A 72,089-nucleotide genomic window follows, 5' to 3' on the forward strand; every position below is an offset into this window, starting at 1 on the left:
TGCACGTACATAAGAGATCGAACTTAACAAATACATCAAAACTACAATTGTTAGAACGAAACTCATGATTAATTATGAAAACAAGAAGAATTTTTTTTTTTCGAAATTATAATAAATTAATAATTAATATTTGAAATAAAAAAATAACTTTTAGAAAAGAAAAATCATCTTTAATAAGTTTGACCAACAAAAATAAATAAATATAAAATAAATCTTTGTATGGATGATTATCATAGAATTTTCAATAATAATGCGGACATAAAAAAACTTAAAATTTTTTTCCGCTATAAACTTCCAAATCTTAGTTTGTATTAGTACTTCGTAATATAAATAAGGTCGATGGGAGACCTTAGTTCAATAGTGAATCACTCCCAGTTAAGAAAAAAATGTTAATCATTCGATTCATCCGTGGATGATGGATGGGGATGAATTTGGGTGGAGACTAGTCGGGTGATGGATAGGTTGGATATCCACCTCCGATCCGAATCTTCGATCCATTACTATCTCATTATTAAAAATACATTATTAAATTGATAGGCACGTGTATGTGATAAATATGCTAAGCTTTCACCTAAGTCTAAGTCAATTATTATTCTAATTGAATACGTAATTTATGGATCGGAGTAATTAGCCATCATCAATATAATGCAACTTGGTAAATTTTTGTAAATAAAATTATGGAAAACATTAGAATATACTTCCTCTATTTTTGCACCATAAAAAAGTACTTCCTATTATAGGGGTGATAGTGGACTAACCGACTAAGATCTATTTGGTTCATCTGATTTTTCTAAAATTATTATGTTTATTTGAATTTATTAATTTTATACAAACGTATATTATTTTACTTTGAATAAACTTATTTTATTTGAATTTTCTAAAACAAATTTTTTAGGCTTATTTTATTTCATTTAAAGTTAGTTTAATTTATTTTATCAAAACTTATTTTTTCTGAAATTATTAATTCTAAACTTTTTTTTTTTTAATCAAAACGTATTTTTCAGACATATAATAGTTAAAGATGAAATAATATGAAACAAACAATCCATAAATAAACTGGATTGGATCGTGTTGCTTATGTTTGAACTGAAGTCGTGTCACGGATTTCGTTTACTAAAATTTTCTAGTTCAACTAACCATTAAACTCAAGTTGATTTTGATTATATTAAATCCTCTATATTATAACTATGACATGCTAATGTATATATGTGAGCATGTTTCACCACTGGTTTGGCTAATGTTAATTTCAAGCCGAGCTTGAATAGTAGTTCACAAATTACCTAGGCTCATTAACACCTCACACTATTTTTTACAATTTTAATGCAAAACATTTTTTTTCTATTCACAAATTTATTTTGATTGTGTGTTTTTACCAATATATATCCTTATCAACATATATATATGTACTTATGCAAGATGTTGTTGAACTCTTCTGAATCCTTTTTTATTATTTTTTTTTTTGAATTTTACATTTATATACTTACAAGTTACAGTGTAGTCAAGTTTTACGGTTTTCACTAATATATAACTAAGCTAAAGACATCATTTGAGATCAATAATGTGGTTTGACAAATGTGTCAATCAAATTGTAACACCCTAAGCAGTTAGGATTTGTATCGACTAGCTTATGAAGGGTTGGCTATGAATTGGAATCACATGAAGAGCTTATTGAGCTTGAATTAATTGTCAAAAAACAATCCGGAACAATCCAGCATGAAACCGTTCTGAATTTGAACCTAAATATGAGTCAATTTGATGCATTATTACAACATGACTTGATCTAAAATGACCCCATTGCATCTGAGGTGTTTTTCTCCTTCCAAATTCTAAAATATAATTGTTTCACTTGCTCATTTGTTTCCATGTTAAGATTGTACGTTATTATCATATTTCTTGATATAAATGAGTCCATTTTCTTAATTGTAGCTGAATGTCATTTACTTTTTCTCTTTGTGTATATTGATCAAGCATTAGTTTGGTTGAATTATTAAATGGTACTCGTATATATCAAGATTTGGGAGCTTATACTAACTAGATTTAACATTTATTTTTCTTTGTGCACGATAGATTATAAAAATAAATCTTGCGATCCAAAATATAAAAACTTTTGGTTGATTAGTCATCGATCTGATATGATATGAGTCAACTTGAAAAGAAAGTCATCGGTACAAGGTTCAAATCTTAGTTATCCACCTTTCTTTTCAACTAGAATTATTAGTGTTATGGATGGACAGTCCTATGTTAGGTTTTCTAATTTAACCCGACTATTGACAATGAGGAAAAATTTAGGTACAGATGCAGTATAAAACTATATAACAATACAACAATCTTTTATTATGTAGAAAAAGACGTTAGGTTAAACAAAAAAAAAATAGTATCATGAGAAACATAGCATGATATCTTTCAAAAAAAAAAAAAAAAAAAAAAAAAAACATAGCATGATAAATCTTAAGATTGATCACCTAAACGATAACATTACTAGCAAGCGATTTAGCTGATAAATCTTTTTGAGCTCCGACCACTGGCCACTGCACCCTACCTTGCCTCGGCACTGGCCAAGGTTCATCCGGTTCATTGCATTGGCTATAGGTCGCAATCATGCCAATACCAGGGACCAGTACAACACAAATAATAACCATAAATAGAAATGGGCCATAATCTTCCGATACAATCTAAACCTTCGCAACAATCATGCTCACCATAGCATTGATTACCTTTCGCGGTGCATGTCTGCCCTAACACCATATCTGCAAAATCACAACACCAATCAATTAACAATAATCCTATCATTATATGTAACTAATATTTGTGACAATTCCTAATTTAAAAACTTTGTATTATTGTTGCAATATTTAAAATTTTAAAGGAGGAAGTATTAAACACAAACTTGCTAATTGAAATAACCTGATGTAATTAGGATTAACATCAATCCTATGATAATTGGCTTTAGATGTTTGAGAGACATCATATTCACTAGTTTAATTTGTGGCTTGGATGGAAAACATATTCACATCTTCTCTATTTAATGCCTTAGCTTTTCATGTTAAAGTCAACCTAATTTTGCTTGATAATTAGATTATGTAGTTTACTTTAGTTTGTAAGACATGTGCTAATCCTCGTTCAAAGATGCTTTGACATTGATGATACATCTTGCTAAAGATTATAATACAGTTCCATGGTATGATAACTTAACTAAAGAGAAACCATTAGTATATTAGGAGTTGAAGTTTGTATTGATATTTTTATTTAGATCTATACGAAGTATTATATTAGAGTACATTATTGTTATTATGTGTCAAGTTGCATGACTTATCAGGTTGGTGGAAAGACTAACGGTGTGTTTGGATAAAGACATGGGAAAGAAAAGAAGGGGAGGGAGGTGAAGGGGAGATGAGTTTTCCTTCCAAATATCTCCATTGTTTAGAGAGATCAAATTCTTACGATTACCTCCTTCAACTCCATTCCTTCCTCATTTATCATCCAAATTAAAGATAATCTATCTCTAAATATCTCTTTCCTTCCTTTCACTCTATTTCCATTTATCCAAACAAAGTGTAACAGATAATGTGAATGAAAAGTAAGACCTGGTTTAGAAAAGTAAAACCTTGTTTGAAAGTGCGTATTTCGAAAATAGTCAACATTTACGTTGGACTTAAGTTACACTATCCTCGTTTCTAAATGATCTTAACACTTTCCTTGGCCTATTTCGAAAAAGTCATCCACATCTTCACTTGTTTTCTTTCTTTTTTTTTATTTTTTTTATTTTCTTTGGCAAACCCTTACACTGTCACCACATTATCCCTTTTATCTCATATAAGAAATAAAAAAAAAGGGTCATTTTTAAGGTAATATAAGAGGTCAACGTCGGAAAAAAAGTCAATTATTGCCGGATTCCGACCTCAAGGTCCCCCAAACAACAAAATCAACTTATAAGGTGCTTTTAAATCACTTTAAACATATAAGGCCCTTCCAGACAAAATAGTAAGCTTATATGTCCCTTCTAGACAAATTTTCCTTTTAAAATTGTCATAAATATGTTAATCTTCATTATCTAAGTCTAAGTCCATTACGGAGTATTATTCTAATTATATACATAAACTGCGGATCGGAGTAATTAATCATCTTCAATACAACTTATGCAAGTTGATTATTTGTTTAAATAAATAAATTAGTATGGATTACATTAATCATCTTCAATACACTTCCTCTATTATTAAATAAAAGTTAATCATTCCCTCAAAAAAAAAAAAAAAATAAAATAAAAGTTAATCATCATCAATTCACTTCTTCTATTTTAGGGGTGACAGTGGCTTAAGATTTATTTGGTTATTTTTTTATTTATTTTTTTCCCCTAATTTAGTGAATAACTACCTTATAGGCTTATGGAAACTACCTTTTGACAATAGATGTTGTAAGAAACTACCTTATAAAATCATTTATGTTGTAAAAAGCTACCTCTTGTCAAATTATTACATTAAATAAGAGACGTTTAATGGCCCATTTTAAAACATTTTTTTTCTCAAATTCCACCCAATTTCTCCATAGCCCCCTTATAACCCTAATTCCCTTCTCTTTCACTGTTAAATTAAGCACATGATAGCAATTAACAACATTTAGTTTTTAAAAGGTAGTTTTTTCCCACAATTTTTTTATAAGATTGTTTTTCACAAAATTTGATGTATATAAGGTAGTTTTTTCACAAAAAGTCATTTATTATATTATTTATTTTATCTAACCTTGTTTCATTTTATTTTGCTTGAACTTATTTTATTTGTGTCTAAACTTCTTTTTATTTAACTAATCCTATTTTATTTCATTTGAACTTAGCAAGATTAGCCCTGTCTGATCTTAAGATTTTAATTAATTTCCACATCAGATTTTATATTAAATTTAATTATTTTTTTTAATTTTAATTATGTTAAGATTCCTTAAGACTGATCAATCAGATTTATCTCTTCAATCCTAAGACTAATTTTAGATTTATTTAAAACATTTATTAATTTTTTTTGTCTGTTAGCATATGTATTTCAATATATTTTTTTTTGAAATAATCATCTTTAATCGTCCAGGGAGTCAATTTTCTTTTTCGGCCTTGAGTAGTCGTAGGAGGAGTTTGTACCTCAATATGTTCCAACCTTTGTTGGCTAGAAAATTCAGGGAGTTGGGAATTTTGCATTGATTGTGAGGGTAAATGTTGATTTTTATTGCTTTGAATCAAGTTCATAAAAGATTGCAAATCAAAATTTTGAATGGGATCCATATTCAGAGAAAGCTATAATATTATACGTTCTTTATATTTTTGGTAGGCTTTTAAAGAAGACAAATAAATGATAATAAAATCAATAGGATATTTAGCTTTTATAATACATATATAGAGTAGTTTAATTATGACTAGGTACATACATGATAAATATTTAAAACCAACCAACAATAACAAAAAAATAGGATAATTTAAATTGATAAACGTTGAATATGTTTTTGATTGATAATTGTCATCAAACGTTGTTTTTTTTTTTTGAAAGAAATCAAACGTTGTTAAATCATGATTGGTATGTATGAATATTTTTTTTGCAACAAGATAAGTACATAATTAAGATAACATAAAACCAGCAACATGATTTTTGTATACAAAAAATTAAAAACAACGTTCATATATATTAAAAAAAAAAATAAAATAAAATTGGAACAACGTACCTACATTTTTTTTGTAAAACAACATACATAGATTTTTTGTTTTTTTTTTTATTTTTAAGAAATGTACATAAATTATAATGTATTTAAAGAACTAAAAAAAAATTATTATTAAACCACCGTGTTTTGATGTATATATAGGGAAAATACTGTGTATAGTGTATAGAGTTGAGTTTTAAGTTGAGTCTTGAGTTTTCAAGACTCCACTTCAGATTTTGTTAAAAAAACAAAGTCTTGTCTTAAGATCACAAAATCAAAAAATGATGATGTCATTCTGAGTCTTAAGGGCTAATCTTGCTCAAATTTTATATGAAATTCATTTTTTTGAAATTTTTTTAAGCAAATACAATTTTTATGAAGTTGAGTGTGTTTTATGGCAGGCTAAAAGACTATCATAAAAGTGTTGATTTAGGGATAGGAAATCCTCGGCTCACTATTAATGTTTAATGGTCCGTCATAAAAGAATTAGATTTTTGTAAATTATACTACGTATGAAATACTTCATAAAGTATAATATATATCATTTTTATCAAATCACTTGTATTCTTTTGTGAGTTGTTGAGACGTGCTAATAACCTTATAAAAATCAAGGTCAATTATGACTGACTGACAGTAGCTAGGTACGAATCGCAAATGTTTAAACAAATTATTCTGTTTTAATGAAGTCTTCTACTTGAATAATAAATAAGACAATAAGTCTATTTAAAGAAGTCTTTTTCAATTTAAATTATACAAAATAAAAAATATAAGGCTATCATCATATCCCTAAACAGTACTCATTAATTAAAAAAAAAACTTTAAATAAATAAATAAAACAGTACTCATCAATGGAACACTTAATCAGGTTTTTTTTTTTTTTTTTTTTTTTTTTTTGAAGAAGATAAATAGATTTAGTTTATTTACTAATTTAATACAAAAAAAAAGTAAATTTTAATATAACAAAATATTATTATCAACATTTTCCATGGCACGGGCACACAATAATACTTGCATATATATTGTACTCAGTTTAGCAGTTAGTAGACTTAGGGCCTGTTCACATTTACTTAATTTCAGTTCAGTTCAGTTCAGTTCAGCTCCAATCAGTTCAGTTTAGTTCAGTTCAGCTCCAATCAGTTCAGTTCAGTTCAATTCAGTTCAGCTCTTAATTTCCCTCTCACATAAAATATTCATTTCAGCTTAATTCAGTTCAGTTCAGTTCAGTTCAGTTCAGCTCCAATCAGTTCAGTTCAGTTCAGTTCAGCTTAGTTCAGTAAATATGAACATGCCCTTATTTTCTCCAATATATTAGCTAAATTTGTTTTCTTCAATTGGCTAGTTTATTTCATGGATAGTCTCTATTTCTTGCATTTTCATGACATCGTATACACTTAGAATGCACCACAAAGGCATAACAATTTATAAAGAGATTGTGACGGATTTGAACAACAGAACCAGTGACTTTATTATCATGCACAAACACTCAACCTTTCCCATTAACTAGGCACTACGTCAAGACCTTATTAGCTTGGTATCTCTATAAGGGATCAGAGTTCATTTACTTCAAAAAAATGTTTCGTCACGACGTGACCACATTAGATTGCTCTCTTGTTACAGGCACCAAAGTATGGTTTGAAAAAAAAAAAAAAAAAAAAAAAAGAGCTAAATTATCCTTTAGTGCCTTAGTTAAACCTTGTTTAAATGAATAGATCACACAAATTATTATTTTTGCACGGAAGAAATGTATTAAAATCAAATTTTTTTTAAAAAAAAAAATTGATGAATATCTTATTTTCTTTATTTTAAAATTTTATAATAAAATAAATTAGTATGCATCGTTAACTATTGAGTTAGAATATAATTGGCTTAGACTTTGAGGAGGATTAGCAAATTTTTTAATTTCAATACGTAGTAGTGTAGTACAATCATTTGCATGGACTGCACCATCTTACTCAGCTATCACGTTCCCTCCATTAGTCCATTTATTGCATTGTTCTTCTAATTAAGTAATTTTTTCTGTACATCTAAAAAAAATAGACAACAAATTAATCTCAAGAATACTCCAATCCTTTTCTTCCCATAATTATTAGCGAGTATAATTTAAAATTATAACGGCCGGTTGCTAAAAACAATAATAAGTTGACTTTCTTTATCATAGAAATACACTATAAATAGTGACAATGTAAATTCAAATTCCAACAAATTGAAGCAATTTGATATATATTTGCTAAATAAATTATACTCAAAAGAGGTGCAAATAGAAGTAATTTGCTAGAAAGCAGTTGATTATCAAGAAAATGGCGTCTCACTCGATCAAATATACAAAACCAATTTTGGTAGGATTATTGCTAATAATCCTTATGACATCAGGTTAAATATTAAAGTTTTTCATTTTTCTATGTATAAATACATGTATAACTTATGAATAATTAAGAAAATAATATAAATTTACGATTGTTGTAATTTTGCAGATATGGCTTCAGTACACGGGTGTAAGGTGCAAGGTGATTATTGCAGTGAAAATTTCGAATGTTGCGAAGGACTAACATGTTCGTTTGAGATCACTTCAATAACAGGCGTCATCAACGGTCCACTTCGTTGTTGTTCTACTTATGTGTTGGGTTTATGGCACGAATGCTACCCCTAGGCCTTGTAATTGATATTGATCCAGCACGGGGGTGTCCGACACCCTGGCCTGGCTCGAGAACGAACTCGAAAGATCGAGGTGGCCAGGGATGTTTGATTAGTATGATGATCTTGCCAGTGTGTGTGTCTCCGTTTATAATAATAGTGTGCATTTTTAAATATTATGTTTCATGTATTAGTTAAGTAAATCTATGTTGTGCCTTCAAGAGCGATTATTGTTGTCATTATCGGTTGATACTACTGTGTTTCACTGTGTATTATTTTCTGAATAATTGTTGCTGAGAAATGAAAATAATGGAGATGATTTATAATGTTTGTAGCTTTTTTTTTTTTTTTTTTTATGACATAATTAATTATCATTAGAATGTAGTGAAGTGACTAATCAAAATACATATCCCAATCGATTGAAAAACGGAATTAGATATTGTAGGACTTTTAGAATTTATTGAATTGGGATGCATGTATTATATTATTTGTGAATTTTATTTCAAAAGTATATATTGAACTTTATTAGTGGATGTAGATCTTATTATCTAATGAACTTTATGCCATAATAAAATAAAAATCTGATGTGAACAAGCACATATAGCTAACATATAAAATCAAAGAAATTTGCACCTAAAGAGGATGAACTTTTTTTTTTTTTGACAGAATCTTTCATCAAGCAAGATGGAAATATCAAAGGCTATTATTATTAATTTATTATTATTTTAACATTAAAAAGAAGACACCAAGTTATTAGACTTACCAATTTAATAATCTAAGCATTATATTCCGTCAAATAAAATGATCTAAGCATTATATAACAGAATTAAACACAAATATCAAGGTAAAAAAAAAAAAAAAAAAAAAAAACCATAAAAAATCAAGGAAAATGCTATTAAAATACTCTAGAAAATTGTTTAAATTTCGAAAATCATGACCAATACACACTTATTACACTAAATTGCGCGTGTTTTTGTCATAAATTCCTTATTTTATACAATTTTCAAAGGTTTACTTAATGCTTATATGTAGCCCTAAGGGCTATGTATAGCATTACTTTACGTTGGAACTTTCTTTATTATCTAATCAGTACCTCTTTATCCAATAAATAAGGAAATACTTTGAATATTAATTAAAACTGCTGTAAATAAAAAATTTTCATACTTTAACCCATTAAATTCAATAGCCGTCACCGCTTCAATAATCTTGTTATGCAAGAATACATCACCGATATCATCCCCTATAAATATAAACCTATTGAAAGGAATTTATTCAAATTTTCTTATTACCTTCATCAAAACGCTACAAAAATATACTCTTACCCTTCAAATTACCAAAAAATTTTAATGGAGAACAAAAACTACCAACCTTCAATAATGAAGAAGTCATCCAACAATGACTTAAAAGCTTGCTCCGTGACTATTAACCCCATCAAACGAGGAGCTTCATCGAAAACCGATACTCATGAGATTCGTGTCTCTCTTCTCTTTCGCCATTGGCGTGAGGTTTGCCTAGGTAATCCAGAGTGCCTTACCCAAGAAGACCGCTACATCTTGTGGAAGGAGCCATTTAGCAACAAAATTTTCGAGGTGGCTTTTGTCATTAAACCCGAAAATTGTGATATGGTTGAAGGTTACATTACTAATGCCCTAAGAACTTATAAGAAGAATTTGCCTGCTTACGGCGTGAGTCCTGGTGTTTTAAGGTTCGTTATTGCTAAGGTGTCGCGGTGCCTCCGAGAGAATGTCATCTTTGATAAAGATCTTCAAGGGTTCCGGTTCGAGTTGGCGGCTGTTGTTGATGTATCGACCGTAGTTGATGTTGGTCGTGACATATATGACGAGGGAATGGTGAATATGATAGCTGTCTAGGTCTTTAGGGGTTTAGTTAAAAGTCAAGAAATAATGTTAGAGATCTAAAATTAAGGTGTACGAGTAGTACAAGTTGTTGCAAATGTTTAAGATGATTTCATTTTTATCTCTTTGATTTTTTTTTTTTTTTTTAAATTATATCAATGATCATATATAATGCATTTTTGTATCATTAATAATTGATTATTAAGTTTTGTAACTTGACATACATGGGATTTAGTTACTCATTAATTACTTTCATTATTGTCTTCATCCTTTTGTAACTTTGCACATTGACATTCTTATTTTTTACTCCCTCCGTCCCAAAAAGAACGACCCATTTGGGTTGATTCACGAGTATTAAAGAAGTTAAGTAAAAAGAAGTAAAAGTATATTGGAAAGATAAATTTACATGGAGTTTGTAAAACAATAGAGAGAGAGAGTAATAAAATAACATGGAAAATCAAATTTTTATATGGGGAAGCTAATTTTGCACAAATATTGTAGCAAATTGGTGGGTGTTTTAATGCAAATAATGGATCATTCTTTTTGGAACAAAGTTTTGGTCAGATGGGTCGTTCTTTTTGGGACGGAGGGAGTAGTATTATATCTTTGATTTAAGTGAATATTTATTATCATATCATATACCTACATCAAAATAGAGTGATATCATTTCTATATCTTTAAACAATGTACGAGAGAACTCTTATGAATATTGCATTTAATTTCCATAATTTAATTTTCTTCAAAAAAAACAAAATTCCTCAATTTAAGTTTTAAGTATTCTAGATACATCAAATATTTTCATTATTTCCGATCCCCTAATATATACGGAGTAGTTAGGTATTGTTCACGATGAATACTTATGAGGAGTAGTCAAGATCTATCCGCAACAATCTAGCTTCATTCCAAGATATATTTTAATTAACAATACAAGTACTCCGTAGTATGTATAGTAAAACAATACAACAATCTTTATGCGAATATACAAGAAAAAAAAAAAACAACTTTGTGATACATCATACATAAGAAACATAACATGGTCTCTAAAAAAATAAAAATAAACAAAAGAAAGAAAAAAAACATTTTTTTTTTATGTCTAGAGAGCCACAAGGGTGGGTAATGAGAATTAATCCCAATATCTCTTAGAACCGGGAGGGGAGCTCTAACCACTTGAGTTATCCCTCTCAAAAAAAAAAAAAAAAAAAAAAGACATAACTTGGTAAAACTTAAGAATCACGTAACATTATATTGCCTTATGGGCAATTGGGCAGGCAAGATCACTTATCGCCTATTCAAACAACTCAATTTGACCTTGTAGCGCCTTGCCTTGCCTTGCCTCGCCTCGCCTCAGCGCTGGCTGAGGCTTATCAAGTTCATTGGCTACGGGTCGCAATAATACCACAACCAGGAACTAGTACAACACTGAGAGACACCAAAGATAGAAGTTGTAACACATTCTAATCCTTCGCAACAATCATTATTTTCACTGTTGCATTGATTACCTTTAGTGATGCATGTCTGCCCTAACACCATATCTGCAAAATCACCAATCAATTAATACTAATATTAGTAATATTTGAGTAAGGAACTTAAGAAATGTTGGTAAGAGTATAATGTGTGAAAAGAAATGTTGAATTTTTTTAAAAGAGAAAACACGTAATATTTGTAAAATTTCCTAAAAAGATAGATAAGTGTTGCAATAGAAATAATTAAATATAAACTTGTTAATTACTCCGTAAAATGACCTGATGTTATGAGAATTATCATCAATCCTATGATAATTGGCTTTAGATATTTTATAGACACCATATTCACTAGCAAATGCTTTCTAAATATTTTGGTTGTTTGGAAGGATACTTTTGCTAGTTTAATTTGTGGCTTAATTGGTAGGAAAACGCTTTCACTCTTCTCTATTTAATGCCTTAGCTTTTCATAAAGTCAACTCAATTTTGTTATCATAATTAGATGGCGTAGTTTACTTTAATTATATAATTATGTTTGTACTACATGTGCTAATTAATCGCCGTCCAAAGATGCTTTGACATTGATGCAACTTGCTGAAGATTAATAGATTCTAATACATACATTTCCGTTGTATGATAACTGTAACGTACTTAATTAAAGAGAAACCATTAGTACTCTAGAAGTAGAAATTTGTATTGATAGCAATAATCTATTTATAATATTATTAAAACTCAAAGAAACAACATGTAACCGTCACGTGTCACAGTTCTTTTCATATGACTTAGCTTGACACCACATGAGCCTGTGTCATCATTCATTACCCTAAACTCTTCATATGTGTAACCTTTTTTTTGAAATATAATGTAACTCTAAAATAATTTAGGGCCTGTTAACATTTATTGAACTGAACTGATTGGAGCTGAACTGAACTGAACTAAACTAAACTGAATTGATTGGAGCTGAACTGAACTGAATATTTTATAAGAGAGGAAGATTAGGAGCTGAACCTAACTGAACTGATTGGAGCTGAACTGAACTAAACTGAACTGAACTGATTGGAGCTAAACTGATTGGAGCTGAACTGAACTGAAATTAAGTAAATGTGAACAGGCCCTAATCACACACTAATAATGGTTGTTGATTTCATAGATGCTAATTTTCTAGATTTAATAATAGTCAAGCAATAATACAATGTACTTTGTGATATTTACATAAGTAATTATTATTTTATTTACAAATATATATTATTAAATTATGTAAATTAAAATAAAAAAAAACCACTGTAGCACCATTAATTATTAATAGAAAATTTGTCTAAGACAACCTTTCAAAATACATTTTTTGTCTAGGACAACCTTTTAAAATTCTCTTGAAAAAGTCCGACCTTATTATAATTTTTTTTGTTAACGACGACCAACCCCTACTTTCAGGCGTTAACCTACTAGAATCCGGCATTGACACCCCTTCACCACCAGTATGCTGTCGTACTCCACTCGAACCACCACCCCCACTAGGCCACCACCAGCACCACAACTAAACCCACCAGCCACCACCACCTAATACCCACCATCAACGAAATTCAAAACCCCACCACCACCTAAAACCCACCACCAGGGAAATCCGAAACTCCACTACTAGCGAAATCCGAAACCCCACCACCACCAAAACCCCACCAGCAGCAAAATCTGATACCCCACCCTACAATCACGCCCTGCTCGCAGCAAATCGAAAGCCACCCCACCCTACAATCACTCACCCTCCCCGCAGACCACAACAAATCGAAATCTACCACAAAAATACCAACCCTAGCTTTAGATCTAATCGATTTCCATCGTTTTTCTAAGATTGCACACCCATTTCTCTCTCTTTCGTGTCGATATGAGATCCTTATTTGAGACAAAGAAGAATGTGGCTGGTGTGGTGGTGGTGGTGGCGGTGGTAAAGAAGATGAAGAAGATTGGTGGTTGTAATGGTCCGATGTCGAAGCTGTTTTTGGTGGCCTTGGTGTTGGTGGTCTGGTGTCGAATGTGTTCATGGTGTTGGTGGTTCTTATTGTGGTCGATGATGATGGTGGTGGTAAATGATGACGGTGGTATGATGGTATAGTGTGCAATTAAGAGAAATAGGGGTCACGCGCAAGTCAAGTGAGGGTCAACGCCAGATTTCAGTGGGTCAACGCTTGAAAATGGGGGTTGGTTGTCATTAACAAAAAATCAATTATAATAGGGTCTGACTTTGCCAAGAAAATTTTAAAAGGTTGTCCAATAGAAAAAAACTGTATTTTAAAAGGTCTTCCTTGACAAATTTTCCATCATTAATTTTTTATTTTTTAATTTTTTTTTTTTTTTGGTGCACGAGAGGGGTCAGACCCCAAAACAAAGCCATTTTCCATCATTAACTAACTATTACTTCTTCCGTTTCTTTTTAGTTGACACGTTTCGTTAGTCACGTTTGCCAATGCACTTATTCAATCACTAATATCTTTAATTATCGATAAGCGAAAATTATGAAAAGTTGATATTTTGAAAGTACATAACATGACGAATCTAACAAGATCCCACATGACTATATTTTTCATTACGTATAGAGCACAAAATACGGTCAAAGGGAGGTGGATGAATAGTGCTAAAGTCAAAACGTGTCAACTAAAAAGAAACAAAGGTAGTATATTTTTATACACTATAAATATTGTTGAACACTAACTTTTTAAATTTAGTTTTATCAAACTTACAAATTGTCAAAAAACAGAAATCAAAGAACACAAAGTTTTTCTTGGCTTCACTGCTCTATCTGTAGATTCCGAGCTCTTGCCTTAAACTAGAACTAAAGTTTATTGAATGAAGAGAATAACTCCATTATTACAGTAGAGAGAAAGCTCTCATTACAGAAGAGAGAGAAAGTTTGATATGAATTGAATGCAGAAAATAAAGGCAAACTACCTATTTATACTAAAATAAGCTGAAAATATTAAAGCCAAAACAAATGGCGACAATGCAAAGTTTGTTACTGATGAGTCATCCTTTTATTGTGGGCATCAGACTTGTATTTTGGGCTGCTTGGACTTGGGCTAATCCAGTAGTCTCAACACAAAGATTTTCTTGGCTTCACTGCTCTATCCGTAGATTCCGAGCTCTTGCCTTAAACTAGAACTAAATTTTATAGAATGATGAGAAGAACTCCATTATTACAATAGAGAGAAGGCTCTCATTAAAGGAGAGAGAGAAAGTTTGATATGAATAGAATGCATAAAATAAAGGCAAACTACCTATTTTGGCTATTTATACTAACATAAGCTGAAAATATTAAAGCCAAAATAAAATGCTGACAATGCAAAGTTTGTTATAACAAACTTTGTTGAGTCATCCTTCTATTGTGGGCATCAGACTTGTATTTTGGACTGCTTGGACTTGGGCTGATCCAGTAGTCTCAACACAAATTATAGTGATCTGGAGCATCGCCCAAGTCAATGACTAGTTGTAATTAAAATCTTAATTATATATTAAAGTAAATTATTGTTTTTACATGTGAAGTTGCATGATTTGTTAAATTGGTGCAGATATAGCCCCATAAAGACAAATGATGTGGATGAAATAAATTAATTAAAGAGAAACCATTAGTATAATGTTATTTTAATTTAGATCTAACTTATATTAGGGGTACAGTATTGTTATTATGTTGTTTATGTGTAGATCGAGTTATTGATATTTTAATTGGTCTAGAGAGAGCCATAAAATTTAGGGTCAAATATTGTGGACGAAATTTAAAACTAACTTTTGGAAGTGGGTATTATATCCTAAATTTTTTACTAGTTAAAATAGTTAGCATTCACATTGAAAAGTAGCTCTAACGATAATAAACCAAGTTATTATTCCAAGAAATTAGACTTACCAAATTGATGATCCTACTATTACATACGAAATTAACTACAAACAAGCCAAAAAATATAAAAAATAAAATAAAATAAAAGTCAATAATATTGAAAGATTCTCTTGTTAGATATCAAATGGACAGATACTTTATGTTAAGATCGGAACTTTCTTTATTAAATCTACGGCGCCGTTAAATCTAATCTTTATCCATTAAAAAAAAAAATAAATAAATAATAATTTGAAGTTTAAAAAATAAAAATTTCCTTTTTTTAACCCGTAAAAATTAAGGCACCGCTTTAATAATTCTTGTAGTGCAAGAATAATATAGCACCCCTATAAATATGAACTTTGAAAGGTTTTAATTCATATTTTCTCACCTCATCAAAACCTAAGCTAGCCACAAAATTATACTCGTACCCTTCAAATTACCGAAAAATTCTAATGGAGAACAAAAACTATCAACCTTCAACTATGAAGAAGCCATCCGATGAAGACTTCAAAGTTTGCTCCGTGACCATTAACCCCATCAAACGAGTAGCTTCGTCGAAAACCGATACTCATGAGATCCGTGTATCTCTTCTCTTTCGCCATTGGCGTGAGGTCTGCCTAAGTAATCCAGAGTGCCTTACTCAAGAAGACCGCTACATCTTGTGGAAGGAGCCATTTAGCAACAGAATTTTCGAGGTGGCTTTTGTCATTAAACCCGAAAATTGTGATATGGTTGAAGGTTACATTACTAATGCCCTAAGAACTTATAAGATGAATTTGCCTGCTTATGGCGTGAGTCCTGGTGTTTTAAGGTTCGTTATTGCTAAGGTGTCGCGGTGCCTCCGAGAGAATGTCGTCTTTGATAAAGATCTTCAAGGGTTCCGGTTCGAGTTGGCGGCTGTTGTTGATGTATCGACCGTAGTTGATGTTGGTCGTGACATATATGACGAGGCAATGGTGAATATGATAGCTGTCTAGGTCTTTAGGGGTTTTAATTTGTTAAAAGTCAAGAAATAAGTAAAATTTAATTAAAACCTAGTACTTGTTAATTTGCTACGAGTATCATTCTTGTAAGTTGTTGCAAATGTTAAAGATGATTTCAAATTTATAAATTACACAAATTATGATATATATCGCTTTTTTGTATCCATTTATAATCGATATTAAGTTTTGTAACTTGACATGTGAGTTAGTTACTCGTTACTTTCATTATTGTCTTCATCGTTTGTAACTTTGCACATTGACATCCTTATTTTTGAGTATTATATCTATGATTTAGGTCGAAATGTTGTTATATTGTATATTATATACATACAACAAAATAGAGTGTCCTTAGCATTTAATTAACAAAAGTATAATACTCCATTTATTCTAACTACATAAGTTTCGGGATAAAAAATAACTTAAATACGTGATTTTTTTACATCATATTATTTGTCTTCAATCAACATTATATTGTTTATTGTTTCAAAAAAAAATATCTAAAAAAAAAAAAATCTGATCTCTACTCTAACAAATACGGAGTACTTATTTTGCTGTTGATATATTTTGGTGATATTTCTTGGACATAATCTTTTCGTAACTAAGGCAAGTTTCTTAAAATTAACTAAGGAAAGTTCATTATAACATTGTATTTTATCTTCACTATCATTTATTTCCTTAATTAGGTGTTAAGCAAATAAGCATGACGGAAAGTAACTGATATTTTTTGTTGATACTGTTTTGGATTTCGTCTTAGATAGAATGATAAATAGCATCATTAATTTGGCAAGCCTTTTAATTTGTGAATAACTTTTGTATACATCCGGTGTACAGTAATTTACTGTACATTGGGGGTCACTTTTTATTAAGTTTAGCCGTTTAGAGTCACTTTTACGATTTTTTGGGTAACTTTTATCAGTAAAGCATAAATACTTCGTAACTTTAATTTATGTCAGGGTAACTTTTATTCATATTAGGGTAACTTTTGTTCATTTTAGGGGTAACTTTATAACGGATGTTCAATATTTATTGTACATCCGATTTATTTAAAATTTTGTCTTAATTTGTTGGACCAAGTGCCCATGATGTCATCAATCATACGATGCATATGACTCAAAAACGGTAATAAACAAACAGTTCTTAATTAAAGGAACAGTACACGTATGAGTTTGTTTAGCACCAAAAAAAATAAAAAATAATCCCTACGTATAAATTTGTACAATTAAGAACTCGTTCACAATATTTTTTATACATTGTTTAGTCGTAGACATTTCACCAACTTTACTCGTATCACTTTTTATGGTAGTTACTCTGTTTTACAGAATGAGTAGCAATTGAATATTTTTTGTGGGATATAAAAAAAATTTAATTATTTTTCATGATACGGAGGTAGATAGTAAATAAAAAAAAATGTTAATTCTAAGGAATATATATCAAACAAAGTATAATATGATGGAAAATGTATAGTAGTCCTCTCAAAGGGGGAAGGGGAGTTTTGAATTAGTTTTTTTCTAAACAATCACAATTTTGATTGGTTAAAAGGGGTAATACCACATGACATATATAACAATTTGTAGGTGATTTTTTACTATTTAACTCTATTAATTTCAACATGGACATTACACTAATGCCCCGTTCTCTTCACCTTAATTTTGTTGAACTGAAATTGTTTTTACTGAAACAAAATTATATTTGCTGAACTTAAATTATTTTTACTGAACTTAAATTAATTTTACTGAACTGAAATTTTTTGATAAACTGAAATTATTTTTACTGATTTTTTTATTATAATTCTTCTTTAAAAAAAACTGAATTTTACTGAACTGAACTTATTTTTACTAAATTGAAATTATTTTTACTAAACTGAAATTAATTTTACTGAAATGAAATTATTTTTTACTTAATATTTTTTTTAAGATGAAAAAAACAGGGCCTAAACTAATAAGCTTACGAAATTGTTATTAAAAAATAAAAAAAACTTACGAAATAAATTATATTTAGTTTTTTTTTTTAACACAAGGACAAAAAAAAATTGATTTTCATTATTATTAGAGATAAGATATTTTCCACGTTTTATTATGACACACATACAATAATGGAAATAAAAAACGTTGTAACGAGTAAATTTATTTTATCAAATCCAAATCCAAATCCAAATCCAAATCCAATTAAGTATTCATCGCTTTTCCTTGGTGTGCAAGATTAAAATAATTCCCTTATAAATACTCCCCTTATTGAAAGCTTTTACATTATTCATTGTTTCTTACATTCATTCACCAAATTACCAAATAAAAATAATTAAAATAGCCTTAATAGTTCTACTCAATTATTTCTGGCAAACAAGTTTAACAATGGAGATCAAAACCCAACAACCTTCAACTTTGAAGCCAAACAATGGTGACTTCAAAGCTTGCTCCGTAACCCTTAACCCCATCAAACGATTAGCTTCCTCCAACACCAACACTCATGAGATCCGTGTCTCTCTTCTCTTTCGCCGTTGGTATGAGGTCTGCCTAAATCCGGAATGCCTTACCCAAGAAGACCGTAACACCTTGTGGAAGGAGCCATTCAACAACAAAGTTTTCGAGGTGGCTTTTGTGATTAAACCCGAAAATCCCGATATGGTTGAAAGTTACATTACTAATGCCCTAAGAACTTGTAAGAAGAATTTGCCTGTTTACGGCGTGAGTCCTGGTGTTTTAAGGTTCGTTATTGCTAAGGTTTCGCGGTGTCTCCGAGAGAATGTCGTGTTTGATAAAGATCTTCAAGGGTTCAGGTTCGAGTTGGGGGCTGTCGTTGATGTCTCTACCATCTTGGATGTTGGTCATCACGCATGATATATATGATCAAGAATTGTGATACTGCTCGTTATTTAGTGTTTTAAATATTTAAATTTAATAATACGGAGTTCTGTAATCATTCTTGTAATCTTGTTACTTGGAAGTTGGAACAAATTTAGTACTTGTGCTTAATGTTAAAGGTATATTTTCTTTTATCAATTTGATTTTTTTTTAATAAATATTGCAATGTATATATATTATTGCATTATTCTCTTAAATTTAAGTTGATATTTCCTCAGTTTCATAATATTAAATCTTTTGATTATTAAAAATGAGAGGGATTAATCTTCTAAACATATGTACGTATCAATAAATATAGTCGTCATATGATATCTAGTTTAACTAAATGTTTTTACTAGTATAATATCAAAGGTATTTGTAATTAACAATTTAAATCAAGATACGTAAATATGATTAACATTTTGAAACGGAAAGAGTACAACATAATTATAAAGAATCCCATAATTATTGCAATAATGATCGTATTAATTGCATTAAATCTTTAACTTGGCACAAATTTTTATGTCTCTTTGTTCACCGAGTATGTCTAGTTCGAGAACTAGACTATACTTTGGAATCTTTTTCTTTATAAAAATTGCAATGAAAATAAGTTCATCTATACAAAATTACGAAGAAAAATACCATTGTGAAGTACGGAGTACAACATGTCGATTCAATATGAACCAATACGGCAACAACCAACCCCTTTAATGTCTAATAGATATTAGAGATCATGCTTGGTAATTAGAGTTTTGATAAAAAATAAATAAATAAATAAATAAATAAAAAATTTTAAAAAACAAAAAAAAAAATAGAGCTTATTTGATCAGGTTAGAGGCCGGTTTGACTACATAAATCATCTAATTTAGTATTCTCTGCCGCTCTAACGCCTCTAGAGCTCTAATTAGCCTTTGCATATGCTTTGATTGAAAAAAAAACCCAAAAATCATGTTAAACATAGTGGTGATCAAGATGGGCTTGCCCAGTCGGGTTGTAGACATTCATAAAATCCGCCATGAAGTCATGCTCGGCTTGCCTAGTAATTTTTTACTTTTGAATGGCCAATCATTTTTAAGGTTTGTTGATTTGATCAATTACTTGTTCTATCTAAGGCTACGTTTATTTCGGTTTTGTGCCTTTGTGGGTAAGAGATTGTAACATGGTTGTTTGGTTGAATATAATAGCTATGTTTTAAGAAAGGTAACAATTTATGAATTGAGAAGTTTTATTTTGGTAGGCCCTTTTCATTTAATCTTGAAAAAAATTATTCCGTTAAAATAATTTTATTTCTGTAAAAATAAGATAAAGTGAACAGGACCTTACTTGAAATTTATTGGGGATTTTAGGGTTGTATTAGTTTGCTCTTTGAACAAGTTAAAGGGTTGGGAAAGATTTTGTTAACTAGGAGCTCGTTTGGTTACTGTGGGAATTGAATTACGGTAGGAAGTTTTAATTCATGGAAATAAATTCCCTTAGCTAAATCCATAGGAAGTGTGAAATATATGTTTGGTTGGCACCATGGGAAACAAATTCCCATGGTCAAATACTTCGTAATTAACCCCAAAATTACCATCCTCTATATCCTCTCCCTTTCTCTCTATCACTCCTCCCTAATTCCCAATCTGAAAATTTCATCATCTCTCTTAATCCCTCACCTCCATGGCTCCACCACTACAACCACCAACCAACCAAAAAAAAAAAAAAAAACCTAAATTAACATAAAGATATTTCGTATCTTTTTATTTATGTTTTTTTTTTATACAGAATCTTATTTTTTTTTTTACATATGTTTTTAAATACAATCTTATTTTCTTTTTATTATGTAATTAAGATTAAATGTATAATATAACATATATAGCTCAAGTTTCATACTTTCTCCATTGTTTAAGTTAACATGTTTGGTTTTGGCACACACATTAAGGAGATCCATGAGAGATAAATACAAAATAATTTTTACTCGTATGTGATAAGGCTATCACATATTTCATGGACATTATTAAAAGTTATTATATCATTATTATTTTAACATTAAAAAGAAAAAACCCAAGCAACTAGACGTATCGATAGAAGCCCCATTCACTTCACCTTATTTTTGTTGAACTGAAATTAAATTCACTGAATTAAAATTATTTTTGCTGAACTTAAATTAATTTTACTGAATTTCTATTATATTTCTTCTTTATATTACTGAATATTACTGAACTGGACTTATTTTGACTGAACTGAAAATTATTTTTAATGAACTAAACTTATTTTTACTAAAATGTAATTATTTTTACAGAACTGAACATATTTTTACTTAATTGGAATTATTTTTACTGAACTGAAATTATTTTTACTTAAAATTATTTTTTTAGGGTAAAGTGAATAGCGCCTTAATAATCCAAGCCATGTACAACGTATTTTTCTTTATCATCTCATCTAAGGGCCTGTTCACATTTACTGAACTGAGCTGAACTGAACTGATTGGAGCTGAACTAAATTGAACTGAACTTCTTGTCAAAAAAAAAAAAGAAAAAAAAAAGAACTGAACTGAATGGAGATGAAATGAATATTTTATGAGAGAAGGAAATTATGAGTTGAACTGAACTAAACTGATTGGAACTGAAATGATTGGAGCTGAACTGAACTAAACTAAACTCAACAGACCCTAAGTACCTCTTTAACCGATAGGAAAAAAAATGGAAAAAGATACATGCAACCTTAAGAGGCTAAAAATGGAATAAAAAAAATAAATAAACATTTATTATACCGATTTAATCGTAAATTATCGATAAATTCTCAACTTGATACAGTACTAAAATAGGAAATATATTAAATGCTTTTATAGGCTTCATATAGCATTATCAAAAAACAAAAAAACAAAAAAAAAATTAATTTGAAGATTAAAACAATTGTAAATAAAAAGTTTCTATCAATAAGCCATCACCGCTTCAATTACCCTAAAAAAAAAAAAAAGCCGTCACCGCTTCAATAATTCCTTTATTTTTAGGCACCGCTTCAATAATTCTTGTTGTGCAAGAATATATCAATATCACTGATATAATCCTCTATAAATATTGACTTATTGAAAGGAATTTATTCATATTTTTTTTTTACATATACTCTTAGTCTTAGCCATCAAATTACCAAAAAGTTTCAATGGAGATTACAAACCAAAAAGTTTGCTCCGTGACCCTTAACCCCATCAAACGAGTAGCCTCGTCGAAAAGTGATACTCATGAGATCCGTGTCTCCATTCTCTTTCGCCATTGGCGTGAGGTTTGCCTAAGTAATCCACAGTGCCTTACCCTAGAAGACCGCTACATCTTGTGGAAGGAGCCATTTAGCAACAAAATTTTCGAGGTGGCTTTTGTCATTAAACCCGAAAATTGTGATATGGTTGAAGGTTACATTACTAATGCCCTAAGAACTTATAAGAAGAATTTGCCTGCTTACGGCGTGAGTCCCGGCGTTTTGGGTTTCATTATTGCTAAGGTTTCGCGGTGCCTCCGAGAGAATGTCGTCTTCGATAAAGATCTTCAAGTGTTCCGGTTCGAGTTGGCAGGTGTTGTTGATGTATCGACCGTAGTCGATGTTGGTCGTGATATATATGACGAGGGAATGGTGAAAATGATAGCTGTCTAGGTCTTTAAGGCCCTTAAGGGTTTAGTTATTTTTTTTAGAACTCTTAGAAGTCAAGGATTAATAGAAACCTAAATATAATTAAGTCCTAGTACTTGTTAGTTTGCTATCATTCTTGTAAGTTGTTGACGGGTTGCAAATGTAAACGATTATTTCATTTTTATTAATATGATTAATTTTTAATTAAACAAATTATGATATATATATATATATATATATATATATATATATATATATATATATATATATATATATTGCATTTTTGTACCATTAATTAATAATCGATTTAAGTTTTGTAACTTGACATTTTAGTTAGTTACTCGTTACTTTTATTATAGTCTTAATATGGCGAAGCTAATAGGGCGACCAAAGGTTATTTTGCCCTATTTGCTTAATAGGGCGAAATTTGCATCTAAGAGGGGTACTTTAAAATCGCCCTCTTAGATCTTAATGCTGAAGAGTACAAAATTTGCACACTAGCTAGTTATATACGAAGTATGATCGAACAACATTGATCAATAGAAAAATTAATTATAACGAAATTTCAAAACAAGCTAAGTATTTAATTGCACGAATAGATTACAAGTACATACTACTAGGAATTAATTTTGATCGTGCTAAACAAATAAATTTGCTGCTAGCTAGATGATTTATTACAAGTACTAGGACTTAAATTTGGAAATATAAATTTTTTTTTCTTGGTCGTACTTCATTCCCCCTCATATCATAACAACTGGTCAGCATCGACGATCGTAGAGACATCAACCATACCCGTCAACTCGTACATAAACCATGGTAGATCGTCGTCTAAGGTAACGTATTCTCGAAGGTACTTAAAAACCTTGGCAATCACGTATCTCAAAACACCGGGACTCACATAAGCCGGAAGATCATCCTTCTTATTGCAAGTAATTAGGGCATTTGCAATGTAACCCTCAATCATATCGGACTTATGTGGTATGATGACAAAAAAAGCCCTATGATACTTGTTACTTGGTTCTGTCCACAAGATGTTATGGTCTTGTTCGTAAATGAATTATGGATCATATCATTGCAGTGTTGGTGTATCTCAAGATTATGGCGAAAGAAAAGAGAGACTAAGAAGCTATTGTTATACGCGGCAAAATATTTAAAAGTTGGATAAAATCTCTTTCCACAAAAAAAAAAAAAAAAAAAAAAAAAAAAAAAAAAAAAATGAAATCCCTAACATAATAATACACTTCATCCCTAGCAATAAAAAATTCCTTACATATTTAATTTGATAACCTAATCAAAAATTTTAACTAATTCCTTTTTCACCAAGAAAAGTCTATTGGATATAGTAGTATACATTTAGGTGAAATCATTATTGCAACATTCAATTCCTTACCCAAAAAAAAAAAAAAAAAAAAGAAAAAAAAAAAGAAAGTGAGTTAACATGGAAGACAGTAGCATAGATGATGTTGCCGCAATGTGGGAGAAGGTTTCTTGGGAGTTTGATGATTTAGATAAAACTTTTGAAGTTGTGAATAATGTTTCAATGGAGCAACAACAAGCACAAGAAGCCATTAATTCGGATGAGAAAATGATAGATACAATTCTTGAAGAGTTTTCACAACCATCGTTGTTGCCGATATCATCACCACCAATACATGAAAATAGTATAGTGCACCCGGGTGCACCATGCGCATGGTGCACCCGGAAAGAACATTTGGCTTATTTTAAAGAACATGAGGGAAAAAAAGAACATACGAGTGTTTGAAAAAGAACATACGAGTGTTTGAAAAAGAACATGCTAGTATTTGAAAAAGAACATGCATAATAGTGTTCAACAAAAGAACATGTTTGTGTTTGACAAAGAACATGGCTTCCGAAAACAACATTAGGCATATTTTAAAGAACATAGAATAAAAAAAACATGTTAATGTTTGAAAAAGAACAAGCTAGTGTTTGAAAAAGAACATGCTAGTATTTGAAAAAGAACATGCATAATATTGTTCAACAAGAGAACATGTTTGTGTTTGACAAAGAACATGGCCTCCGAAAAGAACATTAGGCATATTTTAAAGAACATGGAATAAAAAGAACATGTTAGTGTTTGAAAAGAACAAGCTAGTGTTTGAAAAATTAACCTTGCTTGGTTATTTTCCAGTTGGCTTAAATTCATTACTATTCTTCTTTCTCCTCCAATTGTTCTTTTTTGAACAACTTGTACTTCATAGCTTTAATTATTTTATTTTTTTTTAAAAAAAAAACCCAAATTCATAAAATTAAACACTTTGACTTTAAAATTATTGACGAAAAATAATTTGCATGTACGAAATTTATACTTACAATTTACTTGAATTCACCATTTGTTCAAGTTTGAAGGTTGAATTGTTGAAATAAATTCAATTTTTTTCTTGGGTTTCACTTTGAAGATGAACAATTTTGCTATTTTGATATTTTTTTGAAAAATAGAAATAGAGAGAAAAGTTCTAGAGAGAGAAAATGAGTACTTTGGAAATATTTTTACCCAAACAATAGAAGAAGTACCAGTATTACAAGATTGACAGTAAAGTGAGACCAATTTGAGACCTTCATTGAAATTCTTAGATGAAAATGATGGTGTAAAGGAGAGAGAAAATTGGCAGCAAGAAAGAGCGAGAGTGATAGGAAGGGAAAGAGGAGTGAGAAGTTGCAGGAGAAGAGAGTGATGGATATGCACTTGTAAGAAAATAAAAATATGTTCATTTTTTACCCATGTTCTTTTAAATATACTATATGTTCTTTTGGGTGCACCATGCACATGGTGCACCCGGGTGCACCAACCACAAATTAACCAATACAACGTCGTCATGGGAAAGGCAAAGATTTGAAGTATCTCCTTCAAAATCTCAAGAATAATTCGGTTAAAAAGAGGTGGATAACATTATTCTTGAGAAAGAGTTACCAATAACATTGAAGCCAACAACACAAGGTTGTCAAGAAAAAGCCAAGGATAATTTCATGGATGAGTCGTCATATTGCAAGAAGTTGGAGACTACGAAGCGAAAATTGCAACAAGGGTACGAGAATTGCCAAAATGCAAGAAAGAAGATATGTGTGATAAGTTTGAGTGATCTCCCTCCACAACAACCATTTACTAGCGGTATTCGAAGAAAGCAAAAGGAGTCTAAACAAACAAGCTTAAAAGATCGTAAAGAGTTTCGAGGGGTCAACAATAGTATGCCTCGTCACATATTTAGTTGTTAATGGTACGCTAAGATGCATAGAGAACAAGACTATGATACCGGCTACAAACTCGAAGATCATCATACGAATGAAGAGACTTAGAATTAAAGATAATATCATCATCATACGATCAAGATTAAGAGAAGGCATGCAAAATGGATATAGGATCGATCTCTTTAATTTGGATTTTGTAGTCTTCTTGACGTATCTTGTACTTGTTTATATTGAAAGAGATTTGATGGTCGGCCCCACCCGTGGAGTAGGTCACATTGACCGGATCACGTAAATTCTTGTTTGTTGTTATTTTTTTTATTTTTTCCTTTGTTAGTTAATATATGAACGTTAGATTAATCTACTAAATCTTGATAAAAAAAAAATGTTAACATATACATATCATAAGCCCAATAATATCAATGGTTTTTCATTATTGTCTTCATCGTTTGTAACTTTGCACATTGACATTCTTAAATTTGAGTATTATATCTAGTGTATTATTTAAGTCAATATATTATATATCATATACATACAACAAAATAGAGTGGCCTTGATTTGGATAAAAAAAAAATAGTGGCCTTGATGCATTTAATTAACAAAAGTATGATATAAAATATCTTATTTTAGAGAGAATTTTCATTATTAACTTCATTCATTCATCTTATTTTCTAACTACGGAAAGTGGAAAAAAAAAAAAAAAAGTAGTTTTTTACATCATACTCCGTATTATTTGTCTTCGATCAATATTACTATATTCTATATTTTTTAAAACAAAATGTCTGATCTCTACTCTCAACAAATACGGAGTACTTATTTTGTTGTTGATATATTTTGGTGCTTTTTCTTGGACATAATCTTTTCTTAACTAAGGAAAGTTTCGTCACAGAAACTAAGGAAGTTCATTATTACATTGTATTTTATCCTAATTATCATTTATTTCCTTAATTAAGTGTTAAGAAAATAAGCAAGAGGGTAATTAACTGATATTTTTCTACTTTATTTGTTTTCGTTTTAGATAAAATGATAAATTGCATCATTAATTTGGCAAGCCTTTTAATTTAATTTGTTGCATTATGACTCAAAGAGGTTAAGGAACAGTACACATATGACGGTATGAGGTTGTTTGGAGAGATAGAGAGGAAAAAAAAAAAACCAACTTATATTTTGTTGCACAAACTTTTAAATAAAACGGATGTTTAGTAAATTACTGAACATCCATTATAAAGTGACAATAAAATACGCAAAAATTACACTAAAACACATAAAAGTTACCCTGATATATATGAGTTATTTAGGCTTCATTGATAAATTTGACAAAAGTGACACTAAATTTGACAAAAGTGACACTAAATCTGACAAAAGGATACCCGATGTACAGTAAATTACTGAAAACCGGGTGTATACAAAAGTTTCCATTTTGTTGATATATTTTGATGATTTTTCTTAGACATAATCTTTTCTTAACTAAGGAAAGTTTCGTCACAAAAACTCATCACTTTTCCTTGGTGTGCAAGAATAAAATAATTCCCTTATAAATACTCCCCTTATTGAAAGCTTTTACATTATTCATTGTTTCTTACCTTCATCCACCAAATTACTAAATAAAAATAATTAAAGTAGCCTTAATAGTTCTGCATACTCAATTATTTCCGGCAAACAAGTTTAACAATGGAGATTAAAACCCAACAACCTTCAACTTTGAAGCCAAACAATGGTGACTTCAAAGCTTGCTCCGTAACCCTTAACCCCATCAAACGAATAGCTTCCTCGAACACCAACACTCATGAGATCCTTGTCTCTCTTCTCTTTCGCCGTTGGTGTGAGGTCTGCCTAAATCCAGAATGCCTTACCCAAGAAGACCGCAACACCTTGTGGAAGGAGCCATTCAACAACAAAGTTTTCGAGGTGGCTTTTGTGATTAAACCCGAAAATCCCGACATGGTTGAAAGTTACATTACTAATGCCCTAAGAACTTGTAAGAAGAATTTGCCTGTTTACGGCGTGAGTCCTGGTGTTTTAAGGTTCGTTATTGCTAAGGTTTCGCGGTGTCTCCGAGAGAATGTCGTGTTTGATAAAGATCTTCAAGCGTTCAAATTCGAGTTGGGGGCTGTCATTGATGTCTCTACCATCTTGGATGTTGGTCATCACGCATGATATATATGATCAAGAATTGTGATACTGCTCGTTATTTAGTGTTTTGATTATTTAAATTTAATAATACGGAGTTCTGTAATCATTCTTGTAATCTTGTTACTTGGAACAAATTTAGTACTTGTGCTTAATGTTAAAGGTGTATTTTCTTTTATCAATTTGATTATTTTTTTTGATAAATATTGCAATGTATATATATTATTGCATTATTCTCTTAAATTTAAGTTGATATTTCCTTAGTTTCATAATATTAAATCTTTTGATTATTAAAAATGAGAGGGATTAATCTTCTAAACATAAGTACGTATCAATAAATATAGTCGTCATATGATATCTAGTTTAACTAAATGTTTTTATTACTAGTGTAAAATCAAAGGTATTTGTAATTAACAATTTAAATCAAGATATGTAAATATGATTAACATTTTGAAACGGAAAGAGTACAACATAATTAAAAAGATACAAATTCTTAAATGGACCTGGTTCACACTAATTTATTGTGGACCACTAACATAGAGAAATTATGGTTGTTTTATTAATAAAAAAACAGTCACTATAATAAAATGAAGGTCATTATGTTGAAAATAAAAGTCATTTTGGTAATATATAGGCTATAAGAGGTTACTTTTTTTTTAATGAAATATTTTATACGGTCAATATAATTAGTAAAGGTCACTATGTTAAAATTAGGGTCATAACGTCGCACTTGAAGTTCACAATAGTATTAAACGTTATACAGCTTTTAATAAAGGTTACTATGCTAAAAATAAGGTTACTATGTTAAAAATAAGGGTCACTATGTTCAATATAATGTCAGTTGCGTGTGTATAAACCTCGGGTCCACAATAATATTATTGTGGACCAGGTCCACGCAATTATTTCTATTGTAAAGAATCCCATAATTATTGCAATAATGATCGTATAAATTGCATTAAATCTTTTACTTGGCACAAATTTTTATGTCTCTTTGTTCACCGAGTATGTCTAGTTCGAGAACTAGACTATACTTTGGAATCTTTTTCTTTATAAAAATTGCAATGAAAATAAGTTCATCCATACAAAATTACGAAGAAAAATACCATTGTGAAGTATCGAGTACAACATGTCGATTCGATATGAACCAATACGGTAACAACCAACCCCTTTAATGTCCAATTAATATTAGAGGTCATGTTTGGTAATTAGAGTTTTGATTAAAAAAAAAAAAAAAAAAAAAGCTTATTTGATCAGGTTAGAGGCCGGTTTGACTACGTAATAACAATGAGCTTATTTGATCAGGTTAGAGGCCGATTTGACTACATAAATCATCTAATTTAGTATTTCCTGCCGCTCTAACTCCTCTAAAGCTCTAATTAGCCTTTGCATATGCCTTGATTAAAAATAAAAAATAAAAAAAAATAAAAACCCCAAAAATCATGTTAAACATAGTGGTGACCAAGATGCCTTTCCCAGTCATGTTAAACATATGCTCGGCTTGCCTAGTAATTTTTTATTTTTGAATGGCCAATCATTTTTAAGATTTGTTGATTTGATCAATTACTTGTTCTATCTAAGGCTACGTTTATTTCGGTTTTGTGCCTTTGTGGGTAAGAGATTGTAATATGGTTGTTTGGTTGAATATAATTGCTAGGTTTTAACAAAGGTAACAATTTATGAATTGAGAAGTTTTTCAACAGAATATTATTTTCTTTTTATTTATGTAATTAAACTTTTTTTTTTTTGTTTTTGTGTGTTTAGAGAGCCACAAGAGCGGAGGTGAGAATCGATCCTAGGAACTCTAACCACTTGAGCTATCACTCACTCTCAAGATATTAAATGTATAATACAACATATAGCTCGAGTTTCATATATACTTCCTCTGAACTCTGTTGTTTTAGTTAACATGTTTGGTTTTGGCAAACACATTAAGGAGATCCATGAGAGAGAGATAAAATACAAGATAATTTTTATGTGATAAGGCTATCACATATTTCACGGGCATTATTAAAAGTTATTTTATCATTAAAAGAAAAAACTCAAGCTATTAGACATATTAAATTTAGCCCCATTCACTTCATCTTATTTTTGCTGAACTGAAATTAAATTTATCAAATTGAAATTATTTTTGCTAAAGTTAAATTATTTTTACTGAAATGAAATTTATTTTACTAGACTGAAATTATTTTTGCTATGCTGAAATTGTTTTTACTGATTTTCTATTATGTTTCTTCTTTATATTTACTGAATTTTACTGAACTAGACTTATTTTGACTGTACTGAAGATTGTTTTGGATGAACTGAACTTATTTTTACTGAACTATTATTTTTTTTTTACAGAACTGAACTTATTTTCACTTAACTGCAATTATTTTTACTTAACTGCAATAATTTTTACTAAACTGAAATTATTTTTACTTAATATTATTTTTTAAAGGTAAAGTGAACAGGGCCTTAATAATCCAAGCCTTTTACAGAGTATTTTTCTTTATCATTTGATCTAAGGGCCTGTTCACATATACTAAACTGAGCTGAACTGAACTAAATATGAAATGAATATTTTACGAGAGAAGGAAATTAGCAGCTAAACTGAACTGAACTAAACTAAACTAAACTGAACTGGTTGGAACTTAATTGATTGTAGTTGAACTGAACTGAACTTAACTGAACTGAAATTAAACTGAAGTGAACAGACCCTAAATATCTCTTTATCCAATAGGAAAAAAATAAAAAAAGATATATGCAGCCCTTTTAAGAAGCTAAAAATGGAAAGAAGTGAAAGGGGGGATGAGAATCGATTTAGGAATGAGAAATGTGAGGGAAATAGGGAGGAAAGGGAAAGAATGAGCCCAAAATGACGTCACGTGGTAGTTGAGGGGCAAGAAGGTGGTAACTTTTGATATTTTTGAAAATAGAAGGTGATAATTTTCAAAAAAAAAATAGAAGGTGGTAATTGCTAAAATAGACATAACATAAGGTGATAATTGTACTGTCAAATTTCCTTTGTTTTATCAAACTTACAAATTGTCAAAAAATAGAAATCAAAGAACTGGACACAAAGATTTTCTTGGCTTCACTGCTCTATCCGTAGATTCCGAGCTCTTGCCTTAAACTAGAACTAAATTTTATAGAATGATGAGAAGAACTCCATTATTACAATAGAGAGAAAGCTCTCATTAAAGAAGAGAGAGAAAGTTTGATATGAATAGAATGCATAAAATAAAGGCAAACTACCTATTTTGGCTATTTATACTAACATAAGCTGAAAATATTAAAGCCAAAATAAAATGCTGACAATGCAAAGTTTGTTATAACAAACTTTGTTGAGTCATCCTTCTATTGTGGGCATCAGACTTGTATTTTGGACTGCTTGGACTTGGGCTGATCCAGTAGTCTCAACACAAATTATAGTGATCTGGAGCATCGCCCAAGTCAATGACTAGTTGTAATTAAAATCTTAATTATATATTAAAGTAAATTATTGTTTTTACATGTGAAGTTGCATGATTTGTTAAATTGGTGCAGATATAGCCCCATAAAGACAAATGATGTGGATGAAATAAATTAATTAAAGAGAAACCATTAGTATAATGTTATTTTAATTTAGATCTAACTTATATTAGGGGTACAGTATTGTTATTATGTTGTTTATGTGTAGATCGAGTTATTGATATTTTAATTGGTCTAGAGAGAGCCATAAAATTTAGGGTCAAATATTGTGGACGAAATTTAAAACTAACTTTTGGAAGTGGGTATTATATCCTAAATTTTTTACTAGTTAAAATAGTTAGCATTCACATTGAAAAGTAGCTCTAACGATAATAAACCAAGTTATTATTCCAAGAAATTAGACTTACCAAATTGATGATCCTACTATTACATACGAAATTAACTACAAACAAGCCAAAAAATATAAAAAATAAAATAAAATAAAAGTCAATAATATTGAAAGATTCTCTTGTTAGATATCAAATGGACAGATACTTTATGTTAAGATCGGAACTTTCTTTATTAAATCTACGGCGCCGTTAAATCTAATCTTTATCCATTAAAAAAAAAAATAAATAAATAATAATTTGAAGTTTAAAAAATAAAAATTTCCTTTTTTTAACCCGTAAAAATTAAGGCACCGCTTTAATAATTCTTGTAGTGCAAGAATAATATAGCACCCCTATAAATATGAACTTTGAAAGGTTTTAATTCATATTTTCTCACCTCATCAAAACCTAAGCTAGCCACAAAATTATACTCGTACCCTTCAAATTACCGAAAAATTCTAATGGAGAACAAAAACTATCAACCTTCAACTATGAAGAAGCCATCCGATGAAGACTTCAAAGTTTGCTCCGTGACCATTAACCCCATCAAACGAGTAGCTTCGTCGAAAACCGATACTCATGAGATCCGTGTATCTCTTCTCTTTCGCCATTGGCGTGAGGTCTGCCTAAGTAATCCAGAGTGCCTTACTCAAGAAGACCGCTACATCTTGTGGAAGGAGCCATTTAGCAACAGAATTTTCGAGGTGGCTTTTGTCATTAAACCCGAAAATTGTGATATGGTTGAAGGTTACATTACTAATGCCCTAAGAACTTATAAGATGAATTTGCCTGCTTATGGCGTGAGTCCTGGTGTTTTAAGGTTCGTTATTGCTAAGGTGTCGCGGTGCCTCCGAGAGAATGTCGTCTTTGATAAAGATCTTCAAGGGTTCCGGTTCGAGTTGGCGGCTGTTGTTGATGTATCGACCGTAGTTGATGTTGGTCGTGACATATATGACGAGGCAATGGTGAATATGATAGCTGTCTAGGTCTTTAGGGGTTTTAATTTGTTAAAAGTCAAGAAATAAGTAAAATTTAATTAAAACCTAGTACTTGTTAATTTGCTATCATTCTTGTAAGTTGTTGCAAATGTTAAGGATGATTTCAAGTTTATAAATTCGATTATTTTTTTAATTACACAAATTATGATATATATTGCATTTTTGTACCCATTAATAATCGATATTAAGTTTTGTAAGTTGACATGTGAGTTAGTTATTCGATACTTTTTTTTTTTTTTTTTTTTTTTTTGAGGAAAGTTCGACTTTCATTATTGTCTTCATCGTTTGTAACTTTGCACATTGAGATTCTTATGTTCTATGATTTAAGTCAAAATATTTTTATATTGTATATCATATACATACAATAAAATAGAGTGGTCGTGAAGCATTTAATTAACAAAAGTATAAAGTTTCATTAAAAAAAAAAAAAAAGTAATTTTAACATCATATTATTTGTCTTCGATCAATATTATATTCTATATTAGTATAATGTTTAAAACAAAACATCTGATCTCTACTCTAACAAATACGGAGTACTTATTTTGTTGTTGATACATTTTGGTGATTTTTCTTGAACATAATCTTTTCTTAACTTAGGAAAGTTTTGTCAAAAAAACTAAGGAAAGTTCATTGTATTTTATCCTCACTATCATTTATTTCCTTAATCAGGTGTTAAGCAATGCAAGAGGGAAAGGAACTGTTTTTTTTTTTTTTTTTGACATTTTTCTACTGTTTTGTTGTTGTCTTGGATCGAATGATAAATTGCATCATTAATTTGGCAAGCCTTTTAATTTGACTCAAAGGTCCGACTCAAAGAGGGTAAACAAATAGTTATTAATATATAGTATCCGTTGTAATGCTTGGTAAGTAAGTAACATGTGTATTAAGAAAGAAAAACAATAGGAGATGTGGAAGGTATTAGAAAAATTGGAGAAGTGGATGTTATTAAAAAAAAATGGAGAAGTGAAAATTATAATATTAGAGGTTATAAAAAAAAAAAAAAAAAAAAAAAAAAAAACAAACAAATAAAAAAAAAGCATGAAATTTGAGAATTCGGCTTTTGGAGGATTGTAGTTAACTGACTCTACAATTATATAAAAGAATTCCATTAATTACAAGAACAGTAAACTTATGAGGTTGTTTAGCACAAAAGAAAAAAAAAAAATCCCCTACATACAAATTTGTATAACCAAGAACTCGTTCACAATATTTTTATACATTGTTTAGTTGAAGACATTATTTCACCAACTTAACTCGTATCACTACTTTTTATGGTACTAATTCCGTTTCACATAATTCATAACAATTGAGTTTTTTTTTTTTTTATTCAATTATTTTTCATGAAATGGATGCAGTCATGCAGATAGTAAATTTGAAAAAAATATTATTTCTAAGGGATATATATATATCAAAAAAACAAAGTATAATATGATGGAAAATTTATAGTCCTCTCACAAAGGGGGAAGGGGAGATTTGATTATTTTTTTTTTCCCTTTCTGTTTCTCAAACAATTACAATGTTGATTGGTTAAAAGGGATGGTACCTCATGACATAAGTATAACAATTTATAGGTGATTTTTTTTATTATTTAACTCTATTAATTTCAACTTGCATTATTTTTTCCTTTTTAAGTAGAGAAATAAAATTCAAGTAAAATTTTTAATGTTAAGTTAATCGCATGGACATTACACTAAACTAATAAACTTACCAAATTAATTATATGGAATTAAACACACAAGAAAAAAAAAACCCCCGAAAATAATGGAAATAAAAATAGAAACAATAAAAGATTTTCATTGTTATTAGATATGAGATACTTTCCACATTTTATTATGACACACAAACAACAATGGAAATAATAATGTAGATAGATAGCCTTAAAAAAAAAAATGTAGATAGATAAAGTGTACGACCAAGTTAATAACGAGTAAACGTTTCTATTAAGTCCAAATCCAAATCAAATACTCATCACTTTTCCTTGGTGTGCAAGAATATGATTAGGTTTCTCATTGTAACCCTATAAATATTGATCAATGGAAATCACTCTAATTAAGGAGTTTATATTATTTAACACTTAATTACCTTCATCCACCAAATCACCAAATAAAAATAAAGAAAGCACCTTAAAAATTCTACTCTATTTCCGGCAAACAAGTTCAACAATGGAGATCATCAAAACCCAACAACCTTCAACTTTGAAGCCTAACAAAGATGACTTCAAAGCTTGTTCCATAACCCTTAACCCCATCAAACGAGTAGCCTCGTCTAAAACCGATACTCATGAGATCCGTGTCTCTCTTCTCTTTCGCCGTTGGTGTGAGGTCTGCCTAAATCCAGAGTGCCTTACCCAAGAAGACCGCAACACCTTATGGAAGAAGCCATTCAACAACAAAGTTTTCGAGGTGGCTTTTGGGATTAAACCCGAAAATCCCGATATGGTTGAAGCTTACATTACTAATGCCCTAAGAACTTATAAGAAGAATTTGGCTGCTTATTACGGCGTGAGTCCTGGTGTTTTAAGGTTCGTTATTGCTAAGGTTTCGCGGTGCCTCCGAGAGAATGTCGTCTTTGATAAAGATCTTCAAGCGTTCAAATTCGAGTTGGGGGCTGTCGTTGATGTCTCTACCGTGTTGGATGTTGGTCACACATGATACATATGATCAAGAATCTTGATAATGATCGTTATTTAGTTTTAGCTATAGAAGTCAAAAAATATTTTTAAGTATAATGATACGGATCTATGTTATCATTCTTGCATTGTTTGTAGGAAAAAATTTAGTACTTGTGCTAATATAATGTCAAAGCTGTATTTTTCTCTATCAATTTGATTATTTTTTTGATAAATATTGCGATGTTCATATATTGCATTACTCTCTTAAATCTAAGTTGATACTTCCTCCATTTTATACTATTGGTCTCATTTATAATCTTTTGACTTTTAAAGATGAGAGGTAATTAAATGTAGTCATATTACTGAGAAGTGAGTATATTATTTATATGTTTTGTATTTATTATTTTCTCTAGTGTGAAATTAAAAATATTTGCGATTAATAGTACATTTTCTATCAAAATACGTAATTTGAACATTATGAAACAAAAGTACAGTATACTAATAAAGAATCCCATATATAGTAAAGTACAACATGTCGATTCATTGTGAACTAATCCGACAACAACTCCTTTAATGTCTAATTATAAAAATATAGAGTATTCTTCCATTTAAAAAAAATAAAATAAAAAAAAGAGTACCAATATACAGTAGTTATAAAATTTACGCTCTTCAATTCAATTCAAATAGGTTCAACAACAACTCCTTAAATATACTCCGCTCTAAAGACTCTAATTAGTAATTACTTATCGTTTGCATAATAGTTCAATCAATCAGAACATGTCCTTATTAAACCTATTAATGATCAAGATGGGATTGTCCTAGTCGGTTTTTAGACATAAAATCATATTTGAAATCATGATTGGCTTTAGGGTCGGCAAACGGGTCTTGTTGTGTCGGTTTCGTGTTCGTGTCAACATTAAATGGGTTGATAAACCCCTGACCCAAACCTGACCCATTTATTAATTAAACGGCTTGAAAACCCTTGAACTAAACCTAACTCGCTTATTAAATGGGTTAGTTGTGTAACCTTTTTTGTTTTTTTTTTTTTTTTTTTTGAGGGGATAGTCGTGTAACCTTTTACCCACTTACTTTATTAATTCATACATTACATTATATAGTTTAGTACTTAATAACTAATTAATTTTCATATTTAAAATTAAAAAAGAGTAAAAATTAAAGGTGGGTGACTGACTAAGGGTAAGTCAAAACTATATAAGACTTTAATGTGAAAGAGTAGTAAGATTTATCCGTCCAAACCAAAAATTTTGCCCCGATAAAAGTTTTTACTAAAGTTTGTACACTACCAAATTATGTAGTTAGAAGGGTTAGTAAGATTGGCATAAGAAAATTCAATTATTTACTTCACAAGTTAAGCATGTCAAGTTAACAAATTGACGTTCAACCCATTAATATAATCGGGTTATGCGAGTCGTTTCGGGTTGAAAATTTCAACCCAAACCTAACCCGTTTGATTTCATGTTGGGTTCGTGTCGACCCAATTACTTAAACAGGTCGAGAATTCTTGACCTAAACTCACTTATTTCGCGTCGTGTCAACTTTTGACAGCCCTACTTGGCTTGCCTCGTAATTTTTCTTTTATTTTTTTTTGTTGGGGTAAGCATTTATTTTTTAAATCGAGTCCGAAAAACCCAACACAATCCAATAATGAGCTGTTTTGGTCAAGCAATTTTAACCAAAACCTAGATCGGGTAAACCGACTTAATGGAAAATCACAGGTTTATAGTTTATTAACCGGGTTTGCCTCGTCCAAGTTCGCGAAAAATAGTCACTAATTTGAATTTCAGTCACTCGTGAAATAGCAACCCTCCTTCTTCGGCAATCCTTAGCTTTCCGGCGACGTCAACAATGGCGAAGAAGAGAAGAAGAGAGAGAATGCTCAATTCTCAGCCTTTCCTCGCTGAACAACCCACCGTCGTTTCAAAAAAGCGCTCTAAGCCTTTCAAACGCCACCAACAGCAAGATCAGGCATATTTTTTTTTTCAAATTTACGCAAATTTTGATGTTATGGTTATTGAATTTGCTTCAAATTTTGAATGAATGATTTTGGTTCAATTTTTAATTTTGTTGATGAATTTTGCAGATGATTTCCTACAATTTGAGTGATAAAATTCTAAAGGAAGCGTTTAAACAACAGAAGGAAATTGTTGATGAGGAGAATTATGATCAAAACCCTAAAATTCCTTCGTTTTCTGATGTTCTTTATGATGAGGATGAACAAGAGGAAGATATTGATGATTTTGCCGGGTTTGACGATCACGAATTCCAGATTATAGATTGTGAGGTCTGAATTCTCTCTTTATCATAAGAATTTTATAGTTGAATTTCGAGTTTGAGTTTTAGCATTCAATACTATTAGAGATTTTTTGCGATTTTATGATTAGCAATTACTGAATGTGTGTATGTATACCACAGTGTACTGAACTGACCTGATCAGTCTTTGAATTCTAAGACAGTGAGAGCTAGAGCTAATTTCGTCGTTAATTTACCGCGTACCTGTGTTGTATTGCTGCAAATTCTAGAAAAACTAATGGTAGAAATAACAATTGAAATTGTGTATAATCTAAATCACCCTTAAAGGATCTTTGTGTAATGGTTGAATGTCTTAAAGTTTAGAATTAGTTAATTTGTCCTTTGTTAATAGTTATGATAATCATTATTAACAGGATCAAGTTAATGAAGAGGATGAGAGATTGTTGGATGCCTTTTTGTCCAATGATGCTGATACACAGTGCACAATCGCGGATGTTATTGCTGCTCGTATTAAAGAACAAGATGCTGCTGTGACTTCTGGTAAAAGTTTGGTTTTTGTATTGAATATCTGAATTGATTCTGTTAATAGGCGGTTTTATTATGAAATTGAGTGTTTTTTATTTTTTTTATTTTTTTTTTGAGGGAAGATTATGAAATTTAGTTGATTACTATGATTTTTGCCATTCTCATGAAGTTTTTTTTATTTGTTCCTGATTTATCTATGTGCTGTTTTGTCTAGGAGGGAAACCAATGTCTAAATTAGATAACAAGGTTATAGAGCATTACAAGATGTATGTATCCTGCCTTATAGTAATGCTTTGTTCATCTTTTTTCATTTATTAATTGTCATTATGCAAATTAACATGTTCATGTCAATTGATGAATAGGGCGGGGAAGGTTTTAAACACTGATACTGCAAAATTGTTACCAAAAGGAATAAAATATATTCCTTCTGTGAAGTGTTGGGAGGAAATTCTACATCTAACTGAACCTGAGAAATGGTCGCCTGCTGCAGTATACCAGGCTACTAGAATATTTGCTTCTAAAATGAACCAAACAAGGGCTAAAAGATTTTACAAGCTTGTGCTTCTTCCGCGAATTCGGGAAGACATCAGGAAACATAAAAAATTGCATAATTCGCTATATCAATCTTTGGAAAAAGCTCTGTACAAGCCAGGTGCTTTCAATAAAGGGATTTTATTCCCCCTTTTAGAGGTATATTAGCCCATGATAAAGCAGTACATGTTGGCATTGTTATCTATTTTTTCCACTTCTTCAGAAGTTCATGTTGCTAGGTTAATTCTGCAATCTGCATATTTTGCTCAGTTGGACTAGTTTGTCTGCTGTCCTAAAAGCATTTTTTTTGTCGTTGTGTTGACAGTCTGGAAATTGCAATCTTCGGGAAGCAGTAATTATAGGTAGTGTGATCCAGAAAATGTCAATTCCTCTTGCTCATTCAAGGTATTCTGTATATATAATATCTTTTGACCATGGAATAGCTGTGGTTGTGGAATGAACTTGTTGACCTAGAAAATTTGTTTATTTTGTAATAAAATATTTGATATTTTTGTAAGGATTCTTTGTCAATTCTGTAGCTATACTTGAGTTACCGGTGCTCGTATAAATGTGTCAAAAGATACTTCCAGGGCCGAGCCGCTTTTGAAAAATCATTCGAAAAATTATCCTATTCATTGACCTGTTCTTTAATCTTGGATCTTTAATTATTATGTCCTGCTTTGGGCCTAAATATGAGATTAGAGGGTGTAAAGAAAAAGGGAGGGAGAAGGAGACAAAATGAGGACAAATACATCTAAGAGAAACTTTTAATATGTATAGTTGTACACTTTTATGGATGGACTTGAATGTAATTAGACTTACTTTATTTTACACAGATTTTCTAGGGAAAAATAGTGTTTGGCATTATCATCATTTGCATCTTTGTGCCCTATACCTTAGATCCCAAATTGTGGTTCAAAATTTGAAGAATGCCTCATAAGTTGAACAATGCCTATGTAAATCTAACGTTAATGCTCTATGGAGATGGAGCTATAAAACTTGTAATCTATCATGGGCTTGCATTCTCGAAAACTTGAAAGACCTCATATTTTTTTCCCTTTAAAAATAACCTTTATTGTGTCATTCAAATACTTAATGCATGTGTGTTCTTGACACTGGATTTTAATGTATATATTTTGTTTACTGTGCATGTGAAGTTGTAGCTATATATATAAGTATATAACAAATAACTTGTTATCCATTGGTATGCAGTGCTGCATTGTTGAGGCTAGCTGAGATGGATTACTGTGGGACTACCAGGTAAAATCTGTTCTAAATGTTTGGTTTGTACTCTATGTTTTATTTTTTCACTCTCTTTCACTTTATCCACCTTTTTTCTTATACCCACCCACCGATTTAATCTCTTACTTAAATACTTAATACACCTATTTTCCACTCCTCTCCTAGAAACAAGAATCTATTAGTAAATGACTAAATGGGTAGTTGGTTACTATATAAAAAATATAACAAAAGAGGGAGTATGAGATTTGTTATGTTGCACACATCTAGTTCTAAACTTAGGGTTGGTGAGCCTATTCTTTGATAAAATTTATGTTGCTTCTTCTCCACTATGAAATTTTGAATGCAAAGCATTTTTACCAGTAAAGAGTATACATTGATAAAATTGATTGGTCCTTGTATAGTCGTATCTAATTCTTAGATCCCGTTGGTGAACTTTCTTATCGAACAAAAGCATTTCCAAAGGTTTTTCCTGTATATATATTCAGTACAGGTTGCCTATCTGTATCCTTCTATTTGCTGAAATGTAAATTGATAATGGGGGTCTTATTATTCCTTTTCCATCTATTTAATTTAACTCTTGGATTGCATTGTTTTAAGTTCTTCAGAATGAATATATGTTTCTTCCCTTTTTTCTTTTTACATGTTAATTTTGGAAAGGGTGACTGTATAAACTCTAGTGTGTCATATTGGGTGAAATAATGCTTCCCTTGGTTTTGCACTTGTAAATTGTTATAGCGGTATCTATTTTGCTTTTTATGTCTTGTGTACATGTATACTTTAGATAATAATAACTTATACCCTATAGTGTTATGGACTCAATGGGGCTGCTACCTAAGTGTAATGGGAAGCAGAGGACAGCAAGGAGAGTAACATGAATTGAGCAGGCTGATCTTAGTAGTGAGCTTCAGTATAGCATGGAAATAGAATTGTTATGTGAATTGTGAGGAACTATATTGTGAGAGTAGTAATTTAAGGTTTCTAAGAGAGTATTACTAAGAGAGCAATAGCCCTCAAGCTATCAAGAGAGTACTAGCCTAAAGTTGTTGACTTGTCTTTTTATAACCCTTTTTCCATATTAATCAATGATTCAAGCTCTCGTATTTGTTCATTTGTCTCACTAATTCTGAAATATTAAGTCTGAAATCAAGTCTATTACATATTGTTGGTCCTTGGTCCATAAAAAGCCTTTTTATGCTTGCTATAGGGCATAGGCACCTTAGTCTCAAATGATCAAACTGTCCAACTATTGCTCTTTCCGAGTTCTATTCAAAGAGTTTTTAATAAAGAATGATATTTTCCATACTGTTCCTGTTACTTGATTTACATCACAGGATTTGGTGTCCTAATCCAATAAAAAGGGCATTAATTATTGGAACTTTATAAAATTTTCTAATATAATACATGATTTGACTTGGAACCTCAATGCAGCTATATAATCAAGATTTTTATTGATAAGAAGTATGCTTTGCCTTATCGCGTGCTGGATGCTTTGGTTGCACATTTTATGAGATTTCTAGAAGACTCACGGGTTATGCCTGTGATCTGGCATCAGACTCTTCTTGCTTTTGTTCAGAGGTTAGTAATTACCCCCTGTCTCCAACCATCTCCTGTACTACACACATACAAAGAAAAAGAGAACTATTTAGTCTATTTTTACTGTCAATGACATACATGTTTCTCATTTTCCTTTCTGTAAGATTATAGATTCTCAAGATTCTCCCCGAATTTAACAGTATTCGCCAATTCCTGATTATTCTGGCTTTTCTTTTCAATAATTTTCTATGCCATCTTACTAATTGAAGCATTCAATCCTTCATGAACATCTTGAATATCTATTTCTCTTTGTATGAGGACTTGTCACATTTTATGTTGTGAGCCTTATGATGTGCAGGATCTTCTTAACAGCCCACAGTTAGTGCTTCAGGCACTGACATTATTGTTTTATAACAATTACTATGGGGTATTGAAAATTTTTTGTGTGTTTGAAAAAATGGGCAAACATAGGACAATTCCTTTTTGGATTATAAAAATAGATATTAATCCCACGTGATTGACAAATATTGCTATGAGATATTTTGTACATTTTTGTTCAAATGACTTTTGTGGTCAACTTGCTATTGGATTATGCGCTTGCTCCTTGTTTATTACGGTATGGTAAATGTTATCTAGGATGCAAAGCTTCTTGAAGCCTATATGAGACAGTATGCCTCCAATTTTTTCATTGCCAGAGTGGGTTTTATTCCTCAAGATATTGTTTGTTTTAAAAGCCTTGCTTGAATGCATGTTTTTGAATTCTGCTGTAGACTTGTAGCAATTTGAATTCTGTTTAATGCCAAGTGGCATCATGTATTTTCAACAGGTACAAACATGAATTACGTAAGGAAGATAAAGATAGTCTTAATACATTAATGCAAAACCAAAGACACTATTTGGTAAGAGCATCCCCGGCCATCTCTGCAAGGATTTGTAAAATGTTCATAGCATGTTTATTTGGCTGAGGTGTGTTCTATTATGGTTTTTCTTGCAGGTAACACCTGAAATTTCTAGAGAGCTTAATAATAGTCTTAATCGTGGTGAAAAAGAAGATGATCAGATGATGATGTGTATCCTTTACTTCAGATTGTGTTCATGTTTTTTATCCATCTTTATGTGGTTATTCCAACACATTTCCTAATTTCCGTTGATTTTTTATTGCAATACTCTTGAATCTAGTCATGTAATGTTTGTTATTGCTTGATTGGGCATACTTAGTATATATTAATGCTTTTGTGTAGTCTCATGTTTGCTGGAAAGCATCTTATCCCTACAGTGCCGGTAGAGCTGAACCCAACTTGTTGGTCAAGAATTTTGTTTTATTCTTATTGGAGTTAGATCAAGCTAATCTTGAGTAGTAGGTACTTTTTATGGACTTATTAGGGCTGTTTGCCAACTAGCAGATTGATTCAGAATGAGTGAGTTTTATCAATGTTAGCTGAAAATGCTTTTGGTAGTTAGTAAGTAGGATGCTGGGAGCATTGGTCAGCAGATTGTCGCTTTAGAGTCCTATTAAAAATCACCTGATATACGAGTTGATTTGGAAAAGAGAATGCTCAGCCAGATTGCTCCTGCTAAATCTCTTACTTTTTTGCTGCATGTTTATTTCTCTTAAATGTGACAAAAAATGATAAGAAGTAGTGGGTGTTGTTTTGATACAAACTGTTGATTCTAAGGTTAATGGAATGTAGAGAGGGGAACCGTGTTGCGCATTTAAGGAAATAAGGACCAGATTCAAAATGCTGCAATTTACTTCACCGATCAGATTTTTGCTCACCATATGCCACCCACTTCCCTGTTTGAGCTGTGCCTTCCATGCTCTATCGCACCACTTTACTCTCTCCCTTTCTTCCCCACTTATAAATAGAAAGCAAAAGAAGAATATAAGAGAAATTTAATGGTCCTCCAAAATTATTTATAAGTCATAGTTTCTGTTAGGTGTGCAATGTCTTGATTTTGTACTGTAAGCTTACAACATCATTGTTACACGGTGTCTAGTACTCTAGTTAGAGATATGCGAGCTTGAATGCTATCAGCTTCTCATCCTAGTGAAGTTTGGTTTAACTTAATTGTGATTGCTTCGTTTCATAATGTCATCTTTGTTTCCTCATATCTGCAGATTTTCTATACTAGTTTTCATCTCTGTCATGATTAGCTGTCTCTTGTTCATGCAATTTGCTTGTCTCCCTTGACTTATAATTTACCCTCTCCAGTGTCAGTTACCAATGAAATTATCCAGGAAGACAGATATGATATACCAGAAGTGCCGATGGAAGAAGATGACTAAAGAGTTGGTAATCTCACCTCGACCTAATGAGCTTAACTTTCCGAAAATTTCGATAGTGTTTTATCTTTTAGTAAATCTGTATTATTTAATACCGGGATTTTCATAATACCTCATATCATTGTTTGAAGATCGACTGATGGAGTTATTTTGCAAATGGGTGTATAGACTCATGCAACTCCCTGAGCTTATTTGTCGTACTTGATTTTTTTTTTTCTATTAATCTTTTTTAAATGATGGAATATGATAAAATTTTGGAATAATGAAACGAAAAAATATAAAATTATGGGTTCATCTATGAAATGCTATTCTTTAGCAGATTTTGAAGCTACTTTTAAGAATGGTCTTTTTAACACTCAAAAGGTTTTGTATTTTTTTTGGTATACTAAACCTTTTTTTTTTTTTCAAAACTAAAGTTAATATGACACTATCATTTGTCAGTGTCGACAATGGGTTTTGATGGTGTAACCTGGAAATGATTTGTAATAGCGGACGCAAAAAAAATATGGATTAATAGTTCTTGATACCTGATAGAGTTATGAGAAAAATATGAATGAATAGCTCTTGATACCATTATTTGACGGTGTCGACAATTGGTTATGTTAGGGACCTTGGGGTTGTTTGTTTCATCTAATTTTATATATTATATCAGGGGAAAAAAAAAACTCAAATAAAATAAAATAAGTTTCGATAATATATGTTTTTAACGAGAAATTCTGGCAATATCTTATAATGAATTAATTTTAAGTAAATTAATAAAAAGCAAATAATTTGCAATATTTATATGCAAACAAAATAAAATAATAAAGGAAAATTCTCAACGGTAATCCCCAACTTTTGCTACGCACTAATGGTAACCTCCCTTTTATTATACAAAATTACCCTAATTAAAAAACTTATTCCACTTATGACATTAATGAGAGTTAATTTATTATATAAAAAAAACTAACTATGGTTAGATTTGGAAAAAAAAAACCACCAACCCAACCACCACCTCCACCCTCATCCTCACCAGATCTAGCCAGCACCACCTCCACCCCTCATCAGAGCCACCTCCCACCAACCTCCTCATCTGAAACACCGACCTCACACCCAATCCGCCAAACCCTAGTGCAATAACTCCCTCGCACAGCAGCCCGCAACCAACCACCTCCGTACCTCCACCTTCAACCCATCACCGCACAACCCCAGCGCAACAACTTCTTCGCACAGCAGCCCGCAACCAACCAACAACCGATTTCCACGAGACAACCATCGTTAGCCGTCGAATTAACCACCAGCACCTCCAATTCGACCACAATAGCCACCATCGCACTCAGTCCACATTAGAGCCACCGCAAGACCCTTTGGGCGCTTATTCCATTGAAGCGGTCGCTCCTAGTTCGATCTACAAAATCCAATTCGTGTTTGGGATATGGGGGTGGTTGGGCTTCCGAGATCGGCAATCTAGTGGTGGTGACGGTGAGAAGGAGGAGAGGGAAGAAGGGCGGTGTTTGAGGTGGAGATGGCGCATCATCACTAGTGGTCGGAGGAGTCTAGGTAGCATCGCCGACGATCGAAGGAACTTGGGGTGGTGTGCCGGAAGGGAGATGGTGGCTGGTTTTTGGTGGTTAGGGTTAATTTTTTTAATTTTTCTTTTTATTTCAAAATATAAATCTAACTATAGTTAATATTTAATGAAATTAGGTAATGAGTGAGATGAATTTTTTTAACTAAGGTCATTTTGTATAATTAATGAAGAGGGAGGTTACCATTGGTGCGTAGCAAAAGTTGGGGGTTACCGTTGAGAATTTCCTAATAATAAAAAGATCTATTAAAAAAAATTAAGATAAAAAAAAGTGAAATGATACACAGATATACTAATGCCTGGTTTGTACACCCGGGTGCACCATACGCTCATGGTGCACCCGGTTAAACAAACAAAAAAAAAAAAAAAAAAAAAAAAAAAGCGGAAAGAACATTAGGTGTTAGAAAAAAGAACATTTAGGTATTTGGGAAAGAACATGTTTGTTTTAACAAAGAACATGCATTATTAAAGAACATAAATACATTAAAAAAAGAACATGATAAAGACTTTATTATAATTTCATGAAAAATTACACATTAACGACAAAAAAAAAAACCACCATCTCATTTGCCAATTTTGCTTACGTGGCGTTTGAATTATTTAATTTTAAATCAAATTAATAATCTCTTATTTAATTGGCTACTACTAAGATTTATAATCCTACATGGCGCGCTGAGAATCTTTGTATTATAAAACAACCAGATGAAACCCGTGCGATGCACGATTTTTTTTTTTTTTTTTTTTTTTTTTTTTGAGTTAAAATCTAATATATATATATATATATATATATATATATATATATATATATATATATATATATATATATATATATATATATATATATATATATATATATATATATATATATATATATATATATATATATATATATATATATATATATATATATAAAGGGGAGTTTTTTCTCGAAAATATTTTTTAGATAAAATTCCTAATTTTAAAGATAATATTTAATTAATTAAAACTTAAAAATCTCATTTGCCAATTTTGCTTATGTTGCGTTTGAATTATTTAATTTTAAATCAAATGAATAATCTCTTATTTAATTGGCTATTACTAAGATTTATAATCTTACATGGCGCGCTGAGAAAATTAAATTTTACATGACTTTCTAAAAATTTGGGAAAAAACTCCACTTTATATATATATATATATATATATATATATATATATATATATTTGGGAAAATTATTTTTGCGAAAAAGATTATTCGTGTATCTCACGGACATTAATCTACTAAAGAATAAATCCAAAACCCCAGTTTTAATACTCAAAATCAGGCCAGAGTATTCATTCATTCATTCATCGTTTGGAATTCTGCAAATTGAAATTGTTTTTTGGGGTAATTTAGAAACCATCACCAACAATGGCGGCAACCGACTCAAGTAAAAAGGAATGCAGCGCTTGCGGCTACCTTGCTCTTTACATGGACGAGAATTATGGCCGATCCTACTGCGCCAACTGCAACTCCCAAGCCGCCGACATCATCGCCAACGCCAACGCCGACGAAGATTTCATCGACAAAGGCACCCATGGCGGCGCCACCTACAAAGCCGCCGACAGACGCGCTGCCCCTGTTGATGAAATCCATCTGGGTCCCACTGAACCTGCGGATTTTGGGAAGACCCTTAAAAGGGGGGTTGATTTCAGTAGTGAAGATTATTGCAATGCTATTCGTAAGAGATATGTTTTGGGTCTTCAGTTAATGCTTCAGTTTCAGTGTGAATCTCTTGTGCAGAATTTTGGTGTTACTCCTTTGATTTGTGGGATTGCTGCTTCTATTTGGTTGCGCTTTCTTGCTTCTACTCGGGTTTTTGACGATCATTGGGCTGATAAAACTATAATGGATTCTGAAACTGGTATAATAAATTTGTTACTATTTGTCAATTTTGTTGTTTTTTTTTGTTGATGATTTGGGTATGGTTGCATTGATTGATTTGTGATTATCTTATACTATTGACTTGTGCTGAATATAGTATACTGATTGATTTAACAAGTATGGTTGCATTGGTTATTTTGAGAGTTTTATTGGTTATGGTTGTAATTTGAGGATTCCATGTGCTACTGACTCGTGCTGAATATAGTGTAGCAATCGATATATTGGTATGACTGCATTGGTTATCTCGAGAATGTCTTAGAATATTGACTTGTGCCCAAGGTAGTGTAGTGATTGGTTTTTTGGGTGTGGTTGCATAAGTGTCGATTAGTGCTGCTTGAGTAATTAGAGTTTTGGTTTTGCTGTTTGAATGTAGAGTAATTTGATATGCTAGGTGGTATATCATGTATTATTAAGCTTAAGTTGAGACCAGTCTGTTTGAACCTTTGTTTTCTCAGGCACTTCAACATTTGTCCATATATTAGTTAGTCATTTGGCCTACGTATTCATGTAGAGGGTCTTGTTGTTTTCAGGTAAAAAGAGATTACAAGTCGGAAGCCATTGTAAAAAGGAGCATCGAAATATTCATGAAGAACGTATGGTAATCATATGGATTAAATCTTTGAAAAAAAGGATACCCTTATCATGCTCCTTGGCTGTTTCGTATTTGGCCTGTCATATTGCTAAAGAACCGGTTCTTCCAACCGACATTATAAAATGGTCTATTGAAGGGAAGCTTCCTTATTTTGGTGCTTTTCCTAAGATTGCTGAATCCATCATACAGATTGAGAAATATCATCAACATGCTTCGGTTGTATGTCCATTAAAAGCAACTTCTATGTTTAAGCCTAAACAACTTCCTTTACAGAAGTTGGAGTCAATGGCAGCATCTATAGCTCAATCTGTAGGCCTGAATTTTCCCCCAGTCAACTTTTACCGAATAGCTTACCGTTGTCTAAAGCAGTTATCTCTTCCTGTGGAAAAAATTCTTCCATATGCCTGCCGCATACAGGAGTGGTCAATGCCTCCTGATTTATGGTTATCTGCAAGTGAGGAAAAGCTTCCGTCTCGTGTTTGTGTGATGTCAATACTGATTGTCACAATTAGGATTCTATATAATCTCAATGGTTTTGGCAAGTGGGAATCTACTCTGTCTCCTCCAATTGTCTCTTCAAAAGATGGTCAGGCAGCAAGTTTTGACAAGTCCAATGCAAAGAAGGGGGCTGAAGAAGCACCTACAAAATTGGTTAAAGAACCTGAGACAAATTTGTTGTCTGTTCATAAATTTGAATCTGATAGCTCCGAGCTTTTGCAAAACCTTGAAAAGAAATACGATGATTTGAGTGATAAATTTGGTAATGTTGGAGCTCTTTTTTCTAATGAAAATATACTTCCAAATATGTATGTATGTTTTGTTGTGTTGTTTCCTTTGTTTCTTTCTCATTGCCCTTTTATTATTCTCTCGAGTTGGCAGAATATTCCAAAGATTTACCAACCTATCTTCAGTATTGCAAGGATGTCGTATTTGCTGGTGTTGAGCCATTATACAAGGATCCTACTTTTATAGAAGAACTTTGGGACTTTTATGAGAAAAATCGAGAGGTACATTGATTATTTTTCCTGACAAGCCATAGCCTTTCTTTATTAAAATATATATCTGCTTTGGCTACTATCTTCGATTTACAGATTTCTATTATTTAGATAATAACTTGATTTATGCTTTCATGAAGTGGTTGGTGCTATGGTTTGAATACTTTGTTACTCTAACACTCCAATATCATGCCAAATCCTTCTATTTCATTCATCCAACATCTAATACAGATAAGGATGCTTGGGGATCTTTGATACATGATAGGGAAACATGCAATGATTTCTGCATTTGTGTTGCATACTTCTAAGAATTCAATTCTATGGAAAAAATCTGAACAACATCGATTGAGCAGTTAATTCTCCTGGAGCTTAGTTTTTACAAAGAGGAATATTTTACATGGAAGCACTGACTTCTTCACAGCAACATAGTGTATTTGGTGAAGTGCGAAACTCAGTGCAACAAAACAAGCTACCTGATCTGAATTCATCACTTCAGTCCTTTTTTGTCCTTCTGATTTTCTGAATTTATTCAATTAAATTAATAATAGCTCAATTACTTTGGTAGAATGAATGTGAATATTTCATTATAATACACCCTTCAACTCTTTTTTATTTTTACAGAAGGGTTTGGTACGTTTGTTCAAGCTTTAATATGGGTGAGGTATCCTATCAATTAGTAAGGTAGGGTAAAGCATGTGATTGTTTGAATATTTTTAAATAGATAGTGGTCAGTGGAGCATATGACATACTTTGAAAGAGAGATAAATTTGAGTAAATGTTTGTGCCCTTAAGGGTATTTTGGGGAATTAAATAGTTGATTTTTACCCTCAAAAAGAATTTTGAAACAATATAGGACACCATTATTAAGTAACAACTACAACAACAACAATAACAGGGCCTTAGTCCCAAAATGATTTGGGGTTAGTTAACATGAATCACCATAAGGAACCGCCCACAAAAAATGGAATACATCCTGAATATTGATTAAATAAAATGGGCAGAAAAAAAGAAATGGTTGTGTAAAGTAAGAACAAAAAAAGGATATACAAATTAATACAATAGTTCTAATGGAGTGTTAAGTAAGTGTGAATAAATTGAGGGATGGAGGTGAGAGTAGCTATTATTTTACTATTCAAAACAAATATGGTTTAAATGATTTATAAGTATTCTTGCAGAACGTGGTGCCTTAAGTCTATGATTTGTGTGCCACAATGTTATGCTTTGGGCTTCGATTTGTTTGCCTATGCTTAAACATATATGGGAACAACTTGTAAGGTTGTCCAGAATTTCCAGTAGTTTAGAATTTGCAGTGATTTCTTGTTTTTGCCAACTCTTTATTGGTAATTAGCATTAGTAACTGTTAGACAGTAGAAATTTAGTTTCTTTATTGGATTAAATCACTTCTGTTGTGATGAATATACTGAGAATATATTGTACATCTTTGTTCTTATTGTTGTTTTTTTTTTTTGAAAGAATCGTCGTATGTTTTTATTGACAAGGAAGTTCTCTTCAGGACATTAAAACTTCTGGGGAGTTTGAATCTGGATCAAATCAGAAGAGGTCAAGGGACAATGATAAATTTTTCAGTACCCCATCAAAGGGCAGCAAGAAGCAGAGAGATAAAGAAATTTCCAGCTCTCCAGCAGCTGATAGTGGGTTTCAGTCTAACTATAACAGCCCCAACTGTGATCCAAGTGCTGATAATACTCAGCAAAGTTCACAAACATGTCAATTTCCAGCAACTATGGATAGAGATGAGGCTTCATCTCAAAATTTGGAAGATATAGCTCTTAAATTTCTGAAAATAGATATGGAAGAACACCGTTTCTGTTACATACCACCAAGGGTGGAAGTCAAGAGACGCGACCACCTGCACTATTCACGGAAGAGAGGTGATGGTTCTTTAGCCTACGTTGCCCATGCTGATTACTATATCCTACTTAGAGCTTGTGCAAAAGTGGTCCAGGTTGATATTCGTATTATGCATATCGGTGTACTCAGTTTAGAAAGAAGATTGGGATGGATTGAAAAGTGGATTGATCGTTGTTTGGTGGGAAAATGTTCTGGTGGCCCTGTTGAAAATGGGGATGATTCAGAAGATGAATCTGTTAATTTATCTAATATTAGTATATAATTTGTTGATGGGAAAAATTGTTGGACTTTGGGGATCATCAGCTAATGAAGTCGTCAGGAGTCGTTAGTGAGAGGTAGAGACAATTTTCCAGTGTTTGCTCACAAGAATGAATATCTAGAAGAGGCTTCCCAGTATGCGCAGTGAGATATTCGCATATCCCTGCTGTCTTTTACTATCCTAGTGTTGAAAAGGTGTGGTGAGGGTGGTTTTGTGCAGGTCAAGCTTGAAGAGAAACAGCTTCCAGCTGCAGAATTTTCCAGAGCTGCTACAGTTGCGTTGCGTTTTGGGGGGATAGGTATCAGAGAACTGCATGAGTGCACTTTGAGATGGTCTTTTGTTATGTACAATTGTACAGCAGGCAGCAGAAGTGTGCAGATTTTCTATGATTATTACGAATTGTGCGAGGACACTGTGAGACAGTCTTTTGTTATGGTTAGGCTGGCTGTAAGCTATCTTGCAGCATGTAATAGACCGACTTTAGGGGGTAATTAAGTAAAAGACAAATTTAATTAAGAAGAAGAGAAGGAAAGAAAGCAATCAGCTTTTAGTATGTTTTATTATGGTTTTTCCATTTTCGTTAAGTAGTCACATGTAAGTTTTAAGGTCATCCTTGACCATCTTAGTATAAGTAGTATGGGTAGTGTTAGGGGGAAGGTAGGCAGAAAATTGGTGAGGAAATCTTGGAGAGTTGCAACCTCAAGTTGCTAGGAGATTTGTAGCCTCAAGCTACTACTTGTATCCCTTAATTGTTTAGTTAATGAAGAAGCAGTCCTTCTCTTAATTATGAGCATTATTGAGTGAAATCAGCCTTAGTCTATAACACAGCATACCAACATTACCAAGAGGCAGTAAGCATAAATGGTTCTGGTTCAGGATGGTGCAGACTAGGGCAGTGACTCTTGGTAGCCCCTTTCAGCATGTCAATCAAGGATAAACACTGATGATGTGTTCTAGGCTCAATGGGTTTGTGGATAAGGGTTGTTTTCCGTAATCAAGGATGCTTGCAAGCTAGTGAAAGAGCAGTGAGAAGTCTTTGATTTTTGAGGCAAACGTCATGGACTTGGGACTCTTGTTCTCGCAAGACATAGTAATATGCTGCAAGGCTTGCAACGAAACTTTCTGGTATACAATTATCTTCAAGTCATCAATATGCTCAAAGTGGTTTTTTTTTTTTTTTTTTTTTTTTTTTTTTGGGGGGGGGGGGGGGGGGGGGGTTATGTGTGTGGGAGGAAAGAGATCTTATTTGTTTTGTTCCTTGCTTTGCTATATTCATTGCGAGTAAACCAAATGTTTCAACTTCTATCTCATAGGCAGCCCTAACCCTTCATGTGTTTAGGTGGTTAGCAGTTTGACATCGATTATGGATGTAATTGCTTCTGTTTTCGTTTCTTTATCTATATCTATATATTATTATAAATTGGAGTTTGGCAACGCTACTCTTAACAAATTTTAATGAGTAATGTACAATAGATTTCTCTATGGTCATGCCTCATGCTTGGTTTTGATCTTTGTTTCCATAAAAAAGAAAGCCTGCTTTGTTCTTAATATTGCCTCTTCTCCAAGTAATAACCCTACCTCTTATATATATAAAGTTGGGATTTGTACTGTCAAGTAGAAATTGCCCATGCTTAAGATTTAGCTTCTCCCTGTTCTCAATTGTAATATACTCCGTATATGCATCACAACTAGTTCATTTGGTAAAATAGGGATGAGTGGTGGTGGTCGTCGTGCCTATGACTCTTCATCAGCATCCTTTGGGTTTCTTTTACACCAATACACCATAATAAATTTGAGATTCACGCCTTCAGCATAAGTTTAATAGAATATTTGAATTCCTGGTTACTTGCTATTTTTGCTTATAGTACATCTTCCAAGAAGAATTAGTATTTGGCATTTCTTCTTTGATAATTTATAGCTTATAACCCTCATATAGGTTTTATTAGGCGTGTTCAATGCTGTATAACTGTTTAATTTCTTCCATCTTTTGTGCAGATCTGTAATCATCATCATCAAATTACTCCATAGTGGATTGGTGGGTTTCCTCCCGGCACTAGGGCTCCCACGGTAAATTCATTCTTGTTTCTTTGCTTTACTTGCTTTCGTTCTTCATTGTTGTTGATTGCCGTTAATCATAAACTTGCTAGCACATTCAATAATCCTGTCACGCAAAGGTAGAAAAGTAGATTTAAGTTTGGAAAATTTGAGTTCAATTTGTGCTTTTCACGTGTATTTTAGTTGAACAGGTATCTTATAATATTTATGTTTTCTAAATATATATTTGTTTTTAGTAATTCAGAGAACTCATACCCTTTTTCTTTTAAATTTTAGGTTCTAGGATTTTGGGAGAAAATAGATAGAAACTTGATTTAGGATGTATAATTTGGATCATTGGTTAGAGCAAATTAGAATGATGGTTTGGGTTTGCAAATGTAGATAAGTAGAATTAAGTTTGGAAAATTTGAGTTCAATTTGTAATTTTAGTTGAAAATATCAATTTAGTGTTGCTTTGATTGGGGAGAGCAATTGTGTTTGTTGTTGGGAACTAAAATTTGCAATTCCCAAATTGGTTTCTGATGGGGATTTTAAGTTTGTGATGCTTCAGAAACAGTTTGTTTCTGTTTTAAAGGTTGTAGTTTGTCTAATTTCAATCTAGAGCTGTCCAACTCGGGGGAGTGCAAGTGTGTATATTTTTGGTTCTTTTTTTTTATTATTATTTTTATTTTTTTTTGGTAATCTGATTAATTTCATGAGATCTTTCTTGTAATACACTGCATCAATGTCCTATAATAGTGTAATTACAGAATTCATGATAATTTTGGGGACAGTGCATATCTTGAGAAATGTTTCTTGTCACATTTGGTAATTGACATTATTTTCTTTTCTTTGGTAATTCACATTTGGTAATCTATGCTAGGTTTGTGTACCCAAAGGAGCCTGTACGTTTTGCAAGTCATAAGGTAAATATGTTAGTATTAACTCAGTATATATAGTATATTTATGCTCTTTACTCTATCTCATGAGGCACCTTTTTGCAAATTGGTGTGATCACTAATAAAGTTTATGTTTTTTTTTTCCCCAATTAATGATGCTTTGATTGTTTTTGGGTATCTTGATTCTGATAAGGTTTATATAAAACAAATTTGACAATGTGATTCCTTTTTATTTGTACTTTAGAGTTTAGATTATTAACTTCCTGCCTACCTACTGTACTTTAGAGTTTAGATGTTGTGATTCTACATTGGTGGTTTGTAGGACATATGATTTTGTGAACTTTGCATTAATTGAGATTGGTATTTTTCAAAAAAAAAAAAAAAAAAAAAAAAAAAAAAAAAAAAAAAAATCCATCTTTTTTTTCTTTTATTTTTAAATTAATGTTTTAATTTTAAATTTCACATTGCTAATTATCTCATCTATGTTTACTATTCTCTACAAATCTTTTGTTTTCTCATGAATCCCTCTGTTTTGTTCCATATTAACCGTTTGCTAATTTCTAGGTTTCTGCTCCCCTATATTCAATTTCCTTTGGTTAGGGATGCTTGGATGCAGTTGCCATTGAATCAGAAGAGGAAGTTGACTCCAATGGAAAGAATCAAGGTAGTGAAACAAACTCTTGAAATTTATTTGTCGTGTTAAATGCTTGCTTGAAAATTCAAAACGCATAACATTATCAATTTAGATCCTTTGTTCCAATCTATTGGCCCTTGTATAGTCGTATCTGATTCTTAGATCCCGTTGGCGGTGAACTTTCTTATCAAAGAAAAGAATTTCCAAAGATTTTTCCTGTACATATTCAGTGCAGGTTGCCTATCTGTATCCTTCTATTTGCTGAAATGTAAATTGATAATGGGGTCTTATAATTTCTTTTCCATCTATTTAAAATAACTCTTGGATCTCATTGTTGTAAGTTCTTCAGAATGAATATTTGTCTCTTCCCTTTTTGCTTTTTACATGTTAATTTTGGAAAGGGTGACTGTATAAACTCTAGTGCGTCATATTGGGTGAAATAATGCTTCCCTTGGTATTGCCCTTGTAAATTTTAGCGTTATCTATTTTGCTTTCCTATCTCTTGTGTACATGTATACTTTAGATAAATTATAAATTATAGCCTATAGTGTGATGGACTCAATGGGGCTGCTACCTAAGTGTAATGGGAAGCAGAGGACAGCAAGGAGAGTAACATGAATTGAGCAGGCTGATCTTCTATTGTAATAGAGGCAAACTATTTTAATTGTGTAAGGGTAACCTTAGTAGTGAGCTTGAGTATACTAGTATTAGCATGGAAATAGAATTGTAATGTGAATTATGAGGAACTATATTGTGAGAGTAGTAACCTAAGGTTTCTAAGAGAGTATTACTAAGAGAGCAATAGCCTCAAGCTATCAGGAGAGTAATAGCCTAAAGCTGTTGAGTGTTGACATGTCTTTTTATAACCCTTTTTCCATATTAATCAAAAATTAAAGCTCTCGTATTTGTTCATTTGTCTTGCTAATTCTGAAATATTAAGTCTGAAATCTAGTCTACGTAGTATTACATATTGTTGGTCCTTGGTCCATAAAAAGCCTACTTATGCTCACTATAGGGCATAGGCACCTTGGTCTCAAATCTGTCCAACTATTGCTCTTTCCTAGTTCTATTCAAAGAGTTTTTAGTAGAAAATGACTTTTTTTCATATTGTTCCTGTTACTTGATTTGCATCACAAGATTTGGTGTCCTTACCCAATAAAGGGCATTAGTTATTGGGACTTTTTAAAAATTTCTAATATAATACATGATTTGACTTGGAACCTCAATGCAGCTATATAATCAAGATTTTTATTGACAAGAAGTATGCTTGCCTTATTGTGTGCTGGATGCTTTGGTTGCACATTTTATGAGATTTCTAGAAGACTCACGGGTCATGCCTGTGATCTGGAATCAGACTCTTCTTGCTTATGTTCAGAGGTTAGTAATTACCCCCTGTCTCCAACCATCTCCTCTACTACACTTATACAAAGAAAAAGAGAATTATTTAGTCTATTTTACTGTCAATGACATACATGTTTCTCAATTTCCTTTCTGTAAGATTGTAGATTCTCAAGATTCTCCCCAAATGTATCAGTATTTGCCGATTCCTGATTATTCTGGCTTTTCTTTTCAATAATTTTCTATGCCATCTTACTAATTGAAGCATTCAATCCTTCATGAACGTCTTGAATATCTGTTTCTCTTTGTACAGGACTGGTCACATTTTATGTTGTGAGCCCTATGATGTGTAGGATTTTCTAAACAGCCCACAGTTAGTGCTTCAGTTACTGACATTATTGTTTTTTAAAAAATATCTATGGGGTATTGAATATTTTCTTGTGCGCTTGGAAAAAATGGGCAAACATAGGACAATTCCTTTTTGGATTATAAAAAGAGATTATAATCCCACGTGATTGACAAAAATTGCTGTGACATATTTTGTACTTTTTTGTTCAAATGACTTTTGTGGTCAACTTGCTATTGGATTATGCGCTTTCTTCTAGTTTATTATGCTATGATAAATGTTATCTAGGATGCAAAGCTTCTTGAAGCCTATATGAGATAGTATGCCTCCAATTCTTCATTGCCTGAGTGGGTTTTATTCCTCAAGATATTGTTTGTTTTAAAAGTCTTGCTTGAATGCATGTTTTTTAATTCTGCTGTAGACTTGTAGCAATTTGAATTCTTTTTAATGACAAGGTGGCATTATGTATTTTCAACAGGTACAAACATGAATTACGAAAGGAAGATAAAGATAGTCTTAATACATTAATGCAAAACCAAAGACACTATTTGGTAAGAGCATCCCCATCTCTGCAAGGATTTGTTGAATGTTCATAGCATGTTCATTTGGCTGAGGTGTGTTCTATTATTGTTTTTTTTTGCAGGTAACGCTTGAAATTTCTAGACAGCTTAATAATAGTCGTAATCGTGGTGAAAAAGAAGATGATCATATGATGATGTATATCCTTTACTTCAGATTGTGTTCATGTTTTTATCCATCTTTATGTGGTTATTCCAACATATTTCCTAATTTCCGTTGATTATTTATTGCAATACTCTTGAATCTAATCATGTAATGTTTGTTATTGCTTGATTGGGCATACTTAGTATATATTAATGCTTTTTACATGTCTCATGTTTGCTGGAAAGCATCTTATCCCTAGAGTGCTGGGAGAGCTGAACCCAACTTGTTGGTGAAGAATTTTGTTTTATTCTTATTGGAGTTAGATCAAGCTAATCTTGAGTAGTAGGTATTTTTTATGGACTTATTAGGGCTGTTTGGCATCTAGCAGATTGATTCAAAATGAGTGAGTTTTATCAATGTTAGCTGAAAACGCTTTTGGTAGTTGGCAGTTAGCAGATTGGATGCTGGGAGCATTGGTCAGCAGATTGTAGCTTTAGAGTCCTATTAATAATCACCTGATATATGAGTTGCTTTGGAAAAGAGAATGCTCAGCCATATTACTCCTGCTATATCTCTTATTTTTTTGTTGCATGTTTTATTTCTCTTAAATGTGACAAAAAATGATAAGAAAGTAGTGGGTGTTGTGTTGATACAAACTGTTGATTCTAAGGTTAATGGAATGTAGAGAGGGGAACTGTGTTGCGCATTTAAGGAAATAAGGACCATAAATGCAAAGATGTATGGCTAATTTCAGAGGTCCTAGAAAACAAAGAGTTTACAGGGGTGGGGGTATGCAGTAAATGTATCAGTAAGTGTTAAGGTTTTCGTTATAATTCGGTCTTCATTGATTATCTGGGTCAGGAAGTCCTATAACATTGGGAGAGATTGAAAAGGTGCGATTTAGAAAAATCTTTTGTGGAAATGCTTCCATTTGTCTTCATCTACTTTTAGCAGTCTTGCCTGCTCCATAGTATTTTGTTGCCCATATGCTTCTACTGTATCATTTACAAGTTATTGGAATTTGGAAGCAAATTAGCCTTGTGTATCCTGTTGTCTATATGCTGTAACCTCATATTTTTCTTGTCAGAATCTGAAATTTTATTAAAAATCCTGCAATTTACTTCACTGATCAGGTTTTTGCTCACCATATGCCACTTCTTTGTTTGAGCTGTGCCTTCCATGCTCTATCACACCACTTTACTCTCTCCCTTACTTCCCCAATTATAAATAGAAAGCAAAAGAAGAATATAAGAGAAATTTAATGGTCCTCCACAATTATTTATTAGTAATAGTTTCTGTTAGGTGTGCTTGATTTTGTACTGTAAGCTTTACAACATCATTGTTATACGGTGTCTAGAACTCTGGTTAGAGTTATACGAGATTGAATGCTATCAGCTTCTCATCCTTGTGAAGTCTGGTTTAACTTAATTGTGATCGCTTTGTTTCATAATGTCATCTTTGTTTCCTCATATCCGCAGTTTTTCTGTACTAGTTTTCATCCCTTTGTCATGAATAGCTGTCTCTTGTTCATGCAATTTGCTTGTCTCCCTTGACTTATTATTTACCCTCTCCAGTATCAGTTACCAATAAAATTATACAGAAAGACAGATATGATATACCAGAGGTGCCGATGGAAGAGTTAGTGATCTCACCTCGTCCTAATGAGCTTAAACTTTCCGAAAAAATTGATAGTGTTTTATCTTTTAGTAAATCTGTAATATTTAACACCGGGATTTTCATAATACCTCATCATTTTTTGAAGATCGACTGATGAAGTTATTTTGTAAAGGGATGTATAGACATGCTGCATGCAACTCCCTCAGCTTATTTGTCGTACTTGAATTTTATTTTTATTTATTTTTTTTTTCTATTAATTTTTTTTGAGGAGTGCCCAGTTAATCTTCTTGATTGACAAACTATGTTAAATCTTTGACGCCACATCAGCAGTTTGAGTTACTAGAAGATGAGTCAGCAGAATGAAGCTACACGTAGGCAAGCCTTATTTTAACGCTGGTTGTTTACTTCTGTCAATTCATTAGTTAGCTGGTGAGTTAGTGAGTTACTTGAGGGTGAAGGTTGATATTAAATAGGAAAAATTAGAAAAAGTATCCCAACTTTCATCAATTTTGGTACAATAATCCCAACTTTGGATTATTCTGGAATAATCCGAACATTGGGGGTCTTCTTTTCTTCAGTCCTTATGACCGGCTACCTATTGAGAAGGTTATTTTTTTAAAAGCTACGTGTCAGCACATGATTAGTCCAAAATTTAAAAAAAAAAATAAACAAAACAAAACTTAAACCCACCCACCCTTCCCCCTTAACCACCAGCCCCCCAACCCAAACGACCAAACCACCCCCTCCCCCACCCCTTTCACCAGCCCCCACCCGAAAACACCCCCCACACAGCCAAAAAACCGCCCCCGACCACCACTCCCCATCCGCCGAAACACCTCCCCCTCCCTTCCCCCATCCCGTAAAAACTCCCCCCTCCCCTTCTCACACCAACCAAACCCAAACTGACGCCGGCCACCCTATTGCTGACGCTCGACGCCAGTTGTTACGGCGTCGCTTCCCCCACCCCCTATTTCCCCCACAACGGGAAACCACAGCCCCTTCCAATCATTCGAAACCGCAGCCCCCCTGGCCTTCCATACCCCGAAACAATCTAAACAAAAACGGGAAACCGCCCTAACCCCCTAAAAACATAGAAGAATATGTGTCCGCCATGAACACACGATCTCCAAGTGTGGTGTTTTTAGGTGACCCACAGTCCACTAAAAAGTTATCCCCTAATGCCTTATAGAAAATGCTAATTAAGGATACTAATAAAACCCAAAACAACATAATATCTTTGTACCCCATTTTTTGAAGTTCCTGCAAATAAATAATATGTATGGATAGTTTAGATTCATAATATATTAATCAACAAAATATAGACAACTTTGTTGTAAAGAATTTCTTGTAAACCTAAATATGTTATTGTCTCATTGAATATCAATTAGATGAAATTAGATAATCATTCCTTCACCTAATTATGCTAATCATATCTTTACAACAATATATCTCTTCTCAAACTAACTCACATAATATCATCTTAAATCTCATTAATTAACAGCTCAATTATCAATTCACATTTAAAAGGAAAAAAATAACCATATTGTTTTAGATTAACATATGTACAATGAATTTGAATTTATCTAATAATGTCTAACCGAGGTTAATAATTAGGAGAATTCTAATTTTTTTTTTTTATTTCCACACACGATGTGAAAAATGTGAATAATCTACCCCATGATTTTTACACAATATCTAGGCTTACACTATATTTGTTGAAATTAAAATGCAATAATTAACAAACATAAGTTAACACTAGATGAATATGCCATTATCAACACTAGATTAACATGCTATTATTAACAAATATAAGTTAAGACTAGATTAACATGCCATAATTAACAAACATAAGTTAACACTAGATTAACATGCCATTATTAACAAACATAAGTTAACACTAGATTAACATGCCATTACTAACTAACATAAGTTAACACTAGATTAACATGCCATTACTAACAAACATAAGTTAACACTAGATTAACATGTCATTACTAACAAACATAAGTTAACACTAGATTAACATGCAATTACTAACAAACATAAATTAACACTGGATTATATTAACATGCGATTATAAAAAGAGGTTAGAAAGAATTGAACATACAATATATAAATTGTGCTTCAATGGAGGAGGAAAGGAGGGAAATTTCTTGATTTAGGGAATTAGGGTTGTGTTAATTTTTTGGTGTAGAAGAAATTGAACAAGGGGAGCACAATTTATAGCGGGAAGGAAGAATCTTTGCAACATTGTTAGAAAATTTTATGTATTTGAAGTTCACCATTAATGGAAAAGCTTTCTGGGTGTTGTGTTTTATTACAGTGACGGATTAAAAAATAAAGATAACTCAGTAGATTAGTGGTATAAGAAACCTCATAACATACTCAAGGTCAGGGGTTCGATCCCTAAGCATTACATTTTTTTTTTTTTTTTAAATAATTCTAGTTAAGGATGATAATATGATAGATTTAAAAAAAAAACATGAAGACTAATGGAGTTCATTTGCGTTTTAATTTTGTGAGAAAAGTAAATTTTTTGACACAAATTATTTAATCTTAATTTTTTTGACACAAATTAATTAATCTTAATTTTTTTGATGACACAAATTAATTAATTTTGTGAGTTCAATCGAAGCACGCCGTACTAATGAATATTAATTAACCTTAATTGATGTACTATGGAGGATAATTTTACTATCCTTTCATTATTTTTATTAATTTTTTGGTGGGTTCAAATGTCAGAATTTGATGTGATAGAACAAAGCTAAGCATTTCAATATAATACTAGTAGTTCAACCTTTTTGTCTCTTTCACTTTAGACTTTTAGAGGATTCACCGGTTAGTATCTCCCGTTCTATTATCTCATTTACTAGATTCTAGTTACTTCGTACAAGCTAATCGTTGGATTCTAATAGTTGAGTTTAGATCACTTATTCTATCATGCCTATCGTCACCGACTTTTTAATAAAGCTAAAATCACCCTTCATTTCAATTATGTCACCTTGTCGCTATTTATGAAACTTTTACGGTAGGCTACCCGCTACCATAATTTAAAAAATTGGACGATTGTGATTTAATTTATTTTAAATATTAAAATAAATTAATATTCATTTTTTTTTTGTTTGAAAAAAAATTAATATTCATTTTTCATATTTTAGAAATTCATTTTACATTTTTGTAAACTAATTATTGTAATTTTCGATTAATTTTTTCAAATAAATTTATGATTTTTGAGTTTATGAACTCATTTTACTTTTTTTTTAATAACAACAACCATAGAATCATCCCGCTATTTGTATTAACCAATACTCCATATAATTTATTATTATTATTATTATTATTATTATTATTATTATTATTATATTATAAGTTGAATTTTTTTTGACAAGGAATAAAAAATTTGAAATTAAAATTAAACAAAAAATTAGACTTTGTACTAATACAAGTTTCCTTGATGAAGCAAACTCCTAGATTATATTGATTACCCCATAATCCCCATCCAACATTCTTGAGCCTTTTAGTGAAATTAAAGGTTAGAATTTATTGTTCAACTTCTTTTAATTACTACGGAGTATATTCTCTAAGGTGGGACATGATTGATGTAATGTAATTATTTCGTATTAACAAATTAAATAGTATAAATCCATACATAAATCACATAAGTATGTAACAACTCTTTAAATATTATTTTTAATCAAACACATGTATTATTGTTGTTACTTTAGACAATTACACAAGAACATAACAAGCAAGAAGAATAATTTTGTCCAAAAAAAAAGTAACCAAGAACATAACAAGCAAGAAGAATAATTCCTTATTAGTTACTTTAGACAATTACGCATAAGTTTACTTACGGATTTTACTTTCAATCAATACACATAAACATAATTACAAATTCAATTCACAATACATAATCACAGTAAAAGTTTATCTTATTAATAGTAATTACTATGTACTTAATCAAGTATAATATTATGGTAGTGTTGCTAAGTCAAGACGTATACCTCTGTAAATGCAGCCCTTGCCCGTGGGTATTGGATGAAGACACAAATGAAGTAAGTTCACACAAATGGCGTATTTTTATCAAGTATCAACTATTTGTCTATATTATAGTGAATAGAAGTAAGTTTTTTTTTTTTTTTTTGAAAACCGAATAGAAGTAAGTTTTTTTTTTTTTTTTGAAAACCGAATAGAAGTAAGTTTTTTTTTTTTTTTTTTTTTTTTTTTTTGAAAAAGAATAGAAGTAAGTTGATTATATTAAAAGGAAATAAAATCCGTTGTCATGAAATCTTATATATATATAGAGGTATTTGATATGGGTTGCAATTGGCTGCCAGACTTGGGTATTCTTCAATTGTGATTGAAAGTGACGCCAAGAATGTGGTGCAGGGAATCAAACTAAAGGCTGCCGGCTTTAATCCTTTCTCTCTAATTATTGATGATATTTGTAATCTTCTAGTGCTTTCGGGTTTGTTTCGTTTTCTCATGTAAAGCGTGCGGGTAATACTTTAGTCCATTATGTTGCAAGGTGGGACTCTAGAGGTTGTAACGAACTTGTTTGCCTAGGTCCCTCAAAGTCTCTTAACTTTGGCGGAAATTGACGTCTATTAATTTAATTATGCATAGGTGATTTCAAAAAAAAAAAAAAAAAAAAAAAAAAAGGTATTTGATACTCTGTAAATTTTGAACCATGCACTTATATTCTCCTATAGTCCTATGTATTGTCTTTGACTCTTATTATTATTCTGAAAAATTGAAAGTGATGGTATATCCCTTGTATTCCGTAACTTATATTATTTGTCCCAATTCTATTTTACTTCTTTTTTAAAAGCGTCATTTGAAATGTCGTTGAAATGTACAATTGTATTATGGAAAATTTGTCAAAAATAAGCTAACCTTTGTGTAGTTAGCTTAAAATAAGTCAACCTTTCAATTAACTAAAAATAAGTTCACTTTCAAAGGATGTTTTCTTTAAATAGGTCAAATGACCTACAACCTACTAAACAAGTCATTTCTTTCATTTTATTAATTAAAAATTATTTTTAAAATTAATAGTTGAGTTCAGATCACTTATTCTATCATGCCTATTGTCACCCACTTTTTAATAAAGCGAAAATCACCCTTTATTCCGATTATGTCACATTGTCACTATTTATGAAACTTTTAATGTAGGCTACACGCTACCATAATTTTAAAAATTGGACGATTGTGATTTAAATTATTTTAAATATCAAAATAAATTAATATTCATTTTTCTTATTTTCAAAATTCATTTTACATTTTTGAAAACTAATTATTTTAATTTTCGATTAATTTTTTCAAGGAATTAAAAATTTTGAAATTAAAATTAAACAAAATTAGACTTTATACTAATACAAGTTTCCTTGATGAAGCAAACTCCTAGATTATATTGATTACCCCATAATCCCCATCCAATATTCTTGAGCCTTTTAGTGAAAGGTTAGAATTTATTGTTCAACTTCTTTTGATTACTACGGAGTATATTGTCTAAGGTGGGACATGATTTATGTAATGTAATTATTTCGTATTAACAAATTAAATAGCATAAATTTATACATAAATCACATAAGTATGTAATAACTCTTTAAATATTATTTTTAATCAAGCACATATATTATTGTTGTTACTTTAGACAATTACACAAGAACATAACAAGCAACAAGAATAATTTTGTCAAAAAAAAAAGTAACCTAGAACATAACAACCAAGAAGAATAATTCCTTATTAGTTACTTTAGACAATTACACATAAGTTTACTTACGAAATTTACTTTTGATCAATACACATAAACATAATTACTAAATTCAATTCACACATAATCACAGTAAAAGTTTATCTTATTAATTGTAATAACTATGTACTTAATCAAGTATAATATAACGGTAGTGATGCTAAGTCAAGATGTATAATGGTGCTTCTAGACAAACCTTTGTAAATGCAGCCCTTGCCTGTGGGTATTGGATGAAGACACAAGCACACAACACCAAGTTTGCCGAACCACCAGATGATCAAGACTCAAGAGGGAGAACCTGAAGAAGGAAGTAAGCTCACACAGGGCGTACCAACATAAATGGAAGGAAATAAGTTCACACAATCGAATGGTGTACTTTTATTAAGTATCAACTATATTATAGTGTCTCACCTCAGATTTTGTTAGAGAAGAGGAAGAGAGAGAAAGAGAATTTAGAGAGAGAATAAGTGGAAAGTTTGTTATTTCGTAAAATGAGACTTCTTACAATATTACAATAATAAGAAGCTTTAAATACTGGTTTCAAAAAAAAAAAAAAAAAAAAAAAAAAAAAAGAAGAAGAAGAAAAGAAGCTTTAAATACAAGCTATTACAAACAAAGCAGAAAATACATATTTTGTAAATGTCGATGGGCTCAACATATAGTGAATAGAAGTAGGATGATTATCAAGGGGAAGTGAAGTGTAGGATGATTATTAAGATTTTGTAAATATTGACAATATAGTGAAATGAAATAGGATAATTATTATGGGGAAGTAAAGTAGGATGATTATTAAAAGGAAGTGAAGTAGGATATATATAATTATTTAAATTCCGTTGTAAATATTCACAGTACAATATAGTGAAATGAAGTAGGATGATTATTAAGAGGAAATGAATTAGCTACTTTGTCACGAAGTGTTATATATACAGAGTCAGTGGTATGGTATTTGATACTCTAATAATACGTAATAATCAAATTAAATCAAATATGTTACTTTGTTCTACAAAAGTAGCCCTAAAACCTACGGAATAAATTAAGTTCTATCCTTGTGGTCATGTATTGTTATTTACGTTAATAAATCACACTTTCCATTGAAGAAAAGAGAGCATTTTTAAAAAAAAAAAAAATAAATAAAATTTTGAACCATGCACTTATATTCTCCTATGTATTGTCTTTGACTCTTATTATTATTCTTGCAAAAATTGAAAGTGATTGTATATTCCTTGTATTTCGTAACCGTTAATTTATTATTTGTCCTAATTCTATTTTACTTCTTTTTTAAATGCATCATTTGAGATGTACTATTGTATTATTTATATTTTACCTTTAGTTTAAAATAGTACATGTATATTGTTCAAAAAATAAAATAAAACTTGTATATAATAATTAATGTTATTTTATATATTATATACTATATATTATATAATATATAATATATAATATATAATATATAATATATATAACCAATTTATAATGAGAACCAAGGCTAAAATAAAAACTAGGAACTAATCTAGGCCCTTAGATCATATTAATTGGATGGCTCACATGCTTCCCGTGTCATTAATAAAATTTTTGTAATATTTTAACTTTATAAAGCAGTTACCAGTTTCATTTCTCAAAAGTAAATGAAAATATAGTGAAAAGTAAATGAAATCAGTCTTAAAAGTAAATGAAATTTAATGACTACTCTACGGAGTTTGTCCATAAGATTAAAATAATTAATTAAAGCTCGAAATAAAAGTCACAATTCTCACAAGTCTAGAAAAAAAAAGTACAATAATAATAATGCATACATAACATAATGTTCAATACCAATGCATCACCCGTATATGACTTCACCCGAAGTTGACCCAAAAACTGACCCGACCTGAATTGACCTGACTCGAAAATTGACCTGACCTGAACTCGACTCGAAGTGTTGACCTGATACCCGACCCCACCCGATTATCAGTCGACCCGAATCAACCCGAAACCCGAAATGACCCGACCTGACCCGAACTTGACCCGATAAACTTTTAACCCGAACTTGACCCCACCCAAAATGACCCAACCCATACTCGACCCGAATGACCCATTTGCTAGGTCTAATCTAAACAATATGGAAATTGACTTCAGTTTGTCAAGACATAGCATAATTATTTCAAAACGTTTGTAAGGTGGAAAATGTTTTCGTATAGAACTTTCGAACAAATCTTTCTTTTCATGCACTAGATATGGTGGAAATAAAATAGTGTAGGTCTCGACGGTCCCCTTCTAAATTACTACGTTGTTTACTTGTTTATAATCAACTTAGATGGGGATGGTCCGATGCAAAATCTGATATTATTAAAGAAAATTCGACAAGGACGGACATTAGTGTTTTATCTTGATATTATTATCAAATGTCTTTGTAAATTTCTTAGATGAAAATTACTTTTTTTGTAAGAAATTATGAAAAAAAAAATTTATCAAATGTCTCCCAATTGAGTAATAAAACTTTTAAGATGAAAAATTACTTACTTTGTACAAAATTATAGAAAATTATGTCTTGCCTCAAAAAAAATAAAATGAAAATTATTTACCTAGAAACAAAGTTATAGAAATTATATAATTATCACATGTCTTCCAATAGCTAGCTAGAGTAATTAAATTTTAAGTTAAAAATTACTCATACTTATTTTGTGTCAAATTATAGAAAATTATAATACTCCCTTTGTTTCTAAATTAATGGCTTATTTCTAGTATTTATTACTTATAATCTTGCTATGCTATCACACAATAGTGCACTATAATCTATCTTAATATAAATTTATTTTTCTACCACTCATTTTATTTTCTTAGAATTTTGGATGCAAAGTTGACAAAAATGGAGTACTACTCTTAATTTTCATCCCACTTTACATGCTTTGAATATAGAATCTTTTTTTTTTTTTTTTTTTGAAACCACGTATATAGAATCTTTCTTATAAAGAAGGATATAAATAGTCATTTACACACTAAAGGATGTCGACAAAAAAAAAATAATTATATGATCTCACATTAAATAGACTGTTACTACTTTGTTCCATCCTATTTTTTGTTGTTTACGTCATTAGAGTTAATTCATCGTTTTAGGATTTGCGATTCACATTAATTTTATTTTTGAGTGTTTAAAAACTAATAATTGATCTTTATCTGTTTTTATGAAAACAACAAAATTAAAATGATTCAAAAATCAAAATGCACGCTTACTATATATATATATATATATATATATATATATATATATATATATATATATATATATATATATATATATATAATTTTTTTTTTTTTTTTTTTTTTGGGAAAGGTATTATTCCACTGCTTTCTGAAGACAAGAATGCATTTGCTTTATCAACTACCTACTTGATAGTACATATACCTCATTTTACAACATTTGAAAACGACTCAAAGTGTAACATTTGGGTTGACAATAATAGAGACCAATAAAATCTTCTAGCATTCTAAGAACCCCTCGACCACAGATAATCAATACATGCAACCCCATCCATACAACTTACAATGTTTTATTCGAAACGCAACCGGCTTTAGTATCACAGAATTCAACATTAATCCACTACATATAATCATTCTATGTTGTGCCTAGTTTCTAACCCAAAGCACTCTTTTAGGCACGGCCGTATGGGGCCACAAATTCTTGGCTGCATTCTAATGCAGCCAAGATAGCTGCAACACCCACAAAACGCATTTCGTTATTAATAAAACGCATGCTACGTACCTTCATCTTCCTTCTTTCTTAATATTCTTATTGCAATTTTCTTCTTTCCTTTTTCTTAGTTTATTCTTTCCTTTTTTATGATACATTCTTCTCTTTCATTTTCTCTCTCCTCTTTCATTTTCTCTTTCCTCTTTCTTCTCCATTTGACACTTTCTCTTCCTCTGTTTGTTACATCATTTTGGGTTTGATTGTTATTCTTGAAGAGACCATCAATGGAGGTTAGTTTTTATATTGTTGATTTCTAATTAGTTTAATTAGGTTATATTTTGGTTAAAAATGAAATTGATTTTTGTGATTTTTTACTGGATGGATTTCAATTTTTTTTTTTTTTTTTTTTTTTTTTTTGATAAATTTGATGAATTAGACTATCCTCAATTGAATTTTTGAATTTGTTATAAATATTGATTTAATTGATGAGTTACCGATAATAACAATGAATTTGATTTTCATGATGAATTTGTTATGAATTTCTTTGTTATTATGATTTTTATTTTATTTTTTGAGTTGCTGTTATTTGTTTTTTGGGAAAAAAAATGAATACTTAGTATTGTAAAATTGAACATTTAGTACACTAAAAAAGAACATTTAATACATAAAAATGAACATACTTTAACAATTTTTTTATCAATGAATATGAACGTAGATGGAATATACGGAAATCATGTTCATTTTTAATACCATCTCCGATCCAAATTACTCGTAACTTGGGGTATTATTTGTGAGATATAAAATATTCCAAAGTTGCGAGTAATTTGGATCAGAGGTAGTATACTGAATGTTCAACATCATTTATTTAGTGTTCATATATTTTTATGAAATGTTCATTTTATAAGATATGGTTCAACTATTCAATTATTGTATGATAAATGGTCATATTTAATATACTACATATTCATTTTTTTTTAAGTGCTCACTTTTTGTTATTAAGTATTTCTTTTAACGCGTCATTTTTTATTACTAATTGTTCTTTTTTTACATGTTCATAAATTTTTAACTAAATTTTTATTTTTAAGGACTTGTCCATCAATTTTATGATTATATAACTAGTGCGTACCCCGGGCGATGCCCCGGATTGCTAGTTTGTATACTTCTTGCTTTAATTTAACAATTATGTTCGACTATTTGTATAGTTAGTGTGTGTAGTGGTTCGGGCGTTGTCTCGGATGTATTTTTTTACATCATATGTATTTATATTTTACTCTTGTGAAAAATAAATGAATTATATTACCTCTAATTTACTTAAGAAATGAAAGGAATATGTAATATTATGTAAAACTTGAAACATTAATAGTAGTTGATTGAGATGGTAAAAGTATTACCTATATGTATTGGAGGTTATGAGTTCGAATCTTGTTGAAAGCATATTTTATTTTGTTAAATGAAGTGGCTAGCTAACGTTGCGCGTATATTTTGGATGATGATGTGGCTTGTGACATAGCACACATACTTTGAAGAGTGCCACGTGGCACCGTTCCTTTAAAAGGAACGCCTTTTAATATATAGTATAGATAATCAAGTTCATTTTTAATACACTAAATGATAAAAAAAAATTTAACATGTTCAATTTTTAGTACATAATACTAAATGTTCATGTTATTATTACTGAATGTTCATTTTTATTTACGTGTTCATATTTTTTTTTATTAAATGTTCATTGTTTTTTAGGTGTTTATATATTTTTACTAAATGTTCACATTTTATAAGGAGTCATGTTGTCTGGACGGGCTGTTGAAGGAGTTTGGTTTGGGTCGCGCGAATTGGGCCGCGTGTTGTTGCAACCAAGATAGCTGCATTAGAGTGTAGCCAAGACCAATTGCGTATGGGGTAGGGCAACCGGGGCGGTCGCCCAGGGCCCCAAATCAAAAGCCTATTTTCCTGTTAAATTGTAAAAGCCTAATTTGTAAGGTATAAAAATTAATTTTGAGATATATTTAGCAAATGGACATATTGGCTCATTGGTAAGAGCTGTTTTGTACTTCCTAGAGTTTAGATACATTGAAACCCATTAGCTATTTATCTTCTTTCATTTTTTTTTCCCTCCTTATTTACTACTCTAAAGAACAATATGTTATCACACTTATTTTACCCGTTTTTGAAATACTATAATTTTCTCTTCCTCTTTTTTCTCTCCTAATTCATAATTTTTTCACAAAGTCTTATATGTGGTTGGCCACATCGTGTGGCCAACCACTATAAGGGTTACTTCGCTAGTGTAATGGGGGTTACTTGGTCAGTGTTAAAGGGGTTACTTTGTCATTGGTATAGAGTGACTCGGGCAGTGTTATAAGGGTTACCCGGTCGGTATTACAGGGGTTACTTAATTAATGTTATAGGGGTTACTTTAAGTTGTCACACGGTGTGGCCGGCCGCACACAAGACGAGCTGTAATTTTTTATATTGCATCTAATTTTTTTGAACGGATTTTATATTGCATCTAATTCTTATTATTCAATATGATAAATATGTAATTATTCTTATACAAAATTTCTTACACTATTTTATTGAGCATTTATATGTATGATACTTTTGTAATTTCATATGACTTTATTTTAATAAAGTTATGATTTTTAGTGGTTAAAAAGATTTTAAGATTTTTTTTTTAATGATATTATATTCACATTAATATTAGAGTATTAAGAAGTATTGTTTGGATGAAATTAATTACGTATGTATACTCCTATTCTTTTTAATCACATGCAACGTTGGGGGTTTCATGCTTGCTAATGCCAATGCACATTTTATAACTTAAATATCTTAACTTGTATATGTAACGAAAGTAAATTTCAAGGAAAATCTAACAAGATGTTACATGTGCTAACAAGGTGTTAAATGTGTATATATACTTGTATTTTTTTCCAACTTATAAATCACAAAAGATGATCAAAGGAGTGTACATAAATAACATTAAATTCGAAATGATAGAATTTAAAATAGGAAACGGAGGATATATAAGTTAAATAGCCTTATAAAAAGTACTCTTCATTAATGTTTATTGCATATCGCATGTATGATTAAATTTATAGGGCCCCTAATTGGTATGTAGTTTGCCCATAGGCCTCACAAAAGTCAGAAACGACCCTGCTAGCTTTAGGTGATGAAGTTGGCACCTTCAAAGACCATCTAGAGTGTTAGTTGAGACGATTAATACAAGAGGGAGGGTGAATTGTATTGAGTCCCTATTGACTACTTTTGCGGAATAATAAAACAATGCATATAGGAACTTGCAAAGTCACACAGATTTTACGAGGAAACCTTCCAGGGTCCAACTGGAAGTAAAACCTCGACCTTACCTTAGGGATTTCAAACACAACAGACTTCACTATAATAGGGCAAACACCAAGTTACAACCCATTAAACACAGACCTTTATTTCACAAGTTCCTCACTGGACTTGCTACTTGATATGACCCTATCCTACCCAATCTAAGTACCACACTTAGATTCACTCGTACTGCCAAAGTACAAAACTACTTGTACCACCTAAGTACAAAACTCACAGCTTCACACTAGAAGCTTACACAAACTGTATGCACTATAAAAATAACAAACACACCCAAATAACCCAACCAATACAAATGAATAACACCTAGTATGATAGGCAAGCTATGCACGAAATCCAAAACTAATATAACAAGTTAGAAGCTTGGTAAACTTACTCAATTAAACCACTGTGATTTCTGCACGCATAAACTCACAAAAACCTTAAATCATTTTGCTCTCTACTATTTATACAAGTATGACTTGTATAGCAAGTAGGTTTTCTAAAAGATAAATAAGTTAACTTAACTTATCTTTAAACACGATTTTATGTAAATTAATTTTGAAGAAAATCTTTTT

General features: G+C 31.3%; 2 protein-coding genes across 2 annotated transcripts; both read left to right on the top strand.

Moving 5' to 3' along the window:
* The first annotated feature begins 37,463 nt into the window (after positions 1-37,463).
* On the top strand, positions 37,464-47,125 carry LOC145617834 (bystin-like). Its single transcript, XM_081672588.1, has 12 exons — positions 37,464-37,646; positions 37,762-37,962; positions 38,345-38,471; positions 38,671-38,722; positions 38,819-39,146; positions 39,313-39,392; positions 40,200-40,247; positions 41,658-41,804; positions 42,589-42,661; positions 42,757-42,832; positions 43,976-44,052; positions 46,986-47,125. The coding sequence occupies exons 1-11, from the start codon at positions 37,527-37,529 to the stop codon at positions 44,047-44,049; spliced, it is 1,326 nt and encodes a 441-aa protein (XP_081528714.1). The 5' UTR covers positions 37,464-37,526; the 3' UTR covers positions 44,050-44,052; positions 46,986-47,125.
* On the top strand, positions 46,937-57,286 carry LOC145617833 (TATA box-binding protein-associated factor RNA polymerase I subunit B-like). Its single transcript, XM_081672587.1, has 10 exons — positions 46,937-47,493; positions 48,044-48,865; positions 48,985-49,112; positions 50,614-52,356; positions 53,227-53,298; positions 54,149-54,191; positions 54,729-54,828; positions 56,030-56,175; positions 56,961-57,033; positions 57,126-57,286. The coding sequence occupies exons 1-4, from the start codon at positions 47,001-47,003 to the stop codon at positions 51,232-51,234; spliced, it is 2,064 nt and encodes a 687-aa protein (XP_081528713.1). The 5' UTR covers positions 46,937-47,000; the 3' UTR covers positions 51,235-52,356; positions 53,227-53,298; positions 54,149-54,191; positions 54,729-54,828; positions 56,030-56,175; positions 56,961-57,033; positions 57,126-57,286.
* The last annotated feature ends 14,803 nt before the right edge of the window (positions 57,287-72,089 follow it).

Source organism: Chenopodium album, chromosome 26 (assembly GCF_948465745.1).
Source record: "Chenopodium album chromosome 26, dcCheAlbu1.1, whole genome shotgun sequence".
In the NCBI taxonomy this organism is placed as follows: domain Eukaryota; kingdom Viridiplantae; phylum Streptophyta; class Magnoliopsida; order Caryophyllales; family Amaranthaceae; genus Chenopodium; species Chenopodium album.

What these genes read in the sequence shown, in the direction of transcription:
- LOC145617834 (XM_081672588.1), top strand. Translation starts at nt 37,527, where the DNA reads ATGGCGAAGAAGAGAAGAAGAGAGAGAATGCTCAATTCTCAGCCTTTC. An exon ending in ATTCCTCTTGCTCATTCAAG is followed by an intron (nt 39,393 to 40,199) that starts GTATTCTGTATA and finishes ATTGGTATGCAG; the next exon opens with TGCTGCATTGTTGAGGCTAG. An exon ending in AAAACCAAAGACACTATTTG is followed by an intron (nt 42,662 to 42,756) that starts GTAAGAGCATCC and finishes TTTTTCTTGCAG; the next exon opens with GTAACACCTGAAATTTCTAG.
- LOC145617833 (XM_081672587.1), top strand. Translation starts at nt 47,001, where the DNA reads ATGGCGGCAACCGACTCAAGTAAAAAGGAATGCAGCGCTTGCGGCTAC. An exon ending in TGATTTGAGTGATAAATTTG is followed by an intron (nt 48,866 to 48,984) that starts GTAATGTTGGAG and finishes TCGAGTTGGCAG; the next exon opens with AATATTCCAAAGATTTACCA. An exon ending in TTTATGAGAAAAATCGAGAG is followed by an intron (nt 49,113 to 50,613) that starts GTACATTGATTA and finishes AGTTCTCTTCAG; the next exon opens with GACATTAAAACTTCTGGGGA.